Source organism: Amblyraja radiata, chromosome 12 (genome assembly GCF_010909765.2).
Source record: "Amblyraja radiata isolate CabotCenter1 chromosome 12, sAmbRad1.1.pri, whole genome shotgun sequence".
In the NCBI taxonomy this organism is placed as follows: Eukaryota; Metazoa; Chordata; class Chondrichthyes; order Rajiformes; family Rajidae; genus Amblyraja; species Amblyraja radiata.
In genome coordinates this window covers 43,174,267-43,246,355 of record NC_045967.1, presented here as the reverse complement: position 1 = coordinate 43,246,355, position 72,089 = coordinate 43,174,267, and the positions used below count along the sequence as shown (strand labels likewise).

The 72,089-nt window shown below is 41.8% G+C and overlaps 2 protein-coding genes across 5 annotated transcripts in view; both read right to left on the bottom strand.

Moving 5' to 3' along the window:
- Positions 1-3,389, bottom strand: part of pdzd11 (PDZ domain containing 11) — an 11,580-nt gene extending 8,191 nt beyond the window's left edge. For 2 of the 3 annotated variants that reach the window (XM_033030646.1, XM_033030648.1), the window contains exon 1: positions 3,285-3,389. The gene's annotated coding sequence lies outside the window, so the exon portion shown is untranslated. The remainder of the gene's footprint in view (positions 1-3,284) is intronic. The other variant, XM_033030647.1, reaches the window with a different exon arrangement.
- A 20,639-nt stretch (positions 3,390-24,028) lies between these two features.
- Positions 24,029-65,482, bottom strand: kif4a (kinesin family member 4A). 2 transcript variants are annotated; one of them, XM_033030643.1, is made up of 31 exons: positions 65,315-65,482; positions 55,760-55,883; positions 55,516-55,630; positions 54,158-54,348; positions 51,849-51,938; positions 51,331-51,497; positions 51,133-51,227; positions 49,794-49,913; positions 48,493-48,668; positions 47,578-47,639; positions 46,168-46,300; positions 45,670-45,728; positions 44,954-45,059; positions 41,119-41,178; positions 40,327-40,509; positions 40,070-40,173; positions 38,680-38,824; positions 37,853-37,963; positions 37,193-37,276; positions 36,789-36,899; positions 35,462-35,614; positions 34,675-34,772; positions 33,272-33,401; positions 32,263-32,433; positions 30,274-30,372; positions 29,636-29,713; positions 28,748-28,843; positions 27,818-27,979; positions 26,347-26,460; positions 24,811-24,921; positions 24,029-24,545 (listed from the first exon to the last, which is right to left on the bottom strand). In XM_033030643.1, exons 2-31 carry the CDS (start codon positions 55,880-55,882, stop codon positions 24,372-24,374), a joined length of 3,621 nt encoding a protein of 1,206 aa, XP_032886534.1. In that variant the 5' UTR covers position 55,883; positions 65,315-65,482; the 3' UTR covers positions 24,029-24,371. The 2 variants fall into 2 exon arrangements, with proteins under 2 accessions (XP_032886534.1, XP_032886535.1); XM_033030644.1 differs by having other exon boundaries at positions 65,263-65,462.
- Positions 65,483-72,089: the final 6,607 nt, after the last annotated feature.

Here is a 72,089-nt window from a genome sequence, read left to right as displayed (position 1 = left end):
GGAGAGAGGAGGGGGGAGAGAGGAGGGGGGGGGGAGAGAGGAGGGGGGGGGAGAGAGGAGGAGGGGAGAGAGGAGGAGGGGAGAGGAGGAGGGGGTAGAGTATTGGGGGTAGAGTGCTGACATGGATAGAGAAGCAGTTGGCAGACAGGAAACAAAGAGTAGGGATTAATGGGTCCCTTTCAGAATGGCAGGCAGTGACTAGTGGGGTACCACAAGGCTCGATGCTGGGACCGCAACTATTTACAATATACATCAATGACTTGGATGAAGGGATTCAAAGTGACATTAGCAAATTTGCAGATGACACAAAGCTGGGTGGCAGTGTGAACTGTGAGGGGGATGCTATGAGAATGCAGGGTGACTTGGACAGGTTGGGGGAGTGGGCAGATGCATGGCAGATTAAGTTTAATGCGGATAAATGTGAGGTTCTCCACTTTGGTAGCAAAAACAGGAAGGCAGGTTACTATCTAAATGGTGTCAAGTTGGGAAAATGGGAAGTACAATGGGATCTGGAGGTCCTTGTACATCAGTCTATGAAAGTAAGCATGCAGGTACAGCAGGCAGTGAAGAAAGCGAATGGCATGTTGGCCTTTATAACAATAGGAATCGAATATAGGAGCAAAGAGGTCCTTCTGCCATTGTACAGAGCCCTAGTGAGACCACACCTGGAGTATTGTGTGCAGTTTTGGTCCCCTAATTTGAGGAAGGACATTCTTGCTGTTGAGGGAGTGCAGCCTCGGTTTACAAGGTTAATTCCCGGGATGGCGGGACTGTCATATGCTGAGAGAATGGAGCAGCTGGGCTTGTACACTCTGGAGCTTAGAAGGATGAGAGGTGATCTCATTGAAACATATAAGATTGTTAAGGGCTTGGACACGCTAGAGGCAGGAAACATGTTCCCGATGTTGGGGGAGTCCAGAACCAGGGGCCACAGTTTAAGAATAAGGAGTAAGCCATTTAGAACGGAGACGAGGAAACACTTTTTCTCACAGAGAGTGGTGAGTCTAGAATTCTCTGCCTCAGAGGGCAGTGGAAGCAGGTTCTCTGGATGCTTTCAAGAGAGAGCTAGATAGGGCTCTTAAAAATTGCAGTCAGGGGATATGGGGAGAAGGCAGGAACGGGGTACTGATTGGGGATGATCAGCCATGATCACATTGAATGGCGGTGCTGGCTCGAAGGGCCGAATGGCTTACTCCTGCACCTATTGTCTATTGTCAATGCTTCCATGATTTCTAAAGCCATCTCCTTGAGTACCCTGGGATGCAGACCATCAGGCCCTGGGGATGTATCATCCTTCAATCCCATCAACCCAACGGGAACAAGGAAAGAGAGTTCATGTTGCGGCCCTGTTTTCACCAATCTTTCCAGAACCATGCACAAGAATCACAAGCAGCACAAGACAGACACCATTGTATGCAGATGCCGAGACGTGTGTTCAGCTCTGGCTGGACAACTTCTAATCTTGTGTGTGGACTCGATAAGAAGAAATCTACCCAACACCATTTCCTGACTAATGTGATTTCCTTCAATTCCTCCATCACCCAGATCCTCTGTCCCATAGTACATCTGGGAAATTGTTTGTGTCTTCCTTAGTGAAAACAGAACCAAAGTGCCTGTTCACTCATCTGCCATTTCCTTGTTCCCCATAATAAATTCACCTGTTTCTGTCTTCAATGAACCCACAATTGTCTTAACTAATCTTTTCGTTTTCACATACCTAAAGAAGCGTTTACTATCCTTCTTTATATTCTTGGGTGGCTTACCTTCGTACTTCATCTTTTCTCCCCATATTGCCTTTTTAGTTACCTTCTGTTGTTCCAAATTTAAACATTTAAATTCATCTGAAGTATATAATTGTAATCAATATAAAAACATTGAGTGAGCTGTCTAAGTAACTAAAGGATTAGAAAGGGAAGCACACATTGCTTTCAGAAGGCTTTCGACAAGGTCCCACATAAGAGATTAGTATGCAAACTTAAAGCACATGGTATTGGGGGTTCAGTATTGATGTGGATAGAGAACTGGCTGGCAGACAGGAAGCAAGGAGTAGGAGAAAACGGGTCCTTTTCAGAATGGTAGGCAGTGACTAGTGGGGTACCGCAAGACTCAGTGCTGGGACCCCAGCTATTTACAATATATATAAATGATCTGGATGAGGGAATTGAATGCAACATCTCCAAGTTTGCGGATGACACGAAGCTGGGGGGCACCGTTAGCTGTGAGGAGGATGCTAGGAGGCTGCAAGGTGACTTGGATAAGTTGGGTGAGTGGGCAAATGCATGGCAGATGCAGTATAATGTGGATAAATGTGAGGTTATCCACTTTGGTGGCAAAAACAGGAAAGTAGACTATTATCTGAATGGTGGCCGATTAGGAAAAGGGGAGATGCAACGAGACCTGGGTGTCATAGTACACCAGTCATTGAAAGTAGGCATGCAGGTGCAGCAGGCAGTGAAGAAAGCAAATGGTATGTTAGCATTCATAGCAAAAGGGTTTGAGTATTAGAGCAGGGAGGTTCTACTGCAGTCGTACAGGGTCTTGGTGAGACCACACCTGGAGTATTGCGTACAGTTTTGGTCTAATCTGAGGAAAGACATTCTTGCCATAGAGGGAGTACAGCAAAGGTTCACCAGACTGATTCCTGGGATGGCAGGACTTTCATATGAAGAAAGACTGCATGGACTCGGCTTGTACACGCTAGAATTTAGAAGATTGAGGGAGGATATTATAGAAACTTACAAAATTCTTAAGGGGTTGGACAGGCTAGATGCAGGAAGATTATTCCTGATGGTTCTTTTCCTTGTGTGTATGACTACAGAAACCAAATTTCTTATTGTATTGTATATTGAAGGGCCGAATGGCCTACTCCTGCACCTATTTTTCTATGTTTCTCTTCAATGTTACTTTAGACACAATAACTTTCACTGACAGAAGATTTAGGTAATTTTGTCCGGTGGGATCTCTTGTCCTTCCAATGCTACTCTGCACATGGTGTAGCTTCTAGCAGCCACGGTAGTCTCGAAGGGCCGAATGGCCTACCCCTGCACCTATTGTCCATTGTAACTCCATGCATTAACTCCATTAACAAAGCCAACAACACGACAAACCCCGCAGAGAAAGTGGAAGGAGATTTCGCGAAGAAGCAGCGACCTGTTCGTGGGCCTCGGCTCCAATAACATTGCACTCCGCAGGAGCTGAATGCAGCGGAGCCAGGTGCAGGAAAACCCCTTTGACCGTCCATGATGTGATTTAAACCCCCGGGCGATCCCCCCCCCGGAACTTACCTCGGACTCTGGTTTAAACCTGGCTCCAGGGCAACCGCTCCGCCCGTCGCCAACCGCCGCCTCCGCCCTACGCCTCACGTCACCAGCGGTCACGGCCAATCGGGTTCCAGGGCAACTGCTCTTCCCCCCCCCCCCTCTCGCCGCCCTGCGTCTGACGTCAGCAACGGTCGTCGCCAATCAAGACCAAAGATGATCACGACGACCACGTGATTATAGGATGACATCAGAACGGATTGTGACGCGATGTCCTTCCTGGAGCCAAACACAAGCACAGATCACAGCACAAGGAGCTGTGGAAGTCTGAAGAAGGGTTTCGGCCCGAAACGTCGCCTATTTCCTTCGCTCCATAGATGCTGCTGCACCCGCTGAGTTTCTCCAGCATTTTTGTGTACCTTCGATCTTCCAGCATCTGCAGTTCCTTCTTGAACACGAGCTGTGGAGCCCAGCGGGTCGGGCAGCGTCTGTGGAGGCGGCCCTCAAACAAGGGAAGAAATATCATCCTGGTGGCGGGAGGGTACATAAGTGACAAGGGCACCTATAACCATATAACCATATAAAAATTTCAGCACGGAAACAGGCCATCTCGGCCCTACAAGTCCGTGCCGAACAACTGTTTTCCCTTAGTCCCACCTTCCTGCACTCATACCATAACCCTCCATTCCCTTCTCATCCATATGCCTATCCAATTTATTTTTAAATGATACCAACGAACCTGCCGCCACCACTTCCACTGGAAGCTCATTCCACACCGCTACCACTCTCTGAGTAAAGAAGTTCCCCCTCATGTTACCCCTAAACTTCTGTCCCTTAATTCTGAAGTCATGTCCTCTTGTTTGAATCTTCCCTATTCTCAAAGGGAAAAGCTTGATCACATCAACTCTGTCTATCCCTCTCATCATTTTAAAGACCTCTATCAAGTCCCCCCTTAACCTTCTGCGCTCCAGAGAATAAAGACCTAACTTATTCAACCTATCTCTGTAACTTAGTTGTTGAAACCCAGGCAACATTCTAGTAAATCTCCTCTGTACTCTCTCTATTTTGTTGACATCCTTCCTATAATTGGGCGACCAAAATTGTACACCATACTCCAGATTTGGTCTCACCAATGCCATGTACAATTTTAACATAGTGATAGTTTTAGCATAGTGAAGAAAGACACTAAATGCTGGGGGAACTCGGCGGGCCAGGCAACATCTGTTCATAATGTGAGATTCAAAAATCACAAATGCTCGAGACAAATTCAGACAAAGAAGTGTTTTTATTAATTTCATATTCTGCAGAATAGGTGCCTCTCCACTGATGTCCCCTAGAGGCACACCGAGGATCGGGATGTCTTCTATCTTTATACATTTCTTTTCACTATTTTCACACCCATTGAGCTTCTTCCAATCATAACATAAAACCCAGATTCCCACGAGAACGTCGTGGAACGCCCACCCAAACTTCTACTGAAGTATTTCTGTTGCTACTTTTTATCTAGAATTTCTCTCTGTTCTTTATATCGTTACTTTCTATTCTACTAGCAGTCTGGCTTCTGCTGACATCTTATTTCTTTCTAAGTTATATTTCTATCCCTAGTCTAAATCAACCATGTCTGTTAACTCTTTCCTCACAATCCATCCTTTTCTTTTTTTGCTAGGCACCCTTGATTTACACTATCTCCTCCTTTTCTAATGCTAGCAGAAGATTCTTCGCCTCCATATCCTCCTCTCGCTAGTCATACTGTGTTCTGAAGGCCATTATGGTGGCAGCACTGTTCTTCGTCAGGGCTGTTTCTATCATCGCTGAGCCAATCCCCGTACGCAGGGAATGATACAACATCCGAACAAACACAATAACCCCACCATGACTATCACTGATGTTAGGGCTGATGTAAAGATGTGCTTCCATTTCCCAAACCAGGAGTCTAGAAACCCGGTCCAGGAGGTGTCTACTCCAGAGTTCTCAGCCAATTCGATAGACAGAGAGGTGAGACCTGCTAGGGCTCTTGACACTGAGCCATCTGGAGCAGTGTTGTTGGGGATGTATGTGCAACATTGTTCGCCAAACATTACACACACCCCTCCCTTCTCAGCCAGTAGCATGTCCAAGGCCATGCGATTTTGCCAGGCCATTTGGCTGGTAGCTGTCAGTTGTTCCGCTAATCCTTCAACTGCATCTCGAGTGTAATTTATAAAGCGTTGTTGATTGTAGTATAAGTAGTTGATCCAGTCCACATTTTTATTAATTGTGGACCACCAGAAGAGTATGGACTCAAAGCCCGCAGCTATCTGATTTCTGGCTTTAAATTCATCGGGTACCCCTCTTGGCACCCCTATCGCATCTATATAGATGTGTGTGTCGAATGATCCTCTCACCTTTCTCTTTTGTCGTCGGCTTCCTTTATCGAGTTCTACAGCATGTTCTACTGCTATGGTGAAGGGCATCATCAGTTGTATGAGGGTACAGGTTCCCGTTAACCGGGGCCACAGGGTATTCTCCCCGCACCACCACCAGACATCGGCTCTACTGACTATCTGCTTTTTCAGCCAGGAGCTATTGAACAGTGGCCCCTGTTCCTCAGCCGTTATGTTATACGTCTTATTGCAGTTGAGCACCTCCCCCATGTCCTGTCCCTCTGGGTTATTTCTTGTATAGCACTCAAACCCCTCCTCCCCAAAAGGAATGGTAAATGGAGGAGGTCGAGGGTCTTCCCTTCGGCCCTTCGTATTGTTGTTGCTGGCCGGAAATAGGTAATGATAACTCTGGCATATCACATTCTTTGGTAAGAGGGGATTCGTGAATAGCTGTAGTATACATGTCATAGCCCTAGGTGTTCTATCCCAATTCAGGGGAAATGGTACTGGGACCAGCTGAGGCCTAGCTCCAGCGCAGGCGTAACAATTGGTTCGTTGCATACTTCTGGCTGTGTACATCATCCAGGCAAGCCAGGTGTTGGCTCCTTTTCCCCCTGTTGGTATTCCTTTCTTATATAACTGCCTTAATCCTGTTTCTCCTGCTACTATCATTATCTTCAGATCCTTAGACTCATTTTCCCTGATGACATTGCTGACTACTGGTGGTGCTGGTGTTGCCCCGGGATCCCTATTCTGACTGTCATCTATCTTGAACACCTCTCCCCTATCCTCGTATCTTCCCATCTTCCCATCTCACTTTACTTCTATCTCAAACTTCAGACATGCGTCCTTCCCTGTTGTATCTGCACATATCCAATACCTACCACTTTCCTGTATTTGGACACTCTGTATGCTCACATATACGCGTCCTGGCAATTTCTCGTTCGGGTTTTGATATACTCTCCACCTATCAGTTTGATAGGTGGTCCGATGCCACCCATATTTTGATGAAGTAAACACCACGTGCCAATCTTTACAGGGATGGGTGCATACATACATTCTATAGCCGCACCACCATTTTCCTTTACATACATTAAATGGGATGGTGGTGGACCTTCTATTCTGTGGTATTGTGATTTTTATGCATGTTACATTACTTACAAGTTGGGTAACCACCCAACACACGACCCACCAACACGAAATCTTCATTTTTCCTGCGGGTTCTTGGTAAATATTAAAGTCAATGGTTCCTCTCCTTTGCGCACAGTCCACGGGCTGATATCGTCTGGTGGGGCCTCCATAGGACCCTTAACTCGACTTGCGTGTGTCCACCCTTTCTCTTTTGTTCATACTGCTGTCTCCGTGATTAGTAATACCAAGTAGGGTCCAGTCCACTTAGGTTGCAGCTTTTCTTCTTTCCACGTTTTTATTAATACCCAGTCTCCAGCCTTGACTGAGTGAATCGGGAAGTCCAGTGGTGGGCTCTGGACCAGCAATCCTTTAATTTTTAGTTCTGCAAGAGATTGGGACACTGCCAGTAAATAGTTCCTCAGGAACACATCGTTCCCTTGTATTGTTGGGACTCCTTCTACCTTCCCTAAGTATGGGAGCCCGAATAACATTTCATATGGTGATATCCCTATGTCTTTTCGAGGTGCCGTTCGGATTCTCAACAGGGCTATCGGAAGGCACTTAGTCCAGGGGAGTCTCGTTTCCTCTATCAACTTGGTGATTTGGGTCTTTAAGGTGCCATTCATTCTTTCCACCTTTCCTGAGCTCTGGGGATGCCATGGTGTATGCAATTTCCATTCTATTCCCAGTGCTTCACATATCATTTCATGTGTTTTGGAGGCAAAATGGGTCCCTCTATCTGAGTCTATTGTTTCCACAATCCCATATCTGGGTATAATTTGTTCTAATAATATCTTGGCTGCCGCCTGTGAGGTGGCAGTTGCCGTGGGGAATGCCTCTACCCATCTGGTGAAATGGTCCACTACCACTAACAGGTACTTCCATGTTCGTACCCGGGGCAGCTCGGTAAAATCTATCTGTATTCTTTGGAAGAGCCTAACTGCTAATGGTTGTCCTCCTCCTGGGACTGCTCTCATGATTTTCTTATTAATTCGCTGACATATTACACAGCCCCTTATGACTTGTTTGGCCATTGTAAACATCCCACAGCAAGCGTAGGTTCTGAGGAGGGTGTCACAGAGGGCTTGTGTTCCCCAATGGCTTTGTCCATGTAATCTCCTTAATAACTCCCTCATTATTTCTTTGTTCAATAGCTGCTTTCCATTTGGTGTCCACCATTTCCCATTTGAAGTACGCTGAGCCCCCATTTCTTTCATGTTTTCCTGTTCTTTCTCACTAAAGATAGGTATATTTTCCTCTGGTTCCCTTAAAGGTATTAGTGACTTCATTTCTACCATCTGTTCTGTGGCTGCTCTTTTTGCAACCTCATCCACTGCCCTATTTCCTCTGGCCTCCAGGGTGTTACCCTTCTGATGCCCTGCCACATGTGCTATTCGTTCTGGTTTTTGCAAGGCTTCCAGTGTCTGTCCTACCAATTGCTCATGCGCTAGTTCTTTACCTCGAGTTGTTATCATTCCTCGCTCTTTCCAGATCTTCCCAAAGGTGTGTACTACTCCAAAAGCGTATTTTGAATCGGTATATACTGTTCCTTCCTTTCCCTCCAATAATTCTAAAGCTCTCATTAATGCATATAATTCACAAGATTGAGCTGACCAATTACCAGGCAGCCTGCCGCTTTCAATTTCCTCCATCGTTTCCCCATTTACTATACCGTACCCACTATGTCTTTTTCCACCTATGCACCTGGAGGATCCATCTATAAACCACCGGCTGCCCTCAGCCAGAGGTTGCTCTTCTAAGTCTTCTCTACTTTTTGTCTGTAAATCTATTATTTCACTACAGCAGTGTACTGGGCCCTCTTCCTTGTCACCCTGTTTCTCTGCTGGATACAGGAATTGGGACGGGTTAAGGTTCTTATCCGTAATTATCATCAAATCGTCTTTTTCCATCAGGATGGCCTCATACTTCAAAAGTCTAGTCTGTTAACCACCTGTTGGATTTCTGAGTGAGTATGGTTCTTACTGTGTGTGGTGTAGAAACAACCAGAGTGCCTCCAAAGGTTAATTTCCTACTCTCTTCCACTAATATTGCGGTAGCTGCTACCGCTTGTATGCATCCCGGCCATCCCCTGGAGACTGGATCTAATATTTTCGAGAGGAAGGCCACTGGCTGTCGATTTCCCCCTCTTTTCTGGGTGAGTACCCCTAGTGCCACCCCCTTGTCTGAATTTACAAACAGGTGGAAAGGTTGTTCTACTGAGGGCAGAGCCAACACGGGAGCAGTAATCAAACTGTTCTTTAATTTCCCATATTCCACCTCCTATTCTGGGGTCCACTGAACTTTGTCTTATTCTTCTCCCAATTTATCATACAGGAATTTCACTTGTCTGGAGTAATCATCTATCCACAGTCGACAGTATCCTATAAATCCCAGGAATTTTCGGTTCTCTTTCTTATTCTTTGGTAGTGGTACTCCCGTGATCCCAGCTATCCTTTCAGGGTTTATTCATCTCTTTCCTCCACTTATCAGATGTCCCAGATATTTTACCTCTTGTTTCACAAATTGAAGCTTGTTACGAGACACTCTTAACCCCTTCCTTCCCAAGAAGTTTAACAGGCTTATTGTGGCGTCCCTTACTTCCTCTTCTCTCTCTCCTGACAAAAGGAGGTCATCCACATACTGTAATAGTTGCGTTTCCCCGTGACCTGGGAAATCTTCCAATACCTGCTCTAAAATTTGGCCGAATAAATTTGGTGATTCTGTAAAACCTTGAGGGAGCACCGCCCACCGGAATTAAATACACAGGACAAGATGTTAAGAAGTCCCTTGTGCCAATAGGTGGGGAGCATTTCACAACATTCGTTGATTGTTGAGAGTGGTAGACGCTCAACATCGGTGGGGGGGCGGGGGGGGGGGGGGGGGAGTGGATACGTATATCTTGGCCTGGGTAACCTTCAGGACAGTTGGGCACAGGACACATCATCAGTAGTGTACCCTTGCATCACTGGGTGTTTCGGCCTTTTATCACTATACACCCTCCACAAGGGCGGCCCGCTGCAGGATGATCAGCCCTCAGCGCGTGTCCCGTGTCAAACCGTCCCAAAGATTCACCCTGAAATACTTGGGGCCCAGCATGGGTCTTTCCGCTTGAGCCAAATCCACCGGCTGCTTCTTTCAGCCGCCTCTGAGAGTGATCTTATGGTCTTCCGCAGAGCCTGACCGTGGATTCCAAGCTCCTTCAGCAGTCTGATGGTAGATGACGCAACAAATCCTCTGCATCCCACTTCAACTGGATAGACTTTGGTGTTCCAGCCACGCTGCGTTGCCTCTGCTGCAAGCTCTGCGTAACGCAGCTTCTTACGCTCATAGGCCTCCTCAACAGAGTTCTCCCATGGAACTGTGAGCTCTATGATGTAAGCAGTCTTCTGTGAAGGGGACCAGAACACCAAGTCTGGCCTGAGGTTGGTGGAAGCAATTTCAGGTGGAAAAACTAGTTGTCGGCCGATGTCCGCCAGCATCCTCCAGTCGCGGGCCCTGCATAGGTTTCCTTCTTCTGATCTGGTGGAAGGATGTTTAGATGTTTTCTGTCCTTCTCGGACAAAGGTTGTTGCCCTTAGGGGGGGGGGGGGTTGCTTGCTCTCGGAGGCAAGGAGTTGGTCGCACACCGCCTGTTCTCAAGGGCTGATGCCAGGCTTTTTAGTACCTGATTATGCCGCCACGTGTATCTCCCTTGCGTGAGGCTGGTCTTGCAGCCTACCATGATGTGTTTGAGGGTCGCTGGAGTTGGGCAGAGGGCACAGGTTGGATCCTCGCCGTACCACTGATGGAGGTTCTTTGGTGATGGAAGCACGTCATAAGTCGCTCTGATGATGAAGCTGATCTTGCTTGCTTCCATTTCCCATAGTTCTTTCCAGCTGATCTTCCTCCGCTCCACACCTTCCCACTGCATCCATTGCCCCTGTTTGGCAAGAGAGACCGCCTTTGCACTTCTTGCGGCCTCCTCTTGTCGCCGCACCTCCTCGACCACCAATGTCCTCCGCTCTGATGTTGTGGCCTTTCGCCAAGTTGGTTTACTTGTCGTAAGGCCAAAGCCTCCTCTTCCCTGCTGGACTTGCCCCACGATGTCTTTGTGCCTCAGGGCTGATGAAGCTTGCTGTACTGCATCAGATGGTGTCCACTTCCGGCCAGTTACTAGGGGCGGCGCAACAGCACTGATGGTCTTGTCTCTAGAGTCCCTCAGTGTCATCTGAAGTCTTACTTTAGAACACTTGTATTCCTCTGTTAGACTAGTGAGAGGTAGTTCCAGGACCCCTTTGCCATATAGGCCGATGTTAGTTAGACATCGTGGGACCCCGAGCCATTTCTTCACGTATGAAGTTATGGTTCGCTCCATCTTCTCCACAGTTATTGGGGCTTCATAAATGGTCAGTGGCCACATTGTCCGAGGAAGGAGTCCAAACTGTAGGCACCAGAGCTTCAGTTTCCCAGGCAGTAAGGTCTGATTGATGTTCTCCAGGCATTTGACAATTTCTTGCCTTAGTTGTTTCACCTGCTCTTTGTCCTTGAGACTTGCGTTGTACCATCTGCCCAGGCTTTTAACTGGCTATTCAGACACTGTTGGTATTGGGTCGTCACCGATACAGAACCTTGTGTCTCTAAGCACCCCCTTGACTATGGAGATGCTTCGAGATTTACTTGGTTTGATTTTCATTCGGGCCCACTTGATGTTCTCCTGCAGCTTTCCAAGTAGCCGCTTGGTGCATGCTGCAGTAGTGGTTAGTGTTGTCATGTCGTCCATGTATGCCCTGATGGGTGGCAGACGGAGCCCAGCCCTGGTTCGTTCACCGCCCACCACCCATTTTGAGGCCCTGATGATGACTTCCATGGCCATTGTAAAGGCCAAGGGTGAGACTGTGCAGCCTGCCATGATGCCTACTTCCAAGCGCTGCCATGTTGTACTGAAGTCAGCTGTTGTGAAGCACAGCTGCAGGTCTTGGAAATAGCTCTTGACCAGTGTGGTGATGAGCTCTGGTACATGGAAAAAGGCAAAAGATTCCCAAAGGAGTTCATGGGGAACTGAACCAAATGCATTGGCCAGATCGAGGAAGATCACATGTAGGTCTCTCTTCTCCTTCTTAGCTGCTTGGATCTGGTGCCAGATCATGCTTGTATGCTCCAAGCAGCCCGAAAATCCTGGAATTCCTGCTTTCTGTACAGATGTATCAATGTACTTGTTTGTTACCAGATAGGTGGACAGCCTTTGTGATACAATGCTGAAAAAGATTTTTCCCTCGACGTTGAGGAGACATATTGGCCGGAATTGGCTGATGTCTGACGCATCCTTTTCTTTAGGTATTAGCACGCCGCCGGCCCTTCGCCACGCCTTAGGTATTGTTTGCTTCTTCCACACCACCCTCATGAGCTTCCATAGAAAGCGTAACACATCCGGTGCGTTCTTGTAGAGCTTGTATGGTACTCCGTTTGGCCCCGGAGCTGATGCTGCTCTTGCTCGCCGGACAGTGTTCTCTACCTCTTTCCATCTTGGAGGGCTGGTGTCCAGGTTGAATTCAGGTGGTTGAATAGGCGGGATGTCATGTGGGATGACTAACTGCTCATGCCTTTTCGTGTCTTGGTGGGCCTTTTCCAGGTGTTCCTCCAATTCCCGTTTTGATGTTTTCAAAGTTCCACTTTTTTCCTTTGCGAAGAGGTCTTTGATGAACTTGAAAGGGTCTTTGTAGAACCGTGTTCTTGTGTGTTCTTTCTTCTTGTGAAGTTTCCTCAAGTTCTCTGCTTTTCGCAAGGTTGCCAATCGGCTCTTGATGTCCTCTTGGAGTAGCATGAGACCTTCTCTCTCTGCCTCAGTTGCTTTTTTCCATTGCTTTTTCAACTGTCTCCTCTCTCTGATTAGCCTCTCGATCTCCTGCTGCCTCCTGGACTTGATTGGTGTTGGTAATTTCTTTCCACCTCTCCCTTTACTCACCCCAAACCGTTCTTCTCAATAGCTGTAGATTGTGTTGCCCATCCTTTCAAGCTTTTCCACTGCTGTGCCCGCTTGTTGCTCCAAGATATGTATAAGGTCACTGTTGACCGTATCCCACTCTTTCTTTTCAACAGCTTTGGGCCATTTCACTCCAGGTTTGTGCCCTTTGATCTTTCCCTCCAATGGAGGTCTTTGTCGTTGTTGCGTGGGCTCCTCCACCGGCATTTCTGTGCTTGTATCACCCTCTTCAGTGACATGGGTGCTGATGCTCTGCGAACTTTGGTTTGAGTCCTGTCGCTGTGCTTCACTCGACTGATTTGACTGGTTGCTTCGTAAGAAGTACTGGTCAATGCGAGGCCCATGTCTCTGCTCTCTCAAGCACTTTTTCCTCCCTTGGTGGATCTTCAAGCCCTTCACTGATGTAATTTTCTCCCAACCACAAATGCACACCTGAAGTTTGTGTCCCGCAGCTGTTGTGGATGTCTCATGTGCCATGCTCTCCTTGTCCGTAGTCGTTTCCGTTCCTGGGTCTGTAACCGTGTTATCAATCGGTGAGCCATCTTCCGCCCCCGCTCTCGCAGGCTCTAGGGGTATTCTCTTTAATTTACTTTTAGTAGCATTTAGCGGGTGTCTCCAACTAACTGAAACAGCGTTGGGGACTGCTGTCATGGGTAGCTAGCCCATGACGGCCCCAGTGGGGTCTGTTCCCTCCTGTCAGCTGTCTCTCCAAGCTGTCACGTGGACTTTCCCATGTTGTCAGCTGTCCTTTCACAGCAGTCACTGGACGAGTCCAGATTATCAGAATCAAATACACAGGACAAGATGTTAAGAAGTCCCTTGTGCCAATAGGTGGGGAGCATTTCACGACATTCGTTGATTGTTGAGAGTGGTAGATGCTCAACATCGGTGGGGGGGCGGGGGGGGGGGGGGGGGGGGGGGGGGGAAGTGGATACGTATATCTTGGCCTGGGTAACCTTCAGGACAGTTGGGCACAGGACACATCATCAGTAGTGTACCCTTGCATCACTTGGTGTTTCGGCCTTTTATCACTATACACCCTCCACAAGGGCGGCCCGCTGCAGGATGATCAGCCCTCAGCGCGTGTCCCGTGTCAAACCGTCCCAAAGATTCACCCTGAAATACTTGGGGCCCAGCATGGGTCTTTCCGCTTGAGCCAAATCCACCGGCTGCTTCTTTCAGCCGCCTCTGAGAGTGATCTTATGGTCTTCCGCAGAGCCTGACCGTGAATTCCAAGCTCCTTCAGCAGTCTGATGGTAGATGACGCAACAAATCCTCTGCATCCCACTTCAACTGGATAGACTTTGGTGTTCCAGCCACGCTGCGTTGCCTCTGCTGCAAGCTCTGCGTAACGCAGCTTCTTACGCTCATAGGCCTCCTCAACAGAGTTCTCCCATGGAACTGTGAGCTCTATGATGTAAGCAGTTTTCTGTGAAGGGGACCAGAACACCAAGTCTGGCCTGAGGTTGGTGGAAGCAATTTCAGGTGGAAAAACTAGTTGTCGGCCGATGTCCGCCAGCATCCTCCAGTCGCGGGCCCTGCATAGGTTTCCTTCTTCTGATCTGGTGGAAGGATGTTTAGATGTTTTCTGTCCTTCTCGGACAAAGGTTGTTGCCCTTGGGGGGGGGGGGGGGTTGCTTGCTCTCGGAGGCAAGGAGTTGGTCGCACACCGCCTGTTCTCAAGGGCTGATGCCAGGCTTTTTAGTACCTGACTATGCCGCCACGTGTATCTCCCTTGCGTGAGGCTGGTCTTGCAGCCTACCATGATGTGTTTGAGGGTCGCTGGAGTTGGGCAGAGGGCACAGGTTGGATCCTCGCCGTACCACTGATGGAGGTTCTTTGGTGATGGAAGCACGTCATAAGTCGCTCTGATGATGAAGCTGATCTTGCTTGCTTCCATTTTCCATAGTTCTTTCCAGCTGATCTTCCTCCGCTCCACACCTTCCCACTGCATCCATTGCCCCTGTTTGGCAAGAGAGACCGCCTTTGCACTTCTTGCGGCCTCCTCCTGTCGCCGCACCTCCTCGACCACCAATGTCCTCCGCTCTGATGTTGTGGCCTTTCGCCAAGTTGGTTTACTTGTCGTAAGGCCAAAGCCTCCTCTTCCCTGCTGGACTTGCCCCACGATGTCTTTGTGTCTCAGGGCTGATGAAGCTTGCTGTACTGCATCAGATGGTGTCCACTTCCGGCCAGTTACTAGGAATTGTTGCTTTCGCCTGGTTTTTAGGTTTTCCCACTCAAAGGCGAATAAGTCTCTACTCTCTGTTGCCAGCGGACAGCTCCAGAAGGCATCCTTTAAATCTACCACACTAAACCATTTGTGGCTTGGGGGTATCCGTCCCATGATGGTGTAAGGGTTAGGCACTACCGGGTGTCGGGCTTGGACCACCTTGTTCAGTTCCCTCAAGTCCTGTACGAGTCTAAACGTCCCGTCGGTCTTTCTGACTGGTAGGATCGGAGTATTTTAGGGGGACATACATGGTTCCAATAACCCGTCCTCTAATAAATTCTCAATGATTGTTTGTTAACCTTTTCGTCCCTCGGTCGAAATGGGGTACTGTCTTACTCGTACTATGTCTGCACCATCTTTTAATGCTATTTGTAGAGGGGGTATTTGCAAACCTCCTCTGTTTCCTTCCTTGGCCCATACTTGATCATTAATTCTTTGCTCATCCACCTCTCTTAGAGCATACAGCTGAACCACTATTCTTGCTTCTATCGGTGCTGTACCTATTCCCATTTGTATTTGTCCTTCACCCTCTCTTCTGCCATATCCTTCTCCCTCTTTTCTGCCATATCCTTCTCCCTCTACCTCGGGAGTAATTCCCTCTCCATCCTGTACCTACCTGTTCCTTAACATCTACCACTCGCTTTACAACCTGCATCATAATCAGTGCCTTCCCCTTCTGTTTTATCTCATCTCTCCGCACGTACACTTTCTGGGCCTCTGTAAGCAACTGAGGTAGTGGTTTCTCATTCCAGTCATCCATCTTTTCTAATTTCTTCCTCACATCAGACCAGGTATTGGTCACGAAATTGGCCCTAAGCAATTGTTGTCCTGCCCCTGAGTCCGGGTCTATTCCGGAATACTGTTGCATGTTCTTCCTGAGTCTTTGAAGGAACACTGTCAGGGCCTCATCTTTCTGCTGTCCATTCTCAAATGCTCGTTCGAAATTCTGTCCTTTGGATACTGCCTCTCTTATCCCTTTTATAATTATATCCCGCAGGTCCTTCATATTCCCTCGTCCTGCTTCTGTTCCCTTGTCCCAATCTGGCTCTTGTACTGGGAATTTATCTGCTGCCGCCGCATTCTGCTGCCCTGGAGGGTTCTCCTGTTCCCACTTTTTCATTGCTGCTGCCCTAATCATTTGCCTCTCCTCTGACGTGAAGAGATTCCCCATAATGGCCATCAACTCCTCCCATGTATAAGTGTTAGGCCCAAGGAATTGATCTAACTGCTCTGCCAGACCTATAGGATCCCCTAGGAGGCTTTTCATTTCTTTCTTGAAATTCCTCACTTCAGTACTAGTTAAGGGGACATTAACAAACCCCATTCCCCCTTGGGGTCCTCCCATTGGTACCTCTCTTAGGGGTCTAATTTTTACCGATCTTCTTTTTACTCTGTCTGACCTTCTGACTCCCTCTCCTGGTGACGGGGGATTTAATTCATCTACCCCGACCGCCTCCTGTCTCTTTATTCCCTTTTCTTTCTCACTCCTGGGGTCCGGTAGGTCACTGTCGGTGTCATCACTGTCAGTAACATCATCATTAAATTCTTGTTTTACCCTGACCTTTCTCTTTACCACCAGAGCGGACCCAGGTGTCACCCCTTCCACTCCCGTCGCCACGAGTGGGGGCGGGGGTTGAATTGACGGCGCTACTTCGGGTAATTGATGTACATAGGGAGGAGCTAGGTTCTCCAGTAAATTCCATGAGGGTGCAGAGGAATTTGACTGTTCAACCTCTTCTTTTAATTTCAACAGATTACATCCCGTTTCCCATACCGCGGCATACATGGTTTCTTCTATCATTGGATTGGGTTTATTTTTCACATATACATTCAATGCCTGCTGTACCCAATCCTCATCTGACCCATCCTCTGGCCACCAGACCGAAGCTCCTTTTATCGGGTGTTTTGGCCATTCAAAATAACAATACCTTATCATTGTTGTCTTCTCCAACCCCTGGGTATTTCCTGCCCCCCAGCGGTTCAGCATTCGCCCCAATGGACTATTGGGCAGAATGCGGGGATTTGGCCCACAGCCTTTTCCTTCTGGGTTTGCCTTGCAGCCCCCTGAATCCTTCAGGGCGTTAACCACAAGGTCTTATATTCTTAATACCGTGTTCATCGTACCGTGTTCATCATTCTCAATAGCCCAGGAAGTACTTAATAGTTATTTTCCTACCTGGGTTCCATGCACTGGAATTGCTCGATTGATTTTTCGCGATTTCCGACTACTCCCACTTCTTTGTCGAGTCTCTGTGTGGTCCGGATACTCCTGCTTAAACAGCTGACGGCAAGCAAGGAGTCTGAGACCGCTGAACTCAGCAGGGTGCACCTTCCCTTCGTCCGTCTACTCCCGTCAGCTGTCCAGAGTATTTGATCTCGGAAACGAGCCCCTAAGTTGTGAGATTCAAAAATCACAAATGCTCGAGACAAATTCAGACAAAGAAGTGTTTTTATTAATTTCATATTCTGCAGAATAGGTGCCTCTCCACTGATGTCCCCTAGAGGCACACCGAGGATCGGGATGTCTTCTATCTTTATACATTTCTTTTCACTATTTTCACACCCATTGAGCTTCTTCCAATCATAACATAAAACCCAGATTCCCACGAGAACGTCGTGGAACGCCCACCCAAACTTCTACTGAAGTATTTCTGTTGCTACTTTTTATCTAGAATTTCTCTCTGTTCTTTATATCGTTACTTTCTATTCTACTAGCAGTCTGGCTTCTGCTGACATCTTATTTCTTTCTAAGTTATATTTCTATCCCTAGTCTAAATCAACCATGTCTGTTAACTCTTTCCTCACAATAAGTTCTAGGGGCCATTCGGCGCATTAGCATCCAGGGAGATGCTAACTGCATTTCATTGTCTCTGTACTGTAAACTGACAATGACAATTAAAGTTGAATCTGAATCTGAATTAATTCTACCCTGCCATACAATAATGGCTGATCTATGTTTCCCTCTCAACCCCATTCTCCTGCCTTCTCCCCATAACCCCTGCCACCCATACGAATCAAGAGTCCGTCATACTCTGCCTTAAAAACATCCATTGACTTGGCCTCCACAGCCATTTGTAGCAATGAATTCCCAGGTGCATCACCCTCTGGCGAAAGATATTCCCCCTCTCCCCTTTCTAAAGGTGCGTCCTTTTATTCTGAGGCTATGGCCTCTGGTCCTAGACTCCAGAGTCTGGTGGAGACGCCCCTCGAACGAGGGAAGGGATATCACCCAGGGGGTGGGGAAGGGCACATGAATGGGAAGGGTACCTGGTATAATCAGAATCAGAATCAATCAGAATCATACTTTATTTCCCAAGTATGTTTTGCAACATACGAGGAATTTCATTGGCCAATTCAAAGCCACAGATCACTCAAAAAAACACATTTTAACATGAACATCCACCACAGTGACTCCTACACATTCCTTATTCCCCTTTAGATATGTGAAGAGGAAGAAATTAGTTAAGACCAAAGTTGGACCCTTGAAGACCAAAAAAGATGAATTTATTATGGGGAACAAGGGAAATGGCAGATGAGTTGAACAGGTACATTGGATCTGCCTTCTGACTAAGGAGGACACAAACAATCTTCCTGATATAGTAGTGGCCAGAGGATCTGGGGTGACGGAGGAAGTGAAGGAAATCCACATTAGGCAGGAAATGGTGTTGGATAGACTGATGGGACTGAAGGCTGATAAATCCCTGATGGTCTGCATCCCAGGGTACTTAAGGAAGTGGCTCTAGAAATCATGGATGCATTGGTGATAATTTTCCAATGTTCTATAGACTCAGGATCAGTTCCTGTGGATTGGAGGGTAGCTAATGTTATCCCACTTTTTAAGTAAGGCGGGAGAGAGAAAACAGGGAATTATAGACCAGTTAGCCTGACATCGGTGGTGAGGAAGATGCTGGAGTCAATTATAAAAGACGAGATAGCCTAACATCTGGATAGCAGTAACAGGATCGGTCCGAGTCAGCATTGATTTACGAAGGGGAAATCATGCTTGACTAATCTTCTGGAATGTTTTGAAGATTTAACTAGGAAAATGGACAAGGGAGAGCCAGTGGATGTAGTGTACCTGGACTTTCAGAAAGCATTTGATAAGGTCCCACATAGGAGATTAGTGGGCAAAATTAGGGCATATGGTATTGGGGGTAGAGTGCTGACATGGATAGAGAAGTGGTTGGCAGACATGAAACAAAGAGTAGGGATTAACGGGTCCCTTTCAGAACGGCAGGCAGTGACTAGTGGGGTACCGCAAGGCTCGGTGCCGGGACCGCAGCTATTTACAATTTACATCAATGATTTGGATGAAGGGATTCAAAGTAACATTAGCAAATTTGCAGATGACACAAAGCTGGGTGGCAGTGTGAACTGTGAGGAGGATGATGTGAGAATGCAGGGTGACTTGGACAGGTTGGGGGAGTGGGCAGATGCATGGCAGATGAAGTTTAATGCAGATAAATGTGAGGTTATCCACTTTGTTAGCAAAAACAGGAAGGCAGATTACTAAATGGCGTCAAGTTGGGAAAAGGGGAAGTACAACGGGATCTGGGGGTCCTTGTACATCAGTCTGAAAGTAAGCATGCAGGTACAGCAGGCAGTGAAGAAAGTGAATGGCATGTTGGCCTTTATAACAAAAGGAATTGAATATAGGAGCAAATAGGTTCTTCTGCATTTGTACAGAGCCCTAGTGAGACCACACCTGGAGTATTGTGCGCAGTTTTGGTCCCCTAATTTGAGGAAGGACATTCTTGCTATTGAGGGAGTGCAGTGTAGGTTTACAAGGTTAATTCCTAGGATGGCGGGACTGTCATATACTGAGAGAATGGAGCATCTGGGCTTGTACACTCTGGAATTTAGAAGGATGAGGTGATCTCATTGAAACATATAATATTGTTAAGGGCTTGGACACACTAGAGGCAGGAAACATGTTCCCGATGTTGGGGGAGTCCAGAACCAGGGGCCACAGTTTAAGAATAAGGAGTAAGCCATTTAGAACGGTGACAAGGAAACACTTTTTCTCACACAGAGTGGTGAGTCTGTGGAATTCTCTGCCTCAGAGGGCAGTGGAGGCAGGTTCTCTGGATGCTTTCAAGAGAGAGCTAGATAGGGCTCTTGAAAATAGCAGTCAGGGGATATGGGGAGAAGGCAGGAACGGGGTACTGATTGGAGATGATCAGCCATGCTCACATTGAATGGAGGTGCTGGCTCGAAGGGCCAAATGGCCTGCTCCTGCACCTATTGTCTATTGCCACGCACCTGCCCACTCACTCAACCTGTCCAGGTCAACCTGCAACCTCCTAACATCCTCTACACAGTTCACACTACCACCCAGCTTTGTGTTATCCGCAAACCTGCTAGTGTTGCTCCTAATTTCCTCTTCCAAATTATTAATATATATGGTAAACAGTGAGTTGCTTGATCCAGAACCCGGACCTTCTGTCCAATGAGTAATGGTTTCAAGTCTTGTCTCTTGACCGAATTGTCAAAATGCGCCTTCATTCGCTGCTTGTTCTCTTCAAGTCGAGCAAAGTTCCTCTGCCCTTGGTATGTCAAGGTTCGGGGGTAGAGGTGTCCGAATCTGTCTTCCAAACATCATCTCTGCTGGTGACGGTAACTTGGAATCAATCGGTGTAGTACACAAGTTCAGTAAAGCTGCGTTGTCAAGGACTCGATGGCAGATTTCACCGTTCGCACCATTCTATCAACAAGTCCATTTGAATGAGGGTACCTAGGTGAGGACGTCGTACGGGTGATTCCCCATTGCTTGCACATGAACTTGAACAGTTCTCCAACAAATTGTGGGCCGTTGTCGGAGATGATTTCCGTCGGTGCTCCTAAAAGCCAAATGTTAACCATAACCATATAACAATTACAGCACGGAAACAGGCCATCTCGGCCCTTCTAGTACGTGCCGAATATTATGTCATTCCCACATATACATGTTGCTACGCTGGCAAACTAAGTAGTCCTTGTGATATAACAAAGTAGTCCTTGCAATATCCCAACACTCCCCTGCCCCAGCTTTCTTTACCTCCCACCCCCCCCCCCCCCCCCCCCCCCCCCACCCCCCCCCACCCACTACAATCAGTATGACGAAGGGTTCTGACCCAAAAAGTAACCTATCCATGTTCTCCAGAGATGCTGCCAGACCCACTGAGATACTCCCACATTTCTTTATGTGGCTAAATGAGTGGTGGGAAAGAAACTGTGTATTTTGGTCCCATCATCTGCATCTGGCTTAGACCAACTAGGGCTATAAACTAGAAAATGTACTTGTAGGACTAGTAGGCAGGGTATTTGTTGAAGGATCCAAATAGATCACACAAATTAGGAACTGGAGTAGGCCATTTAGTCCCTCAAATCAGTTCTACCATTTAATAAGGTTATGGTTAATCTGTTTATAATCTTGATACCACATTCCAATATATTTATGGTATCCTTTTACCAGATTGTTTATTGAGAATCTATCTATCTCTGCCTTAAATATTAAAAATCTTTACATCTACTCCTCTTTGAGAAAGAGTTGCAGACTCAATAATGCCTTTGAGAAACAAAATTGCACCTTAACTCTTATTTTTAAACTATGATCCTTAATTCTATATTTTCCACGTACACCTTTCAGTATCACTCAAGGTCTCATATATTTCAATTGGTCCCTCTTAAATTCAGCAGATACAAGCCTAACTTGTTCATCCTTTCCTCATAAAAACCCCCCATCCATTCTAGGAATCAGACGAGGAAACCTCATCTGTAGGAAAGAACTGCAGATGCTGGTTTAAATCGAAGGTAGACACAACATGTTGGAGTAACTCAGCAGGACAGGCAGCATCTCTGCAGAGAAGGAATGGGTGATGTTTTGGGTCTGAAGAAAGGTCTCAACCCGAAATGTCTCCCATTCCTTCTCTCCAGAGATGCTGCCTGTCCCGCTGAGTTACTCCAGCATTTTGTGTTTACCAAGGAAACCTTTAAGCTCACTCTTCCAGTAGGTTAACATCCTTCCTTACATAAGGAAAGCAATATTACATACGTTATTCCAGATAACATAGTAATAATTGTGCTGAAATAATTATATTATCAGACGAAAGAGCGAATAACTACCAGAATTAGTACCTCAGGCACCACTGAAAAGAAAACTAAATATGAATTAATAGACTCAGGAGAGAAAAGTAAATGATTAAACTATTAGACAGAGACAGTAGAGTATATGGACCAAATGCTCTACATCTAAAAGCAGAGCACAAGGCGAACAATTAAATAATTCCAGATGCAAATTCAACTTGATGTGACATGGTAGCTGTGATTGGTAACTGGGCAGCAAGACAGAAATGTACACTTGGTTCCCAATAAAACTAATTTGAGGAATGATGGAGGAAATTGCAGAGGGGGTGGAGCAGTCTTATTGCTTAAGGATTAAACCAAGTCAATGAGAATATATAATGGGAGTTAAGCAGGCTTTGCAGACCTTTATGGATATAATTAAGAAATGAGAAAGGATTAATAATTCCAGTGGGGGTGGTACATAAAGCTGCCAATTAAAGCCATGACATCACAATGCATTAATGTAGAAACTAAGAGAGCAAAAATGAGAGGGATGGTTTAATTGGCTATTTTAAATTCCATATCGTTTGATACAAGCAGAATGATTCAGTCTGAATTTCTAGAATGTGCTTAGATTAATTTTCTGTTAGATGTCTGAATGCCAACGAGAGAAAGGTAATATTAGATTTAGTAATGGGTCAGTGTTAGTAAAGAGCATAAGTGTACCTGACACTATGTGACAACACCTTTGTATCATTGCTCGATACAAGGAGAGAAGTATAAAATGCAATAACAAAGACCTAGAAAGCCAAAGGACATGTTATAGCTAATGCCACCTGTATCGTGTACTGGTAGATTCCTCCCAAGGATCTGTGGGCAGTTGGGGAATCACAGCAAACGATGTATTGGCTTTAGTGGGGTGCAGTGTATATTACCAGACTTGTACCTCGGCTCCAAGGCATCACAGAAGCAAGATGACCCAAGTAATTCAGTATTTTTAAGGCAGAGATTGACAAGTTCTTAACTAAAATGGGTGTCAAAGATTACCGGGAGAAGGCAGGAGAATGGGGTTGAGAGGGAAAGATAGATCAGCCATGATTGAATGGCAGAGTAGACTGATGAGTCTAATTCTGTTCCTATGACATAAGAACAGTTTAGGATTGAGCCGAGGGAAAAATGAAGATGCAAATCTTTGGAATTCGATTAGTAAATAGCTGTGAATTACTCAGCCATTGCGCATATTCAAACCTCAAATTTAAAAACTTTTGGATATTAAAGGAATCAGAGGATATAGGAATTAGTCAGTCATACAACACAGCAATGTACCCAAATAGACCACCAAAGATCAATCATACAAATTTAATTTTCCAGCACTGAGCCTTAGCAAGAGAGTAGATGTAGCAAAGGATCAGCCATGACCTGACTGAATGACACAACTGGCTGGTGAGGCTGTATTGCATCTATTTATTATGTGCTAATGTTACTATTTGAGAAGATAATCTGTAGAAACCTGCCTATAAAACATTATCTATTGTGGCACCTGTGCCAGTCCAGGACTTAGCGTGTCAGAAGGATACTGCTAGTGTGCAGGGTAATTGCTGGTCGGCATGGTCTCCGTGGGCCAAAGAGCCTGTTTCCACACTGTACCTCTAAAATCTAAAGATCTCATCAGGTCCTGGAGGTTCATCCACCTTAATGCTCGAGAGCCCCAACACCACCACCTTAATCTCAAACTGTACTTGCATATTAGTATTCTCCATCCTGATCTCACCAACCTCTATATCCTTCTTAGTGAAAACAGATGCAAAGTACATGTTTAGTATCTCTCCTATATCCCCCGATTCCAAGTACCAACTCCCTCCTTTATCCTTGAGCAGTCCTACCTTCTTTGGTTACCCTCTTATTTTATTTTTTTTTAAGTATAGAAAAGTGGGATTTTCTTTAATCCGACTCGCCAAAGCCATTTTGTGGCCCCTTTTGGGCCTACTGATCACCCACGAGATATTTGCGGGACCACGAGTTAAAACATACATGCTTTATTCAGTCATGATTCACAATCTTTATTCAGAAATTTAGACAATTGACTAACAGCAAGAGAAATTACAGATTCAAATAATTCTACTACATAAAAGGAATTAAATTTAAAATAAAATTTTTACTCTGGAATAGACCAACTGATATAGTTTAACTAATACTTCATAGTCTCTCACACAGGAAAATAAGAGATCATAAAAAAACAAGGTTAGAAAGAATCAGGGTACCCTACAAGATGCCATTTGAGAAATTATACAAGTCAGAGCACAGCAATTAACGTTCTTGGAATGATAGAGTTACAGAAAGCAAAGATTTTAAGAATATATTTACAGAAGGATGCACCACTTGTTCATTTATTTATCATTTTCAGGAATTGACACATATCCAGTAAAGAAGCTGGTGGTACAGTTTGACAAAGTTTTCTTTTTCTTTTTAGCGAATGTGCTGTTCAAATCTTCATTCTCTCTCAGTGGTTTGCGAATCAGCTTCAGCTTTGTTTGCCCAAGATCAGTAATGTCAGTTGGAACCTGAAGAATTAGGAAGAGTTTTGATTATCAAATTGTCTCCCCTCCTCTACACCCAAATAATTTTATTGCAGATTCAGTATTTGTATCTCCCAACAATAGGTGGAAAATCTACATAGACTTGTTTCCACCAGAGATTTTACTTCTCCCTTGAAAAAATGACATTTACGATGATCACTAAAAGCACAACAGTAATAGAATGCTTAATGCACATATTTACTTTTCCAGTTACATCTGACAATTGCAGTAAATGAAGAAACACCCTTACTTTATCAGCAGGTCCAACACTGAGTGGCTCAAAGAAGCAAGACTCCGATTCAGTGGGGTCATCCAGTTTAATAGATCCGTCCAATTCATTTTCATTGAACACATCTAGAGTCTATAAAAAGGGGACACAAAAGTGTCTATAAAAGGAGATTTGGAAAGCAGAACAAAAGAGACAAGACAGGGCTTAAAGCACAGAAAATGTAAGTTAAAACTGCTCTGTTACACAGGAGATATCCACAAGCAGGGTTACAGTCCTGTTAAGTTTTTAATATGCTTAACACATCATTGTGAAGTTTTACAATGATATAACAACCATTTCTGATCCAGGATATTATGACGTACATTTCACTTAATGCTCAAGAATTCTCATACATTCGCTCCGTAGGAAGGAACACCACACAGATGAAGCTCTAGGCTTCAAAGGAAGATTTACTACCAATTCGGGCACATCCACAAGTACAAAATATTGAATAGAACATTCAATCTATGGGTACCAACATCTCCATCCAGTGATATTTTGCTTCAAAGGAAAATCTCTGCTGAAAGAGGCAAGAGAAAAAAAAAAAAAAAATCCAGTGAGCAGGTAGCCACCCTGGAAGCAAAATGCGGCAGACTGAAGATTTTAGATTAGATAAGGTTACCACAGCTTGCGGTGAATCTGACCCAATGATCACCACCTCTATACTGTCAATACGTCTGCCCACATAATAGGCTAATAATGCTAATGCTAAATAATGGCTATTGGATTAAGAGGCCAGAATTTCAACCACTTTTCATACAAAGATCACATAATATGCAGATAAGAAGTCGACTAAAGGGAGTTGTAGAAAATTATTCAAAGACTGTGCAACTTCAACACCATGTCAGCAGTTGGAACATTGCAGAATTCATTTGTAGAAAGCAAAGTCACTGCAGCCGATGCAGAACTGAAATTGCTGCACTCAGTGACAAATACTTCATTTTCTACGCATGACGTCCTGATGAACTCCCAATGAGATGGAACGTCCCATTATGAAAATAAAGATCCTGTTATTTGCGATAAGGAAACATTTGTGCATTTGGAAAGTTAGATGTATCTTTCATTGTTATATTATACACCAATTTAACACAGCATTTAACAGGAAACCCTAAGCCATACTCCATCTACCGAGCTCTTGCTCTCAGATTAACGATTGAGACAATAAACAAAGATTACCCAGGTCTTTGCAACTTCAGGGACACATGGGAGCGGAAAGTTTGGGGATAGAGCAAAACGCAGAGATTCTTGATTTAAGGCGGAAATGGAAAGATTCTTTATTAGAAACATAGAAAATAGGTGGAGGAGGCCATTCGGCCCTTCGAGCCAGCACCGCCATTCATTGTGATCATGGCTGATCAAGTATTAGTATGATTAGTATGGATGTCAAGGGTTATGGGAAGATGGCAGGAGAATTGGGTTAGGAGGGAGAGATAGATCATCCACGATTGAATGCGGAGTAGACTTGATGGGCCGAATGGCCTAATTCTCCTCCTATCAAACCCAAAAGAAGATTCTTACCATAGCAAGACGATTGTGGCACTGGTCGGCAACGCATTTGCAATGATCGCCACAATCAGATTTATTCTTCCTGCATTTGCATTGCTTGTTGGCACAACGACCTTTACAGGAACACTGCAGAGGGATAGAACCATAAATAAAAGGAATTAATTTAAAATGTTCCGATAATATTTTAGTAGAAAGTAGGTGTTGTAAGAGACTAAATGGTCAGTAGGCAAGGACATTGTGCATTGCTACTAATTAACAACTCGTGTATTTGCAAAGTCTGGAGATACACTTCCACTACTCTGGAGGCACTGTTTAATTCATACTTTTTCTCCAGTTCCATCCAGCAAAATTTGGTATAGGGTGATTTCACGAAAGGTCACTGGAGCGTAAATCCCCACGCACGTGACCGAAAATTTTAACTGAGGGACAAGCGTCACTTCCGGTACGTTAGTGGATGGGAAAACACGCACTTTCACACCCGTTAACAACATCGAAAACGGCCCGGTTTTGAGCTGCAATTAAGTGAGCCGGTTGGGGTGACCGTGAGGAACAGCTACCTAGATTTACAGTCCAAAAAAAAGATAGAAACTTAGGTAAATTCAAGAGTGAACTGAAGGTGTCAAAACAGCGGAAGTTGACAGCGGCCATTTTTCGTGGAGATTTAAAGATCCGAAATATCGGGAATTATCGCGTTTGCTCGCAGCATTTAATCAAAAGTGGCATTATTGACTGTTATCTTTATTCATTTGTTAGATGAAAAGTATTAACAGTTAGAAATCCGTCAGTAAAATAGGGAACCGCTAAAATGGTTAGTTTTTGCGCTGTAAATAAGTGTGCAAGTCGGGGTGACCGTGAGACACAGCTATCTTACTTTAGAGTTCCAAAGAGAAAGAAAAACGAAGGTAAATACAAGAGTGAACTGAAGGGGCAACAACAGCGAAACTGACGGATTTCTAACTGTTAATACTTTTCATCTAACAAATGAATAAGGATAACAGTCAATAATGCCACTTTTGATTAAATGCTGCGAGCAAACGCGATAATTCCCGATATTTCGGATCTTTAAATCTCCACGAAAAATGGCCGCTGTCAACTTCCGCTGTTTTGACACCTTCAGCTCCCTCTTGTATTTACCTTAGTTTCTATCTTTTTTTTGGACTGTAAATCTAGGTAGCTGTTCCTCACGGTCACCCCAACCGGCTCACTTAATTGCAGCTCAAAACCTGGCCGTTTTCGATGTTGTTAACGGGTGTGAAAGTGCGTGTTTTCCCATCCACTAACATGTACCGGAAGTGACGCTTGTCCCTCAGTTAAAATTTTCGGTCACGTGCGTGGGGATTTACGCTCCAGTGACCTTTCGTGAAATCACCCTATATCAAGAAAAGCCCAGCCATTGTATTTTAAGGTAAGACCACTTTAAAATAATGTCTATTGATTTTTGGGCACAAACAACACTTTGGAAAATTAACTGCACTAGACATACCCCTAAATTTGCTTTCTTAATTCCTTTAACTTTTTCGGGCATCCAATCATCGTCAACGCCAGCAGAGTCTGATGCAGAGTCAGAGTCAGATAATAGTTCTTCCAGGGTTACACGTGGAGTCATCATGCTTGGCTTCGCACATGTCTTCCTCCTGTTTTTAGGCTGCAAAATGAAGCACATGCATTAATAGAGCAACAAATTGGTAGACATTAAATTTAGTTGCTCATCTGGAAAGAGCCAACCAGCATTTCAAGCCTAATACCCATGTCACCAGTTAATATCTTTATCTCCCTCACTTGAACAAAAAAATGTCTTCATAATATCAGAACAAACTCTCACTTTACGATCAATGAAGTGGTTGCCAAATATAACCATATAACAATTACAGCACGGAAACAGGCCAACTCGGCCCTTCTAGTCCGTGCCGAACACTTATTTTCCCCTAGTCCCATCTACCTGCACTCAGACCATAACCCTCCATTCCTTTCCCGTCCATATACCTATACAATTTATTTTTAAATGATAAAATCGAACCTGCCTCCACCACTTCCACTGGAAGCTCATTCCACACAGCTACCACTCTCTGAGTAAAGACTTTCCCCCTCATGTTACCCCTAAACTTCTGTACCTTAATTCTCAAGTCCTGTCCTCTTGTTTGAATCTTCCCTACTCTCAATGGGAAAAGCTTATCCACGTCAACGGTTTAGAGGAGTTTACATGTGTTTAGATTGTGTTGAGCAGGTTATTTGATATCTGGTTTTCCTGGTCACTTTGTATCGTCAAAACTTAGATTCTTAATGAATTACAACATCTAATTCAATTTGACATCCTGTTATTTCAACTCCGCACATTACTCAAATGCAATCATTTTTCTTATTACACCCACAGCTTATTACATAAAGGACAAAATGAGAACACCACTTTTCTCACCTTGGGGGGAACATACTCAAATGGGGAACTTGAAGGCATTTCCAATTTGCCTTTATCAACCATGTTTCCAGTTGTGTACTGAAGAAGGCTCAGTTTCTGCAAAGAGATGTGGACAATTCATTTGAGTATCAAATGTAAATTAGAGGACAATATAATCACCCAACTTTGATTCTATATTTCAAGTGGGTTCATCAGATTTTGTTTTTAAATTGTAAGGTGTCCTAAAATAGTACATAACTTTGATTAGTATACACAATAGCTATATTTCACCACTCCATATTCTCTGTATCCCACCACTGCCACACCTTACCAGCCATGTTCATTGTACCGCACTTGACTTCTGCAAGGCTCCCAATGACCCATTTCTTCATCTCTTGCCACAGGTTAGCAAATTAACAATGTACAGAAGGAATTTTCAGAACAGTAATAAGAGGCAATCTAAAGAACCTTAAACATAAAGGATCTAACATTGGATCAGGAAGTTAGAAATTAGATGTTCATATATTTTGTAAACAGAAGACCCTACTATTTAATGATAAAACAGCAAAAGGAGCACAGAAAGTCAGTTAAAATAAGGCAACGATTTTCTGCAAACCAAGGACAGGCATTAGATGAAGACATTCTTAGTGGTAGAGACTTCTGAATAGAGTGAAACTGTTTAGTACAATTTACAAACTGAAATTCTTTGTTTTGCAGGATTCCGTGGCATGTGGCCAATAAACAAGCTGTACGTCCAAGAATTCCCCACAGCTGATCACACCACAAGAGACTGCAGGAGAATGTTTCAACACAGCCTAGAAATTGTCAAAATTTTCAAACTGCCACAGAATGATCTTAATCTCAGTTGTCCATACTCCTTGCCATTAACTCTTGAAATCATGTACATACTTGCTTATACAATTCATTCTCTTCAATTAGCTGTTGATTCCGTTCACACAACTCTTTCATTTTCTTTATCTCTTCATCCTATCAGATTGAAAAAGTTTAACATGGTAAAACACATGTCTATTAAATCTACCATATTTCCTGCACACCGTTTCAACCCTATTCCAAAACATTTGGTTGGAGTTGTCAAAGTGCAATTGATCAGCGATTGAAGTTGGGATGGTTGAGGATATTGATCAAGATAAATGGAGCATGCATTCAATTAAAAAAAAAAAAAAAAGCTGCAGATATTGGAAATTTGAAGTATTGTAAAAGCAGAAAGTGATAGACCAACTCAGCAGGTCAGGCAGTTCTGACTTCAACCTAGAACTTTTAACTGTTTCCTCTACCCGAGATATTGCCTGACCCACTGTGTGCACACACAGCATTTTGTATGTATTCAGCAGAACTTGAAAGGGGTTGGAGAGAAAGAGATGCGAGCGAGTGCATACAGAAGAGACAGAATTATCGGTAGAGAATATGGAGTATTGCTAGGATTTTGAATTGGATTCAAGTACCTCAATCAGATTTTAAAATGTGAAGCAGGATATACATCAGACTCCAAAAAGATACAAGAGATAATGATGAAAAAAAAAACTTACTTGGAATTTAAGTCTTTCCAGAAGTTGTGCCTCGTGATCATGAGGAGAAACTATTGACTGATTGGAGTTTTGAGGTAATTGACTAAGCAAATAGAAGACCTGAAAAGTAAAGGATTCATAAGATCACTATGGCAGTTTTAAATAGTTATTTATTACAAATCATTGGAAACATTCATTGTAGTGTAGATAATTGGCTCCGACTATCCAAATATAGTCATTTGAATTCTACTGGTTATGTGTAACAAGTTTTTTCCCCCTAAAGTTCTTATGGATATTTCATTGAACAACAGATAACAGGAAAAGTTAAGTAGAAGCACACATACAAATATCTACCTTTTTAAATGCCTCCAATTAACTAGCAGTCACAACCTACAGAGTATAGAATTCCAGAGATACACACAGAGCATAAGTTGCAACATATCTTGGTTTTAAATGACCACACTCTTTTGTGAGATAGTTGGAACTCTCCCACATGTGAAACATCTCAACTATCCTATCATGCTCCTTTGGGATATTATGCGTGTTAATAAGATCAGCCGACATTCTTCTAAAGAATACAGGTCTAACTTTTTGTAGTCATTCATAATCAAACATGTTCATCCCATGAAAACGTAATGATTTGCTTTAAGACTGCCATCATTGTTTGTATATCCTTTAAATGAAAGGACTACAGCCAAGCAGTACTCCTGATGTCACCTCACCAACACATCGTACAAATATAACAATATTATTTCCATTTCTAAACTCAAAAACCCCACCTTTCACAATAAAGAACTGATGTGCAATTTTCTTTTAACTATTTGCTTCACCTGCATGTTAACTTTTTCTATTTTATGCATAAGTACAAACAGACAACCCCTGCGTTCTACTCATTTGCAGTCTGTATATTTTAGGTAATAATCTTCTTTTTGAGTTCTACGGAAGTGCATGACCTTGACTTTCCCCACAATAAATTCAAATTTCCATGTTTTTGCAACCTTATTCACCCGAAATCCTGTTGCAGAATTCAAGTACCATCACGGCTTTCTCAGAGTATTTGGTGTCATCACCAGACATGGAATTTTACTCTATGCACCCTCCAGGTCATCAATGTAGACAGCAAATAATTGGGGACTAATGACTATGCAGAGAATTCCACTGGCTACCTTTTCCCAGTCTGGAAAAAGACCCATTCATTCTGCCTTTTTTCAAATTACGAGTCTTCAATCCACATTAATTTCAGTCTGATGAACTCTTATTTTGTGCACTAGCCATGTGATGATAGATTCCAGCATCTTGCCAACAAGAGATATTAAACCAACTGGTCACTTATTTCTCAACTAATCTCCCTTCTTTGCTAAATCAAACTTGTAGATTTTCAATATTTTCAGCATCCTCTTGTGAATTCAAGTTTTGAAAAAAGGTCAAGCATTGACTCTGCCACTAGCCATTTCCTTTAAACCCCTTGGACACAGGCTGTCAGATCTTTGCAACTCAGCTGTAATTAGTCCCATTAGTTTTTGATAATATTTGTAACAATCACCTCCAGAAAATGAGCCATCTGATATCCTTGGGGATTGATTGATAGAATTTATTGCCACACAACCAGGGTCGGTGGAATTTTGGGTTGTCAGCAGCGGTACAATAATAAAGAACACACAACCACAATAAAAATATAACACAAACATCCACCACAGCATTCATCACTGTGGTGGAAGGCACAGAACTTGGCCAGACCTCCTCCATTTCCCCCTGTGGTCGGGACCTCCACCCTCCGCAGCCTAGCTTTTAAGAAATAATTTGTAGAGCAAAGATATCACAGAATAAACGCTAAATATTTATCTTGAAATGCCCAATTAAGAATCTGAAAAGTACTGATTTGTTAGCCAATATGACGCAATATTCTACAATAGTACAATAGGAAGAATAAGCAGAGCCAGTTTGTCTAACTATTGTGGTTTTCGAAATGTAGCCATGCAGCATGAAAACGGGCTATTTGGCACACTATACCTTCTCTTGATGTCGCTGTTCTTGTTCTAGAAGCTGTTGCTGATGTTCCGTCTCCATCTCAGTTATGCGGTTTTGTTCTTCGATTATATTCTTCTGTAACTCTGTACCATCAACTTTAGTCTGGTTCAGTGCACTTGTCGTTTGGCTATGTGAAACTTTAGATGACACCAACTTCAAAATAAGAGAAACAAACACATTTTTTTTCTCTTGAGGACAAAGAATCACAAAAAAAAGTGTAGTATCAATCTTTGTGCATTTTATTCCCCATGACTAAACATAGCACAATGGTTGATTTTTAGAAGGGTTACCACAATAGACCATGTAGAGATTAATAAAAAAACAGCAATAAGGTAATTTTATTAACCAAGCCATCTCACCTCAAGACATCATGGCATTGACATTCAGCTCATTATTTTTTTCAGCATATTGTTGAATCTTACAATTTAAAGGGCAAGGGTATGAGGTATCACATACCTCATTAACATCAAGGCCATACACATCAAGAGCCAGCAGACAAAAATAGACATTTGGACAGGCAAATCGATAGGAACGATTTAGAGGGATTAAGGGCCAGACGCAGGCAGGACTACCGTAGATGGGCATCTTGGTCAGCGTGGGTAAGTTGGGCCGAAGGGCCTGTTTTCATGCTGTATGACTATGACTATAAAAAACAATGCTCGTAGCCGGCCAGTTAAGTCAGACACCGTGGAAGGTTAGCAACAGACAATGAGGAGGCTGGTGAATGCAGTGAATGGTGAGGGAACCATATCAACACGATCTGAATGGAGTAGTTCTGATAAATTTCTTGGCATTTCAGCCTTGCAGACGGAAACTCAAACAAATGCAAGTTTACATTTTCAAATGAAAGCCCCATCTACACCAGGTTTGGGTGCTGACTGTACAATAAACTTTTTGATGCAGTGGTTATTACACATTCAGCAAATAATGCACAATAGTTTAATAGCAACTGAACAGTGGGTTCCGCTTGACCACATTTATAGATTCTCACCTCTTTCATGAGCCACTTTAATCCACACTTTGCTTCTACAATGGTGGCAATTGTATCCCATCGATGCTTCAGCCTTTGTTCATTGTCTGCATCCATCAACTTTTGTTGGAGATCAGCAATTTGAGCACTCCTAAAATAAAATAAAAACAAAAGTTAGCCTGTCAGACCAGGCTAGTAAGCCAAAATTCTTATCGATTATAGGTTTGTTATCGCACACGCCAATAAGACCCCACCAGAACCATTAGTGGACTTAAGGGCCTGTCCCACTTTCACGACCTAATTCACCTCTGCCCGGTTTGCCCACAACTCATACTTGCAGCATGGTCGTTACGAGATCGTAGATAAGTCGTAGCAGGCTGTGATGCTATTTGTAGGTGCTCGTGGCATCAAGTAGGTCGAGGCGTTTTTCTAGTCTGATGAAAAATGTCCACGAGTAAAAAAGGTCGTGAATTAGGACGTGAAAGTGGGACAGGCCCGTTAATGTGCTGAGAGTAAGAGGGAAATAAGCCTGATGGAAGTGCTCCGATATCTGCTACAAACTGATGAGCCTATGCCGCCCTCATACAATGTAAGAAAATGTAATAAGACAATACTAGTCTGCCACAGGGAGAAAAAAACAAAAAAACAAAAAGGAACTGAAACTCAGTCAAGATGAGAAACCAAATTCATTTCAGTTAAGACAAGGATCATCCATTAATATAACATCTTCAAATGAAAAAATGTAAACAAGCTCAATACATTCTTAGAATTATTGGTGATCACACCAACTGTTGTGCTCATCAGAGCATTCACTGCAGCCAGGTTATGAACTTTGTCGGCGCACTGAGTGATTACAATTGTTCACGTTTGAACCGAGTCCATTTAAAATGCTCAGGGTAGAAAATGTTCTGCCAAATTCTCTCTTCAGCACAAAACTCCTTTGAACAATTTACTTCTTAGCAAGAGATGGTACCACATGATAGAAATTTCACTTAACATAATCTGGCAAAGAAATGTCTCTTAACAAAATAGTTTGCTTAATTATTTATGAAGGAATGTAAACCAACCACCGGAAAAGCAAGGGGTTTTGCAGGCAACATGACAAGGAGTTGAGGGACTTTTAAATATTAAGAATTTAAAAATAGGAAAATGGAATCTTTTAAGGGTTGTAACTATGTTTATCCTCCATCTCATAATTCAAAAAACAGCGTGTTAGATTAAAATAAACGACAAGCACAAGTCTTTACACTGAGATTGAGTAAATCTCACTCCATAGATCAAAATTTAATCCTCTACTGTATTCCAGTTATCATACTAAAAATTCTTACAAATCTATAACAAGAAAACAGTTGAAGTCCGGCAGTGGAATAACATAATGAACAGTTCTAGCACGAGTTTTGATATATTTCTACCAATTAGAGTACCTGAGTTCTACTTCTGTTTCCACACTTTCAAGCTGCTTGTTTAAAGATGGATCTTTTTCAGTGTTTTTCATCAACTCAGTCAATGTAAAAGTTCGTCTCTACATTAAAAAAAACAGTACATTGAAGCTGGGGGAAACCCAGGAGTGAAAATTACTTCTAGGAAAACATGCCAATTATTTAGGAATATACATTCCAAATGGAGAAAATTGTGCGGGAATAATGTTGAAATACAATTTAACAGAATTTGTTTTCAACATACAAATATCATAAATACTAAAAATTGGTTAGATTTACAAGACTTGTCCAGAACCTCGCGCTTTCTTTTACATTTTTTACTCAATGGGAATTTAATATTGCATTGATGAAAAATATAATTTAAAGATTTATAGCACTAACATTTATAAAATTAACCTACAATAGTAATTCTCATTTCCATGTGGATTAAATTTAAGAATCAGCAGAGATAAATTATATTCCAAAAAAAAAAATATGGCAATCTTAAAAACCTTGAAGATAGAAATATAGAAAACAGGTGCAGGAGTAGGCCATTCGGCCCTTCGAGCCTGCACTGCCATTCAATATGATCATGGCTGATCATCCAACTCAGTATCCTGTACCTGCCTTCTCTCCATACCCCCTGATCCATTTAGCCACAAGGGCCACATCTAACTCCCTCTTAACAGTCACACTGTTCAAATTTGGCTAACTCCAAACGCAAGAAAATAGTTGTTTTACATCAAGTCTGGACAATCTTTCATGCTCCTTTGGCTTAATGGCCTGTACCTACCCGTAGTTTTGCTGATGGATAGTGGGCCTCTTTCTTCTCTTGGAGAAAAACAAGCTCCTGCGCCAACACCTTCCTATCATCCAGCAGAGAGTTCAGGTGATGACGAGCCTCTTCTATACTTACAAGTACTTCCAGTTCATTGACCAGCCAATTCTACAAAAGCAGACAAAATTATTTTTTATATTACATTTTGTATGGTTGTTGAAGCCATGTGGATGCAGTGCAATGATCAGCAAACTCAGTGCTATCTTATAAAATAACAGCAGAAATTTTTGAGAGCTATAATATGATATTCTGTAATATTTGGAAATTAGTTACTTCAATATAAAACCTGGATCATTAAATCCCAATTAAAAAGTTCCAAGAAACAAATTGCTGGTGGAACTCAGGACAGGCAGCATTTGTGGAGGAATATGGACAGCCGGCATATTCGGTCAAGAGTCTTCATCTGGTCCAGATGAAGGGTTTGAAACCGAAACGCCGTTTGTCCATTTCCCTCCATGATACTGCCTGCCCTGCTAAGTCACTCCAAACTCAAGGATCTACAGTGTTATCTGAAATTTTTCAAAGGCACGAGACACATGGTAGTTTGAGAAGCTGCAGTAAAAGGTTGGGACAGTGGATAAGTAATCACTAACATTTTAAACAATTATTGCAGAATCAACAACAATATAGCCTCAATGGGCAAAAGCCAACAGAAAATTAGTTTACTCAAGGCAAGTCAATGGAAGATATGTAGATAAGGGTTCAGAAGTCTATGGGTCAAACAGGACCAGCCCAGTAGGCCAACATGGACAATGTGGGTCAAAGCGAGTGTTCAAAAACTCTACATGCTTGGTAGCATTAAATCAACACAAGGCTTTCCTTTTAGAAGGTGGAAAGAGTTTAGGGAAACAGAATGTTATTTAATTGATAGTTAATCTCCAATCAGTTCTATTATGAAGGCAGTATGTGCAAGGGTATTCCAATTAACTTGCTGCATGGTCCACTAATGTATAGTTTTTACATGCAAAACAAAATCAGTGTTCAGGTGCATTTTGGTTGTACTGTATCTAAACTACTTGACATTAGCTGGAAACTATATTGTAGGCCATTAGCAATAAATGAGGTACAGGTAGTTCATTTTTATAAATCATATTGGTAATAATGCAATTGATTAGGGAATGCCACTAACATTACCCTAGTAGCATTGATTATAACACAATCATAAAAACCTGCTTAAATATGTGTTGTCAAGGCATCCTTCATGTTCTGCTATAATGTGATTTACAACACAAGGTTTCTTAGGAACGCAACTATTATGATTTTAAATGCAGAGCGATTGCACCTTAACTCTAGCAGCAGTCCCTTCCATTCCACGGTTCAAATCTTTGCGTTTTTCAGTTGAGTCTTTCTGTTTCTGTAATGCATCTCGCAATCGTTTGTTTGCAGCAGCAGCCTGGGTAGACAAGTGATAACATTATTAAATTAATGCCATGAAAGCTTTATCGCCAAATATTGTTTGCAGAAAACATTTTCCAAAGAGCGGATAAGTTGGTAACTAAAGAATAGCTTTCAAATTGTCAATTGTGTCCCCTTTCTCTTGTACTACCAAATAATGAATATGGCAAGTAGATTCTGGGGGTCCTGTCTATCTCATGGAGCAGAAATCAATTTCTTGTTCACAGGAGACGGCTGGGAAGAAGGGATCCAAATTGTTACTGAGGACCCAAAGATGCTGCCCATACTCACTTCCTCAGTTTTACGCCTTAAAACATTTGCTTGCTGTTTGTAGTTTCGTTCTAGTTTCAACAACTCGTACTGTCTTTTTCGATCCTGTAAGAGAAAGTATCTCATTAGTTTGAACACTGCTCTTCCTTTCCTACCTCCCAAGCCAATCCCCAACGATCCCAAATGAATATGGCAGACAGGATTCACATTAGAGGCAGAGGCCACTGAACTGTAATAATCATTTTATGCCACTACCTTTATCAGTACATAGTGAGTGAGTAATTGCTTCTTAAAAATGGCTCAACGCAAGTGTTCAGCATTTAACCTTCTTGGATCATTAACAATTATTTCTCCAGCTGCCACATAAGCTCAACCTCATTGATCATAAAAAGAGGATGGTTGCACGTTAAAACAAACATATGCTATATATAGGATAGCAATAATTCATGAAGAACTTTACAACAAGATTACAAGCAAATTGAGGTAAAAAACATACATACATGTACACACACACATATAATATATACACACACCCTATGTTAAATGTGCTAGAGATACAAACGTCAGCTTTCCATAACGAACAAGCATTACAACAAACACAATGGCAAAGTGCAACTTAAAAGGTTGCATTTCCATTTACTTAACTTTAAATTCCCAATTTAAGCATTCAAAAAATATTACCTTCTCCTTTAGCTGAATAACTTCCTTGTCCTTTTCTGCTTTCAATCTTCGGGTCTTCTCACCTTCCTCTTTCATATGTCGCATCAGTTGCACTCGCTGACACTTCAATGCCTGAAAGAGACCAGTGCACCTTTCAGGTCATTCATGCAAAAATCAAATTGACAGCCATCAAGGCAAAGAAGAGCTGCGATAATCTTGATTTAGAATGATTGATAATTTAAAACAAACTAAACCTCTAATTCCCCCACTATAAAAATGCACAAAGTTTACAAAGAGAAAGCCTAGAGTAAAGTAATCTATCCCATGCTTACTCTGGTGAAGACTTGCAGCTGGGCATGGGAAATGGGTTTGATTGTTTGGCACCCACCTCCCAGGGCCACATTTCTCATGCTACCTTTAAGCTCACCAGGAAATCTTAAGCCATTTTGTAACATCTAAGAGTTAAAAGCGGTCATAAAGCCTGCCAGTCTGGCACCAAAGTCCCAGAATTTGCTGTATTCCCCCCAAGCTAAACGGGAAGAAACTACACCTTGAGACCAAAATGTTGATTACACTCTTAAAACTGATTGCAATGAGTCATCACTTCTGGTGAGAATCCAAAAACAACCAAAATCTGATGTATTCCTGAAACAAGTTTTTTTTTTTTTTTTAAATAAAGGACTAAGATCACAGTTTTGCTGAGGCAGGAACTCCAATGAGGTTAGGAGGCAGGAACTCAATGGTTAAATTGGTAGCACACAAACATAACAGCAGAAATAGTCATGATTTTAAAAATATATATTTCTAAATTTTGGTTTTGATACATTACCAAAGATAGATTTTTTTACCTGGATTTCTTGGTTCAGTTTATTAACAGTGCCTTCTGCCTTATCCTTGATTTTCAGGATTTTTGACTGCTCTATCAGCTTCTTTTTAAGGTTTGTCATTTCAGCTTCCAACTCCTGAAGGCGTTTCCTTCGACGTTCACTAACTCTGAAAACAGATAGGAGAAAAATAAATCCATAAGGCCTGCATGGAATCATAGTTACAGTTGGCCATACTTGGCAAGAATGGCAGAATTTCTCCCCAAGAAGGACATAAAGTGAACTAAATGGATTTTTAGTAGTTATCTTTACTAAGAGTAACTGTTGTGTTTTCTAAATTCCAGATTATTAAAAGTTCAATTCTTCAATTGCCATGGTCACTGGATTACTGATCTGGTAACCATAGCCACACTTCCACTGTAATCTTCAATCCTCCAAGTAACAAAGCTATCAACCTGAAATGTTAATACTGTTTCACTACGTACTGCCTGCCAGCACTCTGCTTTACCTCAGATTTAATCCTCCTGACTTGGCCAGTGCCCGGATAAACAGCCACCATTAAGTGTGGAGACTTTAATCTAACTACCTCTCTGTAAAGAACTTAATTAAACAACTTGCTAACCTTTGACACTGGCCAAAGGTACTCCTGCCATGTCCTCAGCTGCTGCAACCACAAACCCTTACCATACCAACCTTGCCATACCAAGTTGAGAGCCTTTTCCAAAATGTGGCACCTTGACCAAGTAAAAACACAGGATCCCACACAGTTGCAGCCTGGATGTTTCATGTACCATTAGAAATTAATTATTTAATCGATCTTTAAACCAAGGTTACAAACTAGCCTGGAGACAAGTGATACAGGCAAACTGAATCTGGGCATTGGTAAGCAAGTTATAGCTCTATAGGTAATCTTCTGTCACTTTGCTGATAGTCAAGGATCAACTTGCAGGGCAGGAAATTGAAATGATCAGCTCTCTTATTTTTGGTGTATTTCGTGAATAGGACACGATTGGACAATATTCTTCTGGCATGTATGTCCAGTTCTTGCATCATAAAGGTCTTCACAAAAATTGCTTCTCGTCAAGTATTCTGCTTGTATTTTGTTGTACAATATTATTCATATATTCCAGTTAAATGGAAGGGTCAATAATGAGAAGACTGGTTCAAAATCCATTCATACTCAAGCACTTCTATTAGGTCTTGCTTGGAAATGAAATGCTAAAACAAAATTGAAATTTTCCAATTTGTCTCCAAGATAAAATCATCTTGGCACGTTGACCTTTTACGCACGTTAGAAATACAATAAAAGGTTTGATTCTTCAAGTCGACAATTTAATTCTCATTTAAGTTCCTCAAATCAAAATGTCTGTCTTAATTATCTTTATCCGAATACATAATCCCAATGTTAACTAACTTGGTTGCATTGGTGTCTTTCTTTGCACTATGCAGCGCCAGCACCAACTCTTCTTTTTCCTTTTGCAGGGCAGAAACTTCACTCTCAAGCGATTTGATGCTGTCCTAGAAAGAAAAAAAAAAATCAAATACATTAATGAAACATTCATTATAAACGAGTAGGTTTATTACACAGTAATTGCACAATACTTGCAAGAACATACATTTTCAGCTAAAACGTTTGCAAAAAATACAATTCACTTTCTCATTAAAGCTTACCTGATACACAACATGAACAGGCTCCATTTCACAGTCACTCTGGGACATTTTCCGAGCGAGTTCTTCTTTAAGTGCCAGTACTTTATTCAGCTCCATCAACTCTTTAGACATTTGGCATTGCCTCAGCGCAAGACCGGCCACAAAGGGATCAGAGTCCCGCTTTTCCTTTAAGACTCCATTCTCCTATAAATACAGAAGCATTTCTTAAGTCATCAAGCAGTGCTGCTGAAGGCACATTCGTACAAGGTTAACACTGCAAGACTAATTTGAAGCAGTGTCACATAGAAGACTAAGCTTTGGATGTTTAAGTGCTGCAACAACAGTTGCATTGTTTATTTTCTTCTTTTGTGGATAAGTTTAAGAGGAAAGTTTAGTTAAAGTTCCAGAACATTTGTATGCCTAAAAGCAATAGTTTAATGCAAACTTTCAAATATTTCTCCAAAAGGATAATAGAACGAGAACAGATAACACTTATGTCTGAAATAGACAAAACAGCGTCATGTAGAGGTCTACATGTTGTGCAAACACTCCGTTTAATAATTAACGATACACAGCCCCGTCGCTCATGCGCACATCAAGTTAATATTTAACTACTACTGCGCCATCGTTAGTGAGCACACACGGGTTAAACTCTAACTGTGTATCCTTTGAATTCCAACTGCCAATCCTTTGAATTCCAACCGCCTAACGGCGTGACTGGTCGGCCCAGAGCACGCCTGATCCATGCGAGAGTTCGAGCCCGACCAACGACGGTTCGATACCAAAATTACTCAGCCCGCAACAGTCACTTACAGTCATATGTTCTTCCACATCTATTCCCTCCAGTTCAGGTGCAAGTTCTTTACATTCATTCTATACATGAAAAAAAAAAATCAAACAAAAACATTTAGGTTTAAGTTGTTTCCAATTCAGAAAGTATTCAGACCCCTTCACTTTTTTCATATTTTGTTACGTTACAGGCTTATTCTACAGTGGATTCAATTAATTTTTTAAATCATCAATCTACACAATAACCCAGAGTAAAAAGCAAAAACAGGTGTTTATAAATGTTTGCAAAGTAATTAAAAAGAAATAACGGAAATGTCACATTTACATACGCATTCAGACCCTTTACAGTACTTCGTTGAGGCATCTTCCGCAGCGATTACAGCCTCAAGTCTTCTTGGATATGACACTAGAAGCTTGGCACACCTGTATTTGGGTAATTTCTCCCATTCTTCCCTGCAGACCCTCTCAAGCTCTGTCAGGTTGGATGGGGTGCATCAATGCACACCTATTTTCAGGTCCCTCCAGAGATGTTCAATTGGGCTCTGGATGGGCCAATCAAGGACATTCACAGACTTGTTACAAAGCCACTCCCGCTTTGCCTTGGCTGTGTGCTAATGATTGTTTATCCTGTTGGAAGGTGAACCTCCGCTCCAGTCTGAGGTCCAGAACGCTCTGGAGCAGGTTTTCATCAAGGATCTCTCTGTATTTTGTTCCGTTCATCTTTCCCTCGATCCTGACTAGTCTCCAAGAAAAAATATCCCCTCAGCATGATGCTGCCACCACCATGCTTCACCGTAGGTATGATATTGGCCAGGTGATGAGCAGTGCCTGGTTTCCTCCAGACGTGACGTTTAGCATTCAGGCCAAAGAGTTTAATTTTTGTTTCATCAGACCAGAGAATCTTGTTTCTCCGAAAGTCCTTTAGGTGCCTTTTGGCAAAGTCCAAGCGGGCTGTCATGTGCCTTTACTGAGGAGTGGTATCCGTCTGGCCACTATCATAAAGGCCTGATTTTGGTGGTGCTGCAGATAGTTTCCTTCTGGAAGTTTCTCTCATCTCCACAAAGAAACTCTGGAGCTCTGTCAGTGACCATCGGGTTCTCGATCACCTCCCTGACCAAGGCCCTTCTCCCCCGATTGCTCATTTTGGCCGGGCGGCCAGCTCTATGAAGAGTCCTGGTGATTCCAAAGTTCATCCATTTACGAATGACGGAGGCCAATGTGCTCTTCGGCACCTGCAATGCTGCAGAAATTGTTTTATAACCTTCCCCAGATCTGTGTCTCAACACAATCCTGTCTTCACGTCTTCATGGCTTGGTTTTTGCTCTGACATGCACTGTCAACTGTGGGACCTCATATAGACAGGTGTGTGCCTTTCCAAATCATGTACAATCAATTTAATTTACCACTGGTGGACTCCAATCAAGTTGTAGAAACATCAAGGATAATCAATGGAAACAGGATGCACCCAAGCTCAATTTTGAGCGTCATAGCAAAGGGTCTGAATACTTATGTAAATGTGATATTTCAGTTATTTCATTTTAATTACGTTGCAAACATTTCTAAACACCTGTTTTCGCTTCTTCATTCTGGGGTATTGTGATAGTGACTGATGATATATATATTTTTTTTTAATCCATTTTAAAATAAGGCTGGAATGTACCAAAATGTGGAAAAGGTGAAGGGGTCCGAATACTTTCTGAATGCACTGTAATTGGCTAAGATTCACCCCAGGCATATCTTATATCTTGCTTGTTCCATGAAATAGCAATTCCAACATACTCAATACTGCACCTCAACAGCATGATAATAACTGCTGAATTGGTTACAATTTAGCCATTCTAAGGATTGGTCAAAAAAAAAGTAAATACCTGCAGATTCTGAAAAAACAAAATTAAAACATACTCTGGAAATACTGAACAGATCATAGAGAAACAGCATTAACATTTAAGGCCAGTGATCTTTCAACAGGTTCTAAACCTTGCTTCGATCTCCATAGCTGATGCCTGACCCCCAAGTTCTGGCAGCACTCTGCTTTACCTCAGATTTAATCCTCCTGACATGGCCAGTGCCAAGCTAGACAATCAACCATTAAGTGTGGAGACTTTCATCAAAGTGCTTCTCTGCAAAGATCTTAACTAAACAAGTTACCAACGTTGAAAGCTTTTCTTTTGTAAACTGTTGGGATTATTGCCTCCTCAAAGCTGAGATTCCTTTCTGGATATGATGCCAATCCATTTGAATGGCCAGCCACAAGATGGTTGTGTCTTTCAGTGGCAGTTGGGCAGCTTGCATTGTGGGTTTTGGTTATGGATTTCAGACACAAGCTGGTAATCAGGTGTGGGTGCAGGAGTCACCTCTTAACATATGACTGTCATTAAATGCTAAAGCAATGTTTGCTGGTAGCTCATTCATTTTCCAATTACTTTCCTGCATGGCCTCAAGAATTTTTGTGCAAATTAAAACTGATCTGACAGTGTCCAGGGCAGCCTCTGTGTCACTGTCTGCACTCCATGCCAGATCCTAGCTAACAAGAAGTGGCCCATCTTCCCAAAGAATCAAGTCATGGTAGTCCAATGGGTACAGGGAACAAACAGAGAAAGTTTTCCCACAGACACAGGCTGTACAATCATACGATGAAAGAATAGGACGACTGGGCTTGTATGCACTGGAATTTAGAGGGATGAGAGGGAATCGTATAAAAACATATAAAATTAAGGGACTGTACACGCTAGATGCAGGAAATGTTCCAAATGCTGGGAGAGTCCAGAACCAGGGACTACATTTTAAGATTAAGGGGAAGTCCATTTAAAACTGAGATGAGCAAAAACTTTTTCACCCAGAGAGTTGTGAATTTGTGGAATTCTCTGCCTCAGAAGGCAGTGGAGGCCGACTTACTGGGCACATTCCCAAGAGAGTTAGATCTTAGGGCTAGCAGAATCAAGGGATTATGGGGAGAAAGCAGGAACAGAGTATTGATTGCGGATGATCAACCATGATCACATTGAATGACGGTGCTGGCTCGAAGGGCCGAATGGCCTACTCCTGGACCTATTTTCTATGTAACTCTATGTAACAATAGAGTGCAGAATTCTGAATAGAAGTATGAGGCATCATTTTGTTGATATTTATCACTCTGTGAATCTTCAAGAAGCCCTCAAGGCCAGGTTGGGTTACTGCTCAAGAAGAGGAGACAATCTGGAACATGTAAAAATGGCAGTCACCACCAAATGATCAAAAGAGCAGGATGACCAACCTTGATCTCTACAGCAGAGAAACCACAGGAGTGATTCTGTAGTTGGAGCTGACTTGAAAACAAAAGTAGCTGAATATTCTTGAAAGATAAGCATATCTCTATTCTCACAAGAATATTCCTTTTTCCTTCCCAAGAATCCCCAGGCTTATAATGCCCTGCCTCCAATATAGGCAACTTGACACCCAGAGAAGCCCTCTCCCTCCCTCGGCAAACATTGTAATGTGGCTGAGCACAACACCTAAAGTTGTGCTTAAACTAGTATCCCAATGCCCAGACTTCAAAGTTTCATGCAAGTCCACAAATTGTCAAAAAGATAGCTCTGTAATTAGCCAAAATAAACCACCAGCCAATTTTAGCTGTCAATGCTTTCATTTAAGGAATGCAAGAGAGATGTCCAAATGACCCAAAGGATGCAAATGGTCCATTCTTGCTTCCATTTCTTAAGCTAGTCACCCATTGGGTTAGATGGGGCTAAAGAAATGGCTTAAGTTTAGAAGTATTGATATTACATTAAGAAACCTGTATTATTTAAGCTTTTTCGAGCAGATCGTGGCACTAGCGAAAAAGATTATTTCAATCTATTATTATTTATGTCTCATAACTCACCTCCAGATCAGTAATCATTTGCTGCAGACTGCGTAGGGCATCAATTTGCTCTTTTGTTTCTTCACTGGGCGAAGTTTCAATTAGTTGGTCCAAGTCCAACTTGCAACTGTCAAAGAAATATGCAAAGATATGGCTTTTCTTCGGTTTACTCAGAACAAACCTGCTGAACTGGGATTGGAGATGCACATACCAGTTCTATGATTTTCCTGCAATGTTTCTTTGCCATCTCAAATTTCTACATTGTTTGTTTATGCTCAAATATGACACCCATCTGTTAAGCATGAACTTTAACGATTGAGGGAGATGTGACTGAAACTGTCAGTAAGGGCACACAGAAATTATGCATAGCCATGGCTGAGTGGAGCTCGAAAATAAGACTGGGGAAAGAGAAAGTAATAAATGGGCGTGACACTTCAGGAGGCAAAGCACTACACGTGGCAGTCATAATAGAGGATAATATTTGAAGGTGGGTACATTGTGGTCAGGAGTTTATGATGAATGTGCAGATTACCAACAGCTATTTAAAAATAGGAACAAAAGTATCAGACCGCAAAACTTTCAAGAGGAAGGGTAGCAAGCCTGTTCAGCAGAGGGACAGTTATTATTAACCAAAGACTAAAATCTCACCACAATCCTGACAATATATATTAGCCTTTGAATTGGTGACACAAGATTTTAAATATTGAAAGATTCCACTGAATTATACAGATACGTACGCCGCATGCTTCGAAAGTTCACTCAGCCTGCCCATCAGCTTTTCATTCACCTGCTCCACCTGAACAAAGTGACAAAAGTTCAGTTACTAATCACAAATATGCACTTAAGACAATTTAAATGTTTAGTTACCCACCTCTCCTATCCTTAACAGTAAATAAATCCACATAAACCTCCCATTTCAATTGTATCACTTTCTCTCACAAGGGACAAGTGTAGGTGGTGAGAATTATTACAACGTGTAAATGGAAAATAGGAGGGGTGTCAGTTACAGCTAAAAGAGTAATTATACAAAAGGGAATCTGATGTGTTAATTACACCTACAAATAACACTAAAAAAGAAACATATGCTTGGAGAAATTACTTTAAGAAAGCTACACTCCAAATAATGTCCGTACATCACGCCACTATGTCAGTTGGGAGAAGGGTGTGGTGTTATCATGGTAAATGGGAAGAATCACACATTTGCAAAATATTCATATTGAGAAATGCTGTCTTACCACTATAACCCTTTCACACATGTGTGTTGTCTGGCCAACAGCTTCACGAAGCTCTTTGCTCAAATTTTCTACCTCCTCCCTTTGTATCCTTGCTGCTTCCATAACAGATGGTCGATTTTCAGATTCACCCACTCTAATTAAATAAATATTTCTCTTATTAATTTCCATAATAAGTAACAGCCACAGACAAATCCAACAGGAGCCGTTAACAGTCACAAATGACTAAACAGATTTGTTTTTTGTGTTATTATTTACAAAGTATCACATATTCTGAAGAAAATTAATTTGCCAGCAGTTGTCAAAACAATTCTTTCCAGTGAAACAGAAAGGAGCCCGAGTTACGATCACACACACAGACCCCAATATCCCTCGTACAATGTACTACTATCAAAAACTTTAATTACACAGATTAGCTGCACAAGAGTGAATAGTGGAGGATCACGATTTCTAATAGCTACTGTACATCGTATCCTTTCGCATTCTTTACAAAATAGCACTGTTAACAGAAAAATAATGAATATTCAACATGTAAAAAGGAATTGCAAATGCTGGTTTGTACCAAAGAAAGGCAAGATGCTGGAGTAACTCAGCAGGTCAGGCAGCATCTCTGGAGAAAATTGATAGACGACATTTTGGATCAGGACCCAAAAAGGTACCCATCCATTTTCTCCCAAGATGATGCCTGACCCGCTGAGTTACTCCAGCATTGTGTCGAAAAAGAATATTAAGAATATTCATTCAATTGTCCTTTTTCTATTGCAAACCATTGTAATTGAGAATATTGAGTTCCTTATTATGAAAAAGAGCCCCAATGATATTAATTCTGTTTAGTACAATGCTACCCATTTTAAACAAACTCATACCTCTCCAAATTTAGGCCAGGAGATTTATATCTATCAGGCCAACCTGTTAGGCCACTTGTAGCTCAAATTAATACAACCTCATAAAATGCAAGTCTCAGGATTACAAATCTCAACCCATGTATTTAAAAACATTGCTTATTTCTGGAAAAAATGAAATGCAACTGGTGTACATTTATGCATTCACTCTTCAGCATATTTGGAATTGCATTTTTGTTCCAAATTCCAATTTGCATATTGAATTGCGCTTTACTTGGTTTTCAATAAATATAAAGAAGAAAACCTAAAGTTAATTCAGCATCTCTATTCAACCCATGTGCCAGTGATATATTTTGTGGTGTTAATTGATAGAAGATGGAATTATCTACGTGTAACAGGCCTGTTATGCCGCTGCCAGTAAGAATTTTATTGTTCCATTGTTGGCATGCATGACAATTAAAAATTTGATTCTTGAAGAGCCAAAAACAAAAACCAGTGAGCAGACTAAGTAGGAATTACCGTTTAAATTAGTGAACCTATTTGGTATACAGATTCCATATACTTGGCTTACCCAATGCTCATCTGAACTGTTCCACCATGTGCTTGAAGCAACAGCACTTGAAGTTCCTGCACCTAAACCAAGCACAGTAAGTATTAGGCCCCCCCATCTTTACATGTAAATGCCACATTCAAAATAGAATAACCTGAAATAAAACTATAATCACACACAAGAATGTTTCATTTAATGGATGCCAAAAGAACTAAAGCCTAGTCAAATCTGTTTAGATGGATTATCTTCTCTGCAGAATGCACTACGAGTCAAGATTATGCAAAGCCAGAAATTGCAACTCATAAAAGCAATTAACTACGAAAACAAATTGTCGTCATTACCCAATAACATTCGCAGCCTAGAGGCACCACTGGCAGTGCAGTTGCCTTACTGCTCCACCAACCCAAGTTTGATTCTGACCTAATATTGCACCTGTGCAGTTTATATGTTCTCCAAAACTGTATGGGTTTCCCCTGGGGTGCTCTAGTTTCTTCCCACATTCCAAAGGCATGCTGGTCGCTAGTTTAATTCACTATTGTTAATCACACCCAGTGTTGACAGATGGTAGGAGTGTGAAGGACATACGAGTGAACGAAAAGATTAAGTGGGGGAAATGGGATCGACCCAAGAACCGGCATAGACTGAACTGCCAAATGGAACCATAGGTTGCAAGGAAATATGAAAATTCTGCTTATCCCAAAACCATTCACGATACAATTTTTGTTTCGTTCACTTGAAAGTCGGTTTAAAATGTTATTTTATCTTTGTGGTTCAGTTTGCAATTGTATTATTACCTCAGCATTAAAAATCTTTATATTGACTAGCATTTGGTGCTCTGCAAGAGAAACTGCCTCTTTGTTGGAAGGATGGATATTAAACAATATCAACAGTAAACATTATTCACACCAGTGGATATAGCCATATAATGAATTCTACCTGTTGTTTAAGGCGTTGCAGTTCAGCCGCCTGGGGATCAAAGTTAACCACAGGCTTATTCTTTATCTTCCTTGCTCTGTCAGCATAACGGAGTGTATTTAGAGTCTCCTCCAGATTTGAATCAGCAGGACTGACGCAAGCTATCATCAATGTATGGCTGTTTCCACCAAGTGAGTCTGAAAGGACAAGATAAGTCCGACAACCTCTGGTGAAAATTTCAGCTGGAACGGGCAAGAATTTCTACTTTACAGTAAAACACACATCTGAGAAAACACTAAAAAACAAAACAGAAGGACATCAAATCCCATGTTCTCTATTACAATTCTTTGCTGCAACCATTGAACCACTCTGGGTCCAGATAGGTCTAATTTTAGTAACATTGTTTGCAACAAAAGTTACCTTCCAAATGTTGCAACTAATGCAAACAATGATCTTCATATTGACTATTGACCACAAAAGTCTCCGTCCAAATTAAGCTTGTACAAACACAAATAGGGCCGACAGTTTATGGGAGAGGATTAAGAGAAAAAACCCAGTTTATCATGGGTGTATTGTGTGTATGATCCCATGTTAACAAAGAGCAGATTTGTAAGTGAGAATTGATTACCTAGCCATGGTACTTTACCACTATCATCAACCTGCACAAGAAAAAGCATTTGGGAAAAAGAAAACTGGGAAATAAATACACACCAACCACCGCATGGTAATCAAAAAAGAAAATCAATCACAAGGAGGAGCAAGTGCAATCCCTTCCGTCCTATATTTGAAATGGAAAGATCAAGGAGCGCGAATAGAAATATTCATTTGGAATAGACACAAACCAACAATAAAACTAAGCCATGACTGCCCTTCACCGCACACGGTGTGAGACGGACTGGCAAAATCATTAAGGACCCCTCACACCCCAACCATGGACTGTTTACCCTCCTCCCATCAGGGAGGCGGTACAGGAGCCTCGGGTCTCTCACCAGCAGGCTAAGGAACAGTTACTTCCAAAACACCATTACCCTGCTGAACTCACAGGCCCGGCACCAGCCCCCCCCCTTCTCATCAGTATTATTTATAGTTTATATAATTTACAGTTAAGCTCTATTCACCAGAATATAGCACATGTCAATCTTTTATCTGTATATGCCTATGTACATAGATCAATATATCCTCATTTGTATATATTGATTTAATCAACATTTTACTACTTTGCACTCTGATTAGATGCTAAACTGCATTTTGTTATACCTGTACTTGTATTTGTGCAATGACAATAAAGTTGAATCTAATCTAATCTAAAATCAGAATCTCACCTTGAAGCAATCGTGTTAGCTTTGAGTCACGATATGGTACAAAACCGGTGCGATTATTCTCATCCCCTAGTGCACTGATGACATTGCCAAGGGACAACAATCCACGGTTGATATTAATCCCTGTAACAAGATGATATTAGAACATCCACAGAATACACAACACAAAACCTGCAACCCCATAGGGAGCTTCTGTTCCTTGGCAACAAATGTCAATAAGAATGGTTGAGCTCGGTGATCTATCAATCCTGAGATCGAGACCTCGTCATCTGGAGATTTCACTACAAAATCTAGAATTCCCCGGCTCAACAGCACTGAGGGAGAACCTCATGCAGTTTTATGTGACAGCTCATCGTCATTTTGCCAAGACTGGTTAGGCATAGAAGCTTTAACGAATGGAACAAAAAGGAGGTAAAAGTAGCCCGATAAGATCATCCCCCACTCTGCTGTTTAACTTGGCCCTTCTGCTCAACTTGGCCACATCAGCCAACATGACCCAGCTACACTAGTCCCACCTGCCTGTGTATGGACCATGTCCCTCCAAACCTGCCCTATCCATGTACCTGTCTAACGGTTTCTTAAATGGTAGGATAGTCCCAGCCTCAACTACCTCCTCTGACAGCTTGTTCCCGCTGAGTTTTTCCAGCATTTTTGTGTACCTTCGATTTTCCAGCATCTGCAGTTCCTTCTTAAACAGCTTGTTCCATTCACCCACCATCGTTTGTGCGAAAAAGTTATTCCTCAGATTCCTATTAAATCTTACCCCCATCACCTTAAACCTATGTCCTCTGGTCCTCGATTCACCTATTCTGGGCAAGAGAATCTGTGCATCTCCCTGATCTATTCCCCTCATGATCTCATACACCTCTATAAGATCACGCCTGCTCCATGGAATAGTGTCCCAGCCCTACTCAACCTCTGCCTATAGCTCAGACCCTCTAATCCTCATATATCTTCTCTGTACCCTTTTGACATCTTTCCTATAGCATGGTGCCCAGAACGGAACACAATACTCTAAATGCGGTCTCACCAACATCTTATACAACTGCAACCTGACCTCCCAACTTCTATACTCAATACTCTCACTGATAAAGGCCAATGTATCATAAGCTTTTTTGACCACCTTATTTACCTGCGACTCGACCTTCAAGGAACCATGCACCTGCACTCCTAGATCCTTCTGTTCTACAACGCTCCACAGAGCCCTACCATCCACCGTGTAGGTCCTGCCCATGTTAGACTTCCCAAAATGCAACACCTCACATTTCTCTCTATTTAATTCCATCAACCATTCCTCAGCCCACCTGGCCAATCGATCAATAATTTTTCAGAATAAAATTACCTTCTTTCAGGCGGTCACCTTCTGCTTTGGTTTTCTTTTGCCGTTCTGACCCTGCCAGATCTACCAGATGGAATTTTGAACGGATATAATAGTTTCTGTGAAAAAGTGAACAGACAGTTAGTACCTTGAAGCAGGCATAATACAACACTTGCACATTTACCAGTTAGGAAATGTATTACTTAAACCAACAATACTTACCCATCACTTTTCTTTCTCTGCTCAACAGCAACGGTGAAGATGGCATGCGATCGGGATGACTGGGAGTTCATAGCTGTTGCAGCAACTGTTCTTGTAGAATTCCCTTGCTCCAGGCATCCCACCATATCCACGGCAGTGTTTACAGTCCTTTCTATTAGTCCCACAATCTGAGAGTATTAAATTTAAAAAAGTTGTACAAGAAAGGAATTTTAAAGAGTGTTCCAAAAAAAATAAAAAATCAAGGGAAGTTGAAAACAAGAAACATTAATGTGCCCAAACAAACGCGACTAAAAAACAGATCTGCAGATTACTCTCCAGAATATAATTGTCCTTTAGAACATTTATATATAAAATTAAGTGCCTCTGCAGAATGTAGGCTCTTGTCCATTTTAACCAGATGTCACCAGTTACAAATGCGGTATCAGACTAACAGATTAGCTATGTAGAACGTCAAATCACATCTTCAATATACAGAAGACACATTCTGGCAATTGTAAGGAAGGAAATGTCATGCATACCTTTATTCCATCTTTGGGATCTTCTCTAATGTGGATCTGTGATTTGTCCCGAGATGTATCCAATAAGTCCAAAATCTCCTCATTATAGATCTTTACGACAATGATAAATGTAATTACGACAATGATAAATGTAATTTCAACATCAAGCCCTGAAAATATATCAATTTGACACCCCCCCGAAAAAAACAAAACAAAGGTATCTTCAATACTAAATTACACAAGTTTCCACAGACAACGTAACCAGTAGAAAGGCAGTTTTCAGAGTGATAATTTCCTACAAGCAACTTATTATCTTTGCCCATTTTTCATTCAAATTGTTTGGGAAGGAAGGCTACATCACAGCCCCACAAAACTTGGTTTAATGCTACAGAAGTACAGATGCATAGTGTCTGTTGCCACATTACTCATGATCGATTGGAAAAATACACCACCCGTTGCAATTTATTCAAGTTAGGAAGCTTCTATAATGCAAGGTACAGGATGGCATCTAAAATATGGCTAAGAGTAGGAATTAACAGGCCCTTTTCAGAATGGCAGGCAGTGACTAGTGGGGTGCTGCAAGACTCAGTGCTGGGACCCTAGCTATTTATAATATATATTAAATGTTCTATAGACTGGATCAGTTCCTGTGGACTGGAGGATAGCTAATGTAACCCCACTTTTTAAGAAAGGAGAGAAAACGAGAAATTATAGACCAGTTAGCCTGACATCGGTAGTGGGGAAGATGCTCGAGTCGATTATTAAAGATGTACTAGCAGCACATCTGAAAGCTGCGACAGGATCGGTTAAAGTCAGCATGGATTTATGATAGGGAAATAATACTCGACTAATCTTCTGGAATGTTTTTGAGAATGTAACATGTAGAATGGATAAGGGAGAGCCATTGGATGTAGTGTATCTGGACTTTCAAAAAGCCTTTGGCAAGGTGCCACACAAGTGCATGCAAAATCAGAGCACATGGTATTGGGGGTTGGGTATTGACATGAATAGAGAACTGGCTGGCAGACAGGAAGCAAAGAGGATTTTCAAAATGTCAGGTAGTGACGTGGGGTGCCACAAGGCTCAGTGCTGGGACCCCAGTTATTTACAATATATAACAACGACTTAGACGAGAGAATTAAATGTAACATCTCCAATTTTGCGGATGACACAAAACTGGGTGGCAGTGCGAGCTTTGAGGAGGATGCTGAGGCTGCAGGGTGAGTGGGTAGATGCATGGCAGATGCAGTACAAGGTGGATAAATGAGGTTATCCCTTTGGTGGCAAGAACAAGACGGCAGATTATCACCTGAATAGTGTCAGATTAGGAAAAGGGGAGGTGCAACGAGACCCGGTGTCCTTGTACATCAGGTCACTGAAAGTAAACATGCAGGTGCAGCAGGCAGTGAAGAAAGCTCTTATTATGAAGGCACGTTGGCCTTCATAAGAGGATTTGAGTATAGGAGCAGAAGTCCTTCCACAGTTGTACACGGCCCTGGTGAGACCACACCTGGAGTATTGTGTGCAGTTTTGGTCTCCTAATTTGAGGAAGGACATTCTTGCTATTGAGGGAATGCAGTGTAGGTTCAACAGGTTAATTCCTGGGATGGCAGGAATGTCATATGATGAAAAAATGGAACGACTGGGTATATACCGTATTCACTGGAATTTAGAAGGATGAGAGTTGATCTCATAGAAACATATAAAATCCTTAAGGGATTGCACAAGCTAGATGCAGGAAAAATGGACCCATCTTAGGGGAGTCCAGAACCAGGGGTCACAATTTAAGAATAAGGGATAGGCCATTTAAGCCTGAGATGAGGAAAAGCATTTTCACGCAGAGAGTTGAGAATCTGTGGAATTCTCTGCCACAGAAGGCAGTGGAGGCCAGTTCACTGGATGTTTTCAAGAGAGAGTTAGATATAATTCTTGGGGCTAACGGAATCAAGAGATATGGGGTAAAATGTGGGAATGGGGTTCTGATTTTGGATGATCAGCCATGATCATATTGAATGGTGGTGCTGGCTCAAAGGGTTGAATGGCCTACTCCTGCATCTATTTTCCATGTTTCTATGACCAATGTACTGACGCACAGTGGCCTACTATCTTACACTCTTATACGATTGTGCCTAATGCATAGGAGGATTGTGACCGAATGTAAAAAAAATTCACTTGTGTACACATGACAAGAAAGTACCATTGAAAATGTAAGCAGTGAGAATTTAGGAGGTAGTCGAGGGACGAAGAGGCAACAAAACTTTGAATTATGCGCTACAAGGAAAATGTTCAGAAATTGTCATAATGAATCCACAATCTCAGCCTTCCCTCACCTCTAGATAGGAGACCTTTAATGTAAAGTCATTTTCGGAATTATCTTCGATCTTCTTAAAGAGTCTGTTTATTACTCTCGGAATGACACCAACGCTGGGATCTCCCTCCTGTACAGACGTGTATGTGCCACCCATTGAATATGTCTTTCCAGAGCCAGTCTGTCCATAGGCAAGCACTGTGGCATTGTATCCTAGAAAAGTACAAGAGATTTTAAAAAAAGTCAATATTATCATAACGGACGCAATAAGTAATCAATGTTTAAAATGCTTAAAGACTTTCTTGACAGTCTGATTGTAAGTGGATATTCTTCTAAACTTTAAGGAAACAAAATTGGAATTGCCAGAAATGTAGCATTCATGTGGATCCAAGAACACCCACCAATTCAAAACTTTAATGAACGCCCAACCCCCATGTAAGAGTACATATGCTTGTTGACATATTTAGCAGAACAAAGGAGCTAATCCTTTGCGACTTCAGCAAGCAGGATGGAGTACACACCCCAGTCTGCATCAATGGTGCTGAAATGCAGATGGTTGGGAGCTTCAAATTCCTAGGTGCAAAAAAGGATAACTTGATCCGGCCCAACCAAATTAGTAATACAGTCTAGAAAGCACACCAACACTTCTATGTAGATGATTATGGAAACTTGGCAGGTCCCCAATGTATCTTACCAATTTCTATGAAGTACCATAGAAAGCATAGTATCAGGATGCATTACAGCCAGGTGTGGCAACTGCTCTGCCCAAGAGCTCAAGAAATTGCAGAGATTTATAGGATGCAGCCCAATTCATCACATAAACTAACGTCGTTCCACCTCCAAATCAACACTGCATTTCATGATGACTCAGGAAAGCAGTCAGTCATTCTCTCTTCCCCCTCGCTCTAGTTTGACAGAGTTTTCAAAAACTTTACAGCAAGTACCACCAGATTCAAGAACAGCATCTCCCCCACTTTTAGCATCTTTTGAACAGACCTTTCATACACCAAGGACATATTCCCAATCTACCTCAAAGATCCAGCACTTTTTCCCTACATTTTCTTTGTAGCTCTAACAATATATTCTGCATTGAAGTATTTTTTTGCATTACCAGTTGTACGCATGCAAGGTCTGCCTGGTGTGGTATGCAACGTACAGTTTTCCCAGTGTTTCTCAGTAAGCCTGCCATAAATCGATATAAATACTGCTAACTACATTTTCAGTTTATTAGAACAGGATGTCTTATAAAAAAAGTTATCAAATATGTGACAGGTGGAAGAGTCAAAAGATTTGATAAAAAGCTGCCACCAATGGTAATTAACAAGCAACATAAACAAAACTTCAAGCTTTTCATAAATACATATAGTAGGATGTCAGTACCTTTGAATATTCCCTCAATAAGGGGGCCAACAGTGACATTAAACACTTCTTCTTGTTCAGCATATGGCTCAAAGACATGATCATAGGAAAAACACTTGTTTAAGCCCAAAATTACCTGTAATAAGGAAGAAAGCAAAAGCACACAACATGATGAAAATAACAAAAGGTTCGTTCTTGCCCGTATATTCAATCTTCTATCGAAACACAGAATCCACACAAACTGTTAAAACTACTAAATTATTACCTGTGGCGCTCCCGGCATAAATGTTAAGCACATCTGACATCCTTCCTCGATTTCTTTGCGCACGAGTGGTCGACAGCGCAAGGCCACTCGTACGGGAATTACTTTATCCTCTTCTCTTACCATTCTGCAACAGATAAGAGCGGGTCGAATTGCCATGTGTACATTTTATCTGAAACATACTCAGATGCAAACATTGAAGTAGTTAATGGAACTAATTAGACAAGTGCCAGAGGTTTGGGGAGATAAATGTGATCAAATTTACCAATAAACAAATCAAAGTCTGACAAGAGAAAGTGCAAAAACGTAAAATGCAGTTCAGAGGTCAAGCAACAAGATGGCAATAATTGAGAATATTTTCAAGAACAAATGTACGTACTAATTTGCATAGTCATTAAATGTGGAAAGATTTACATTTGGGAAGAGGAATGAAAAATAAGATCTTCTGCTCGACACATTTTACTACCACTATCCTACTTTATAGTGTATTAAATTCAAATTACAACACACATTAAGAGTGAATCAGCCCCATGTAGTTTTGCCCACTCTTGATAAATTTTAGATAGATTAGAGCCATTGAAGGAAAGTACTGTTGATGTATTTGGATTTCCAAGACAATTTAAGATCGTCAATAAATACATATCCAATTGAGAGTACAGGTTAAAATGCACAACATTTTACATTTGGAGGCGTCATCTCATATTTGATATTTGTTGAATAAAATATGAAAGTAACAAATCAAAAAGACATTGCATAAAGTACGCAATAATGTCATCTAAAGTTACTGCAGTGATGTGTTCAAAGATACTCTCCATACAGCAAAATTCAGAGAGCCATGACAACAAATGATTAACCACATTGTTGATCCTCTAATACAGATTTTTAACATTCTATGTACCCTTTAGAGAATATGCACTTGGATGATGCATTGAACATCTGTCCGAGGCCACCAGAAGGTTATACTCAGGTTGCTAATTCCTCTTTGCATTTTTTGACAATCGAGTGCTCTCTCAAGCCAAGGTCTTTCACTGCTCAGATAAGTTAGGGTTACTCTGCTTTATAGGAATAGACAGCTTGCATCATTAAGTACATTAAGCTCTCGGCTCAGGTCTCTGTTCTCCACTCGGCACGGCCCGCCGCCGAGCACATCATCGGCCGTGGTTGTGCACATGTGCAGCCCAGCACATGCGCACTGCCATGGCAACTGGTCGGCGTCGGCCACTTTCTCCCTCCCTTTGCATTGTGGGAGCTCTGGCCATCATTGCTGCCCGGTCGCTGCCTCACCGCGACCGCTGAAAAACAACGCAGAATCACTCCCTGGAGTAACTCTTGCTTCTTGGTTTCCTGGTCCTCCAAAAATATTCGAAATGGAATTTATACTGGTGGACCCACCACCACCAAACGCCATACTCTGAAAAATAACAGCCTATTGCATTTTATCTGTTTATTTATTGTGTATATATATATGGTCTATGGTATATAGACACACTGAACTTTTATCTCCTGTTCTGTATTATGTTTACATATTCTGTTGTGCTGCAGCAAGCAAGAATTTCATTGCCCTATCTGGGACACATGACAATAAAACACTCTTGACTCTTGACTTGGACTTAAGCAAAAAAGGGTTATTGGGGAAAAAAAAGCTACCTTAAATTTAGTTGCGTCTGGTTGGTACCTATGGTAGAGTGAAGACTATTCCATGCTTTAATTGTGCGGGGGAACTCCATGGAGCAGCCAGCATCTCTGGTTAGAAAAAATTGGACGACGTTTCGGGTAGAAACCCTTCTTTACATTTCCTCTGGTTTTAGAGTTTTTAGTTTAATTTAAAGATACAGCATGGAACAGGCCCTTCGGCCCACCGGGTCCACGCCAACCACCGATCACCCGTACTCTAGTTCTATCCCACACATCAGCGACGCAAGTCAAGAGTGTTTTATTCTCTCACGTCCCAGTTAGAACAATTAAATCCTTACTTGCAGCAGAACAGAATATGTAAACATAGTACTCTGTAAACAATGTTATAAACGAGAAAACAAAACTCCATACAGACAGCACCCACGTTCAGGATCAATTCCGGGTCTTTGGCAATTTTAGGCAGCAAATTTATGGCCAATGTTATATGGTTATATGTTATATGGTTAATGTACTGCGGGAAAAAGAAAGGAAGAGGCGGAGACAGTAGATTTTGGGAGAGCTGGGAATGGGAGGGGAAGGAGGGAGAAAGCAAGGGCTACCTGAAATTGGAGAAGCCAATGTTCATACCGCTGGGGTGTAAACTACCCAAGCAAAATATGAGGCGCTGTTCCTCCAATTTGTGGTGGGCCTCACTCTGGCCATGGAGGAGGCCCAGGACACAACGGTCAGATTCGGAATGGAAGGGGGGAGTTGAAGTGCTGAGTCACCGCTAGATCAGGTTGGTTATTGCGAACTGAGTGGAGGAATTGTGCGAAGCGATCGCCAAGCCTGCGCTTGGTCTCACCGAGGTTGATCATACGCTGAATAACCATATTTTTATTTGGAAGTGGAAAGAGATAATATGAATTGCATTAATTGCAACGTGTAAAAAGAGATGAGATACTGTATTGTAATTTTGCTGCATGTCTTTGTGGTATATATCATGTCGTGAATTGTGAATGTTTAGTTCGTTACTTTATTTGAAGCAAAAATAACATGTGAATGCTTCATTGACCATAATTCCGACTGGTAACTACGCACGCCTCATGCAAACCATCTTAAATGACCACCTAAACTGTGATTTGGCAACCTAAAAAGCTGCCGAGGCTGGCAACAGGAAAAAAAAGTTAATAGAGAGCCCTGTCTCACTAGGGCTCTGTACAACTGCAGAAGGACCTCTTTGCTCCTATATTCGATTCCTCTTGTTATAAAGGTAAACATGCCATTTGCTTTCTTCACCTGCTGTACCTGCATGCTTACTTTCATAGACTGATGAACAAGGACCCCCAGATCCCGTTGTACTTCCCCTTTTCCCAACTTGACGCCATTTAGATAGTAATCTGCCTTCCTGTTTTTGCTACCAAAGTGGATAACCTCATATTTATCCGCATTAAACTTCATCTGCTATGCATCTGCCCACTCCCCCAACCTGTCCAAGTCACCCTGCGTTCTCATAGCATCCACCTCACAGTTCACACTGCCACCCAGCTTTGTCATCTGCAAATTTGCTAATGTTACTTTGAATCCCTTCAACCAAATCATTGATGTATATTGTAAATAGCTGCGGTACCAGCACCGAGCCTTGCGGTACCCCACTAGCCACTGCCTGCCATTCTGAAAGGGACCCATTAATCCCTACTCTTTGTTTCCTGTCTGCCAACCACTTATCTATCCATGTCAGCACTCTACCCCCAATACATGTGCCCTAATTTTGCCCACTAATCTCCTATGTGGGACCTTATCAAATGCTTTTTGAAAGTCCAGGTACACTACATCCACTGGCTCTCCCTTGTCCATTTTCCTAGTTACATCGTCAAAAAATTCCAGAAGATTAGTCAAGCGTGATTTCCCCTTCATAAATCCATGCTGACTCGGACCGATCCTGTTACTGCTATCCAAATGTTCGGCTATCTCGTTTAGCTCGTCTTTTATAATTGACACCAGCATCTTCCCCACCACCGATGTCAGGCTAACTGGTCTATAATTCCCTGTTTTCTCTCTCCCACCTTTCTTAAAAAGTGGGATAACATTAGCTACACTCCAATCCACAGGAACTGATCCTGAGTCTATAGAACATTGGAAAATTATCACCAATGCATCCACGATTTCTAGAGCCACTTCCTTAAATACCCTGGGATGCAGACCATCAGGCCCTGGGAATTTATTAGCCTTCAAGTCCCATCCGTCGATCCAACACCATTTCCTGCCTAATGTGGATTTCCTTCAGTTCCTCAGTCACCCCAGATCCTCTGGCCACTACTATATCAGGAAGATTGTTTGTGTCCTCCTTAGTGAAGACAGATCCAACGTACCTGTTCAACTCATCTGCAATTTCCTTGTGCCCCATAATAAATTCACCTTTTTCGGTCTTCAAGGGTCCAACTTTGGTCTTAACTAATTTTTTCTTCTTCACATACCTAAAGAAGCTTTTGCTATCCTGCTTTATATTCTTGGCTAGCTTACCTTCGTACCTCATCTCTTCTTCCCAGATTGTCTTTTTAGTTATCTTCTGTTTTTCTTTAAACATTACCCAATCCTCTTGCTTCAGGCTCATCTTTGCTACGTTGTACTTCTTGGCTTTAATATTTATATTGTCCTTGACGTCCATTGTCAGCCATGGTCGTCCCTTTCTCCCCTTGGAATCTTTCTTCCTCCTAGGAATGAACTGATCCTGCACCTTCAGTATTATTCCTAGAAATACCTGCCATTTTTGTTCCAGTCATCCCTGCTAGTGTATCTTTCCAGTCAACTTTGGCCAGCTCCTCCCTCATGGCCCCATAGTCCCCTTTATTCAACGGCAACACTGACACCTCCGATTTACCCTTCTCCCTCACCAATTGTAGATTAAACCTGACCATGTTATGGTCACTACCTCCACCGCCTCCTATTCAACTGTTTATCTTATACAAATTTAGCAGCTATAAACACCTATTTCCATATGTACACCAAATTCTTTACATTTATACACTAATCAAATATTTACAAAGCCATACAAAAAAAGAAAGAAAAAATATTAAAAAGAAACCATCATGTACTATACAGTATCTCTTGGTCATATATACCCCATAATCAACCTTCCCAATACAATCAGTATAACAAATATCCCACTCAAAATCACCTATAATCCCAATATCCATTTTTAAAAAGTGTTTTTGTACATCTTTTTAAACTAAATTATGTTTGTGCCAAGTTTCATCTCCTGTTCCAAACCATTCCACAAATTCACCCCAGATTGCTATGCACATACTTTTAAGAGTTGTTAAAAATTAAGTTGCCCTCAAAGTATACCCACCCCGTCTTTCCATAAACAGTTTTTGTATATTTCCCGGCAGTAAATTATTTCTTGCTTTGTACATGATTTGTGCCGTCTTAAATTTAACCAGATCGGTGAATTTCAGTGTATGTGACTTTAATAATAAATTAGTATGTTCAAGATATCCAACGTTATTGCTCTTTTTTGTAATGTGCATATCGGCTGTAGGTTGGTTTTGTAGGTGTTACCCCATACCTCCACATAGTAACTCAGATGTAGCAATATGAGTGTATTATACAGAGTATGTAACAATTTGTGGTCCAGAATGTGTCTGGATTTTCCCAATATTGCTATGGACTTTGCCAGTTTTGCTTTGACGTGGTTTATATGTGGTTTCCAGCAGGTTTTGTGGTCTAAGATCACACCAAGAAATTTATTTTCATATACCCTTTCTATACCTATATTATCTATTATCAATTGTACTTGAGGGTTTATTTTATGTTTTCCAAATAGCATAATTTTGTTTTGCTTAAATTTAGAGACAATTTGTTGACATCAAACCACTGTTTTAATTTATTCATTCCAGATGTGATGACCTCCAAAAGCTGCTTCAAATTGTCATCGGAACAAAAAATATTCGTATCATCGGCAATTATAATCAATTTCAGTATATTTGATACTCTGCATATGTCGTTAATGTATATTATGAAAAGCTTTGGACCTAACAAACCCTTGAGGAACTCCACAAGTTATGTTCATGTAAGTTGATTTATGTTCACCTATTTCTACAAATTGTTGCCCGTTTCTTAAATAGCTTCTCACCCAATCCAATCCAACCCCTTGGATGCCATACCTATCCAGTTTCACGAGAAAAATTTCGTGATTTGCAGTATCAAATGCTTTTTTAAAGTCTATGAATATTCCCACTGCAAGTTTTTTATTATCTATGTAATTTCTGATTTCCTCGATTAGTTCCATTAGTGTCAGAGATGTTGATCTGTCTGTCCAGAATCCATATTGACTGTCAACCAAAAGCTTATGTGTTTCAATGAAATTGTCAAGTCTTTTGTAAAATGTTTTTCAAGGATCTTGGAGAATTGGGAGAGTAAAGAAACAGGCCTGTAATTTGTGAAATGGTGTCCATCCCCAGTTTTATATAATGGTATTACTTTTGCTATTTTCATTTTGTTTGGAAATTTACCGGATTGAAAAGACAAGAGATGAGTTAATGGTTCTGCAATTTCTTCAATAACATTTTTTTATTATAATCATATCAATATCATTCCAATCAGTAGAGGATTTGCTTTTACATTTTCTTAGTGTCTATGATTTATTTTCCTTCGACTGCTCTAAGAGCTTGTAGAGCTAGCATTTCTATCCCAAAGATCAATATCCGCCGTTTGTTTTGCTTCTGGGTCATTAATTATTTCTGCCAAATCTGGTCCTACATTTACAAAGAATTTGTTAAAACCATTAACCACATCATCCATATTATTTATTGTCTTGTCTTTCTCAATAAAATACTCAGGGTAGCTTGTCTTTTTTGATCCATTTCTAATAATACTATTTAGCACGTTACATAAACATTTCATATTGTTTTTATTATTCTCTAATATTTTATTATAGTATTCTTTCTTACATATCCTCATAATATTGGTTAATTTATTCTTATATTTTTTATATTTATTTTCTGCTTCTGAAGTTCAATATTTTATGAATTGTCTATATAGTGTGTTTTTCTTTTTGCAGGCATTTTTTAAACCTTTAGTGATCCATGGACTATTTGTTTTTGTCTATCACTATATTGTTTCACAGGACAGTTTTTGTCATAAAGTGATTTAAAAATATTTAAAAATCCATTGTATGCTTTGTCGATATCTTCACCCTCATATACTACCCTCCAATTCTGTTTCAGTAATTCATTCTTAAATGCATTTATGTTTTCTTCAGTTCTCACCCTTTTGTATTTGAAATAACTGGTGCTTTTAGGTTTCTTATAACTACAGTGATAAACAATAAACACAGGTAAATGGTCACTGATGTCACTGTATAATAGTCCGCTTACTATATTGTTTTCCATAATGTTTGTGAATATGTTGTCTATTAATGTGGCACAATGAGAAGTAATTCTACTAGGTCTGGTTATTTTAGGATAAACCCATACTGTACATAGCATTGATGAATTCTTCTGACATTTTGTGCTTTTTTTTTTTATTCAACAGGTCAATATTGTAATCCCCACAGGTGAACATAATCTTTTGTAATGATTTTGTAAACATGTTTTCCATCCAATCTTTAAATACTTCAATACTGGATCCGGGAGCACTGTATATACAGCTCACAATAACATTTTTGGTCTTTTACATACAAATTTCTACTGTAATACATTCCAACAAATCATCAACAGCTGTTGCCATGTTCTCCACCACCTTATATTTCAGCATTTTATCCACATGCAAGTTAAAGCGTGAGATCAGCTATCTTATTGAATGGCAGTGCAGACTTGAGACTCCAAGCCCTACCTTTGACTGTTATGTAAAAGAAAGTACTGCTACCAATAAGAATGGAAGAGCCCAGGATCTGGCATCATAAGATATAATTAAAACCTCCTTCTTTCATCTCCGCAACATCGCCAAACTCAGACCCTCTCTCACACCTCCCGCTGCTGAAAGACTCATCCATGCCTTCATCTCCTCCCGACTGGACTATTGCAACTCACTTCTCCTTGGCATCAGCTCCACCTACATCAACCGACTCCAACTGGTCCAGAACGCAGCCGCCCGACTCATCACCCACACCAAATCCTGGCATCACATCACTCCAGTCCTCAAACAACTTCACTGGCTTCCCATCTCCCACCGGATCACCTACAAAATCCTTATCCTCACCTACAAAGCCCTCCACCATATCTCACTGACCTCCTCGCCCCCTACCAACCCTCACGGTCCCTCAGATCCACATCAGCCGGTCTCCTCTCCATCCACAAGTCCAACCTCCGCAGTTTTGGGGACAGAGCCTTCTCCAGGGCAGCTCCCAGGCTCTGGAACTCCCTCCCCCAACTGATCCGCAATTCCGTGTCCCTCACCATCTTCCAGTCCCGCCTCAAGACGCATCTCTTCACCTCTGCCTATCCTTAGCCCCACGTCCCCCTCCCTTTTCATCTGTGCATTAATTGCCTCATATTGTGTTTTAAATTGAACTCTGTCTTTACTTTGTGTACTAGTCATGTCTCTACTATTTATTTCATTCCCCTTACATGTTTTTCCTCTACCTGCTAAATTTTTGTAAGGTGTCCTTGAGACTCTTGAAAGGCGCCCATAAATAAAATGTATTATTATTATTATAAGATCATCACCATAATCTTATCCCAATGCTTGGTATATGAATGAGAAGTGTACATACATGCCTTCTTTTTTCTGACCACAAACATTAGTCAGCAAGATGCAAGGTGGTGACCCTCATATACAAGCACATTGCCAAAATAAACTTCCATAAAGATTGACTGATTTAGTTGTACAGTCTGGCTTGCATGCCAACTGAGTAATCTGAAGAAGGGTATCAACTCGAAACATCACCCATTCCTTCTCTCCAGAGATCCTGTAGTTTTTTGTGTCTATCTTCCGGGAATATCCAATGTTGGTGTTGCAGCAATGTTTACCTCCACTTACAGTAAGTGGTTTTAAATTATTGGTAGAGTTCAGTGGAAAATGTTTACATTACACTATTTTACTTTGTGGAATTGTAAATCTTGTTGCAACTAACAACGTTTTTAAAACCCAATCTGATCAAAGTAAAATACATCTTAAAGTACAGAAACAGAAGAAACAAGTCAGCATACAGGGATTAATACACCATTAATGAAATACTGCATGTTCGTATGGGTTTATCAAGATTTCAAGGCCAGTTTATAGTCACATGTACTAATTTGGGTACATTGAAATAAAATATGGACAAACTAAAACATATTCAGTTCAATCAGTCTAACAATAAAGGTTGCAAGTAGAAACAAGAACATCTGAGGTTGGTTTACAAAGAAAGGACAGAAAGTGCTGGAGTAACACAGGAAGGCAGCATCTCTGGAGATAATGGATAGGTTGCATGGTACTTCTCAAAGAGGTTCAGTAATCCTTCCCATTAACATAACCAAAGCCAATAAATATTTCAAACAAAGCCAAATCAGTGAAAGATTTCAAATATATTTCCAGGGAGAGTTAAGTTAGCAGTAGGAAACCAAACAAATTATTCCAATTAATTGTAGGATACTGCCTTTGGTTGGGCGACTATTTAAAGGAATGCACCAGAGATAACGGATGAAAAGAAACTTTGCAAAATGTGGCGATTTAAAAAAAAAAAGCTGAAATCAAATGCAAGTCAAGGATTTTACTCGTGTTGATCAACACAAGTACAATTTTAGAATCCATACTAAACCAGAAAATGATGCCCTGGTCATTGTACCCGCTCTCACTAAAGGGAAGAGCGTACATTTCGGGGGCAAGATCGTTCAGCGGCCTAACAAATCTATGTGTAGCTCAGCATTCAGAGGCCTTATCCTCTGCAAGGACACTAAGAGCCGACTCACTCTTCTTGCCCAGCCAACTCTTGCCTTCGGTCAAGCAATTGCAAATTCCTACCTTCAAGTTGGTGTCCCTCCCGCTTTGGGTTGTTATTCTACACAAAGATCTTGTAAGATCTTTGAACGACACTATCAACAATTCTATAGCGACTCTAACTCCAACCGCCCGCTGTTGCCGACACACATTTAAATCTTCCGCCAAGCCGCGCTCAGCCAATCATCGACCGTCTGCATCGGGCGTGGTGACGCAGCACGCTCGTTGCGTCGGTTCATTACGTTGGGGGCGGGGGGGGGCGGAGGATGCCATGGAAACCAAAGATCCTATAGCAGAGCAAGATAGACCACTCCTCCGAAATTCAATGGACTGACGTGTAGTACGTGACGGAACGTCACGGCCGCCATTTCTTTATGCGACACGCGACTTCCGGTATGCCACCCGCTGTGATCCAAAGCAAAGATCCTCGAGTATCTTGTAGCGGGAACAGCCCCCTCCTTTGCGTAGTTTCCCTTGCATTGTATTGTGCAGTTTCCCTTGTATTGCTTTAACACACACTGCACAAAATTAAATTTAACCTATCTATATTTTATATATTTATATGAATGTGTGTCTGTGTGTGAGAGGCAAGTTAGAGATAATAAAGTTTATTCTCATGGATCAGAAGCAACTTTGATTTAAATAATCACTATTAATTCATTTGTCTTGTAAGATGATATACATAAACCATAAAGGCAATTATATATATAATTATATAGTAATAATAAATATATGCATATATATATATTTATACACATACATATATATACACATACATATATACACACATACATATATACACACATACATATATACACATACATACATACACATACATACATACACACGTATACACATACAAATGCACACATACATATGGATACATTTATATGCATACATACACACATATATAAACATATATATACATACATATATACACACATATACATATACATGCATACACATACATGCATATATACACATACATATATATTTATACATATGATCATTTTCCAACGATCAATAGATTTACGATCAGTTCCTGTGGATTGGAGGATAGCTAATGCTATCCCACTTTTCAAGAAAGGAGCGTGAGAGAAAACGGGGAATTACAGACCAGTTAGCCCGACTTTGGTGGTGTGAAAGATGCTGGAGTCAATTATTAAAGATGTAATAATGGGGCATTTGGATAGCAGTAAAAGGATTAGTCCAAGTCAACATGGATTTATGAAAGGGTAATCATGTTTGACTAATCTTCTGGATTTTTTTGCCGCAAGGCTTGGTGTTGGGGCCGCAACTGTTTACCATATATATTAATGATTTGGAAAAGGGAATTAGGAGCAAAACTAATGCATACATACCTACATATTTAAATTCATCTGATACGTTGGTCAAATAACATGGGCACCTTCTTGCTTTTTTTGAGACATGGATTTTTTAAATGTGAATGTCTCATAGCAACACATTTGTGGGTCAGCAGTATTTTGTACCAACCCCCACAATTTCAAATAATTCTAAATTGAACTTCTTAAACAAGGAAAACAATTTTTATTTACATCATTTTGTGTGGGTGTCAAGGTGGCTGTGTTGACTGTGTAATTATGAGACTGCCGGGCAGTATCACTGTGAATGGCGGTGGCTGTGTGTTTTAATGCAAGTGTGAAAAGGAGAGTAAATTTAAAGAGACAATGTGAGAACCATCCAAGAACCAATTTAAAGGCAAGGTTCCATCAATTACAGTATTTTAATTGAAAATCTTACTCTTAATATTCTTCCTAATTAGGCTTTTTGTGTTCCCTCTTGAACCTTGTGTCTCCCAGAGCCTCTGGGGAGGTTCTGGAGATACAATTATGGCAAATAACCATCTTTAAAACTGGCATTGCCTCTGCCTTTAATTCTACATTCTCCGAGGATGCTGGATGCCGCTACAATCTCTTGCAACAAGTACAGAAAGGCAGTCAACTGCAAAAAGATCAAAGAGAGGAAAGGGTATGGAAGGGAAAGGCTTTTCAGAATCAGAATCAGATTTTATTTGCCAAGTATGTTTTGCAACATACGAGGAATTTCATTGGCCAGGTCAGTCATACAATTAAAAGCAACAGCACTAAAAAACACATTTTAACACGGACATTCACCACAGTGACTCCTACACATTCCTCACTGTGATGGAAGGCGAAATAAAGTTCAAGTCCCTTCCTTTTGTTCTTCCTCGGTCGGGGGCCTCAAGCCCCCCGTTCAAACTCCGTTAAATGGTGAACTCCTCTTGGTCTCCAGGCCTATAGTGCTGCACAAATCACTGCACCACATGCATCTATATATTCCCTTTTCACATGGTTCATGCAGCTGGATATTAACTTGCCGACATGGAAAGAGATGCAGTGAGCATTCAATAGTTCAGACTTGTGTTAGAGTAGTGCGTTCGGCCGAACGCACTATGGGAACTTCACTTGCCCCCCTGCAGGAACTATACATCAGGAGGTTCAACTCCAGAGCCAACAATATCATGAGAGACCCCTTCCACCCCTGCAACGGACTGTTCCAGCTGCTACGGTAAGGCAAACGCCTCCGTTGCCATACGGTGAGAACGGAGAGGTTGAGAAGGAGTTTCTTCCCAGAGGCCATTCGGACTGTAAACGCCTATCTCACCAGGGACTAACTCTACTGAACGTTTTTCCTTCCATTATTTATTATGTAAAAGAATATGTGTGTTATGATTGTATTTATAGTTGTTTGGTTGTTTGTCTTTTGCACAAAGGTCCGCTAGCATTGCCACTTTCATTTCACTGCACATCTCGTATGTGTATGTGACAAATAAACTTGACTTGACTTGACTTCTGGGTGAATGGGCTGCTTGATGGGCTGAGGGTAATCAAGATTGGCTGATTGTCGTTCTTTTGGAAGAACTGATGGAAGTTCTTATGGAAAAGCTGATGAATTGACTACGGGATGAGCTGGTGGGCTCGAGGGTTGCTGGATGAGTGTTCCAGAAACATAGAAAATAGGTGCAGGAGGAGGCCATTTGGCCCTTCGAGCCAGCACCGCCATTCATTGTGATCATGGCTGATCAGCCCCAATCGATAACCCGTGCCTGCCTTCTCCCCATATCCCTTGATTCCACTAGCCCCTAGAGATCTATCTAACTCTCTCTTAAATCCACCCAGTGATTTGGCCTCCACTGCCCTCTGTGGCAGGGAATTCCACAAATTCACAACTCTCTGGGTGAAAAAGTTTTTTCTCACCTCAGTCTTAAATGGCCTCCCCTCTGTTCTAAGACTGTGGCCCCTGGTTCTGGACTCGCCCAACATTGGGAACATTTTCCTGTATCTAGCTTGTTCAGTCCTTTTATTCATTTATATGTTTCTATAAGATCCCCTTGCATCTAACAAGAGTGTTTTATTGTCATGTAGAACAATTTCCTACATCTAGCTTGTCCCAGATAGAACAATTAAATTCTTACTTTCAGCAGCACAACAGAATCTGTAAACATAGTACACTGTAAACAATATGATAAGATCCCCCTCATCCTTCTAAACTCCAATGAATACAAGCCTAGTCTTTTCAACCTTTCCTCATATGACAGTTCTGTTAGGTTATTTGATGGTTAGGACAGGTTTAGAGGGGGTATGGGCCAAATGCAGGCATGTGGGACTAGTGTAGATGGGACATGTTGGCCAGCGTGGGCAATTTGAGCTGAAGGGCCTGCTTCTACGCTGTGAGACTCTATGACTAGGTGATCTGTTGAGGCTGGTGGTATGCCATGAGGAACAATGGGCATGGACCTTTGTAAACCACCACCTGGTTGAGTCTCCTTGAGTCACCATCGGCATTGATAACATCAGTCAAGGGTTGATGATCTGCAAAAAACAAGTTGGTCTCATTCTTGTTCTCTCGTGCGATACAGGCAGCAGCTCTGAACTGCCTGTGTTTGCCCTCTTGGCTGTCTTGTCAAATTACGCTGGAGATTAGAGTCACCCCTGAAACAAACAGTGCCTTGTGATCCACAGGGGAAAAAATAAAATCTAAATGCAGAACTGAGAGCAGATTTTACAATGCATTTAAACCTCTCCCATTTTTATGAGATGCATTCCTGGAATATGTAGGAAGTTTATTGTAACCTAGTGCCCTAGTGGATTATGGGCGTCATGGTGGTGCAGCGGTAAAGTTGCTGCCTTACAGTGGGTGCTGTCTGTACAGAGTTCGTACATTCTCCCCGTGACTGAATGGGTGTTCTCCGAGATCTTCGGTTTCCTCCCACACTCCAAAGACATACAGGTTTGTAGGCTTGGTATAAGTGTAAATTGTCCCAAGTGTGTGTAGGATGGTGTTAGTATGCGGGGATCGCTGGTCAAAGCGGACGCGGTGGGCCAAAGGGCCTGTTTCCGCGCTGTATCTCTGTAAGAAATAGAAGCAAGGATAAGCCATCTAAGTTCACACCACCATCAGTAAGATTATTGTTGATCCTGCAACTCAACACCTTATTCCCACATTCTCTCCATTATCCTTCATCCTTTTCGTATTTAAAAAAAAATATCTCTCCTTTCAAGGACTCGACTTCCACCATCTCACGCGATAATGAATTCCAAGATTCCCAGCCCTTGAGTGAAGAAACTGCTCCTTGTCTCATTACTAAATATCATGACCCATATTCTGAGACTTTGGCCCTCGTTCTAGATCACCAGACCAGCCGCAATTTCCACCCACGAGTCCAATCTAAACAGAGATAGACACAAAATGCTGGAGTAACTCAGTGGGTCAGGCAGCATCTCTGGAGAAAAGGAATAGGTGACGTTGCAGATCGGAAGCCTTCTTCAGACAGCGTTCTGACACTTCTTCTTCTTCTTGCGTATGGCGTGCACAGCCTAAAGTTGTAGGACAAATTGTTCTATTTGATCTTATTTGACTGTGCACACCGGATTGATTGCATTTGTCGAAACAGGGCGGACCACGTGAAGGTTGCAATCTCCCACCCCGCGTTCTGACACCAAAGAGCAAAATGTCCAACGTAGATACAATAATAAATATATCGCCATTTGCATTAGTTTTGTGCAGTTAACAAATCACAATTTCACACAATGTACATAAGACGGCAGTTATTTGACAAATACTCTGCAGTTCGGTGCAGGAGATCTTGTCGACGAGTATTCTGGACCCACTGTTGACATCTGAAATTACAGGAGAGATCATTTAGGATTAACTAATAAGAAAAAAGATGATCATAACTACATGCCTGAACAATGCATGATATATCACTTAAATTCAATTGTTTTCAGTTGTGTGGAGAGACCTGTATGTTGAAGATGCTTTTGCCTCTAATAAGTCAATTTACCTTAAATGTAGAAGAGCTTATTAAAATCTTCTTACAAAGACCATTAAGTATTTTCTTTCTATCCTCTTTTGGACCCAAGGCATAGCAGAGCTGCCAACTCACACGAAGAGGTAAGGGAGGGAGAGAGGGAAGGGAGGGAGAGAGGGAAGGGAGGGAGATCGAGAGAAGAGAGGGAGAGAGAGAGAGATCGAGAGAAGAGAGAGATTGAGAAGAGAGGGGAGAGAGAGATCGAGAGAAGAGAGGGGAGCGAGAGATCGAGAGGGGAGAGAGAGATCGAAAGAGAGGGGAGAGAGAGATCGAGAGAAGAGAGGAAGAAGGGGGGAGAGGGAGATGGGGGAGAGGGAGAAGGGGGAGAGGGAGAAGGGGAAAAGGGGGGAGAGGGAGAAGGGGGAGAGGGAGAAGGGGGACAGGGAGAAGGGGGAGAGGGAGTGGAACGATAGCACATTATAACGCGCAGCCGTCCCATTCCGACCAAAGATTACAGAGCAGAGCTCCTCTCGTATCTTTGATTGCGGCCGCCGCCGAACCCCCCAGCCCACCATTGCACCCAAAGATGATAGAGCAGAGTTGTATAATCTTTGATTGCACCCTTCTTCACGGTGGGCTTGTGATCTTTGCTTGTGATGTCTCGACAATTCGAGGGACATAATGGGTAACAGCCGCCGCGTTCTCGGACTTGAATCTGAGCTCGAAAAATCACGTGGTCACTGGGCCTAATGTGTCCCGCGGGCCATATTTTGGAGACCAAGAACAAAACCAAAAACGTACAGAAGTGTTAAAATTGTCTTTATTATTATGGTAAGTAAAGATCTATTAAAAATAAGTCTAATAACTTTCTAATGTACCGACAAACCTAGTTTCCCAATGGCCGTTGATGGGAGAACAGAAAATAACATTTTCACGACAGAATATCGACTGAAAATAATAATAATATTTTCTCACCTTTCTTTTTTATTGGGGAACCTAAAGATTGACAGGTCTGGTCGTTTAGATTTACGATTAGAACAATTGATAGCGGAGCAGTGAGATGAAGATTTAGATGAGGACGCCATGACAGCCCAATAAAATGCCCAATAAAACGGCGTCGACAATCACACACGTCATACTACGCGTTTTTCGAGGAGTGGTCTATCTTGCTCCTCTATAATCTTTGATGGAAACGGCGCTGGTCAATGGCGGCGGATGGAGAAGATGTCGGACAATGGTGAGAGTCATAGAATCAGAGTCTTGGAGTGACAGTCACAGCGCCATGGGGTCTGCAGAAGGGTCTCAATCCAAAACGTCACCCAGATCTTTTCTCCAGAGATGCTGGCTGTCCCGCTGAGTCACTCCAGCATTTTGTGTCTATCTGGAGTCATAGAGCCATACACACAGCAGCGTGGAAACAGTAGCAATGTTTAGCAATGTTACAAAATTTTGAGATTTTAAAAATCAAGTCTGCAATTTATCCCATCAGATAAAGCATAAAAATAA

Excerpts from the sequence above, each read along its gene's own strand:
- kif4a (XM_033030643.1), bottom strand. The coding sequence starts at position 55,882 with ATGGTAAGAGAAGAGGATAAAGTAATTCCCGTACGAGTGGCCTTGCGC. Across the intron at positions 40,510-41,118 it reads ATGTGGAAGAACATATGACT|GAGAATGGAGTCTTAAAGGA; the intron begins GTAAGTGACTGT and ends CTGTATTTATAG. Across the intron at positions 28,844-29,635 it reads AGAATGAATTGTATAAGCAA|AAACTGAGCCTTCTTCAGTA; the intron begins GTATGTACATGA and ends ATCTCTTTGCAG.